The sequence below is a fragment of the Rana temporaria genome, chromosome 4 (genome assembly GCF_905171775.1).
Source record: "Rana temporaria chromosome 4, aRanTem1.1, whole genome shotgun sequence".
Lineage (NCBI taxonomy): Eukaryota > Metazoa > Chordata > Amphibia > Anura > Ranidae > Rana > Rana temporaria.
The window spans coordinates 384,812,576-384,882,517 of NC_053492.1; the positions used below are offsets into that span (position 1 = coordinate 384,812,576).

Below are 69,942 nucleotides of genomic sequence, written 5' to 3' on the forward strand. Positions count from 1 at the left end.
CAAAACTCTTCAACACCTTCTCGATTTTCTAGGGGGGGGTCAATTGCCCCCCTTGCCCTATGGAGCGGACGCCCATGGCCGACGTATCTCCAGATATGCAGCGTAAGTGCAAATATGCGCCGTCGTATCTATGCGCCGGACTCAGAAACTAAGATACGCCTGAAAATAGGCTTCATCCGACTGACGTAACTTGCCTACGCCGGCGTAGAGTAGGCGCATATTTACGTTGGACGTATTTGGCACTCCCATTAATTTTCTATTCACATATGCAAATGAGGGAGATACGCCGATTCACGAACGTACGTACGTCCGACGCAGTGCGTGTAAAGTCATACGTCCGGCATAAAGTTATGCCCCATAAAGGAGGTGTATTTCAGCAGCATCCATGCAAAGGGCTGCACCAGGGAACACAAGCCGACGTATTTTACGTAGTTTACGTAGGACGTGAATATGACTAGGCGTAGGTTACGTTCACGCTGTAGGCAGTGATCCGACGTATCTTAGGGAGTAGTTCCGACGTGATTGTGACCATGCGCACTGAGATGCGTCCACGGGACGGCGCATGCGCCGTTCGTTATACGTATCTGTCTGAGACTCAGCCCATCATTTGCATGGGGTCACGCCTCATTTGCATGGCTTACGCCCACTTCCACTTACGCCGACTTACGCCTAAGAAACCCAGCGCAGATTTGGGAGGTAGTGCTTTGTGAATTCAGTGCTTGCCTCTCTGCGCTGCGTCGGCGTAGCGTAAAGGAGATACGCTACGGCGGCATAAATATGCGCCGATGTCTGTGAATCCGGGTTAAGTTGTTTATAGACGAGGACATATAAATATTAATAAATTAATGGATTTCCTTGAAAGTTAACCAAAATGCTCATAAAGGTTGTTAATATCCACTGTATTTATTGGCGTACACTCACTTTTTTACCCTGAAAATAGAGGGTAAACTGTGCCTGCGTGTTATACGCAGGGTGCTTTGAAATGTTTTTTTCCTAAAACTTCCCTCTTAAAGTTAGGGTTACGCCTGTGCGTGTTATACGCCGATAAATACAGTAATTTACATGAAAAACACATAGCAGTGAAAAATGAAAACCTATTTATGTATTGTCTTTTACCTATATAGATATAGATATATCTATAAAGATGCATAAAAAAATATATATCTGGATTTTTATTTCATTATAACCCTTAAAATATAACCGTTTTGGATTCATTTCTAACTTCTCACTGAAAAGTAGAAATGAATGTGTCTCTTGGACACATAGATTTATTTGGCTACAGCAGGGTTTGACAAACCCCGGGCACCAGGTCGGATTTGCGACTAGAATTAGCGACCTGGCACCTGGGGCGGCACAGCTGGGGTATCCCGTCTCCGTGTGCACCCCCCAGCGCGATCGCGTTGAGCCGCGCTGACCAGTAATTGAGGCCGCGGCTTTGCGGCCTTCTGCAGTCCTATGCCTCCTTCTGGAATCTGGCGCCCTCTTGTGGTGGCCGTTGGTAAGACAAGACAACCAGCAACTCTAATGGAGCTTCCCCTGCCTGTTTTCACTGCCCGCCCATCTCCTTTCCTTTACTTAGAGCCCCAAACATTATATATATTTTTTATTCTAACACCCTAGAGAATAAAATGGCCGTTGCTGCAATACTTTCTGTCACATCGTATTTGCGCAGCGGTCTTACAAGCGCACTTTTTTGGGAAAAAATACGACAACAGTAAAGTTAGCCCAATTTTTTTATATTGTGAAAGATAATGTTACGCAGAGTAAATTGATAACCAACATGTCACGGTTCAAAATTGCGTCCGCTCGTGGAATGGTGACAAACGTTTACCCTTTTAAATCTCCATAGGCGACGTTTAAAAAATTCTACAGGTTGCATGTTTTGAGTTACAGAGGAGGTCTAGGGCTAGAATTATTGCTCTCGCTCTACCAATCGCGGCGATACCTCACATGTGTGGTTTGAACACCACTTTCATATGCGGGCGCTACTCACATATGCGTTCGCTTCTGCACGCGAGCATGGCGGGACGGGGTGCATTTCTGGCTCCTAACTTTTTTAGCTGGCTCCTATATATCTCCTATAGATCTGTCAACTACTATGTAGTGCAAGAGCCTGCCTTGGGGTGGGGGGGGGGTGTGATGTGCGAGTGAGGGGGCCAGGTCTGTGTTGCGCCCCCCCTAAAATTGTGACCCTCAGCCGCCACTGGGGAGGAGGATTTGACAGATATCTGTGCGGGTTCCTGCACAGATGATCAGTGTGTACCAGGAAGTGCCGGTAATCGGCTTTCCTTGCTTCGTGCTGACTGATTATCAGCCTAGCCCCCTTTAGAGGTGCCCACCACAATGCCAATCAGTGCCCATCAGCTGCCAGTCAGTGTCCACACAAATCGCCAATCAGTGCCCATCAGTAACATCTGTCTGTGCCCTTCACAGATGTCCATCAGTAATGCCTGTCAGTACCTCATCATTAGTGCTGCCTATCAGTGCCATCTATTAGTGCCCATTAGTGCTGCTTAACAGTGCCCATCACAGTGCTGCATATCAGTGTAGCCTATCGGTGCCCATCAGTGCTGCATATCAGTGCCGACTATCAGTGCCTATCAATTCTACATATTAGTGTCTCCTCATCAGTGCCACCTTATCAGAGCCACCTCATACGTTTTCATCAGTGCTGCCTCCTCAGTGCCCGTCAGTGAAGAAGAAAACAACATTTTATAACATAAACAAAGAAAAACATTTCTTTTCACAAATTTCTGTCTTTTTTCGTTTGTTTAGCAAAAAATAAAATACACAGTGGTAATCAAATACCACCAAAAGAAAGCTCTACTGTATTTGTGGGAAGAAATGATGTTTGGGTATAGTGTTGTATGACCGCGCAATTGTCATTCAAATTGTGACAGCGCTGAAAGCTGAAAATTATCCTGTATTGAAGTGGTTAAAGTCCCAGTCTTTGATGTTGGTTTCCATTCTTTTCAATGGCACACGGGCAAAACAGTGCAACTTAAAGTCGCAGCGACTTTGAAAAGGTGCTTGCACTACTTTGGTGTGACATTTGATGTGACTTTGATCCATAGAATGTAAAGTCAGATCAAAATCTCACCAAAAATCACATCAAAGTCACGCTCCAAAGTTGAACTGAAAATCATGCGACTTTGGAGACACGCTAATGTGAATAGAACCTGACAATATATCAGAAGGCACATAGATTAAAGCGGGAGTTCACCCGAATTTTATTTTTTAGATTGATGCTCATTTTGTCAAGGGGAATCGGGTGTTTTTTTTTAAATCGAAGCCGTACTTACCGTTTTAGAGAGCGATCTTCTCCGCCGCTTCCGGGTATGGTCTTCGGGACTGGGCGTTCCTATTTGATTGACAGGCTTCCGACGGTCGCATACATCGCATCACGATGAGCCGAAAGAAGCCGAACGTCGGTGCGGCTCTATACGGGGCCTGCGCACCGACGTTCGGCTACTTTCGGAAAATCATGACGCGATAGATGCGACCGTCGGAAGCCTGTCAATCAAATAGGAACGCCCAGTCCCGCAGCCCATACCCGGAAGCGGCGGAGAAGATCGCTCTCTAAAACAGTAAGTACTGCTTCGATTTAAAAAAAAACACCCGATTCCCCTAGACAAAATGAGCCTCAATCTAATGTTAAAAATTAATCTTTCGGGTGAACCTCCACTTTAAAGAAGTGTGTTAGAACATACACATATAGAATAAAATAAGGGCCCAGGTGAAAACAGAACCATTGGCCATTCAGGGGAAGAATGCAAGAAGAAAAACAAAATCAACCTTTAGGTGGTATAGTGGTCAAAGAGTCTACCCATGGACTCCAGATCTTAGCGGTGGGTGCCTGCAGACCAAAAGGCACGTGGTGTCTCATTTTGTAGAATAGTATCATGAAATATTAGTAACTGTAAATTTTAGTAATACCATATCTGTTAACCCATAAATTAATAATTAATTACAATTAATTTCTGTTGTGTAGTGCACTCTTTCTATAATTAATGAGGCTTTAAAATATAAAGAGATGAAAAGGTGAATGTAAATGGCACGAGTGAAATTTAGCCCGCACTCTTTGGCTTTTGTTAATCTTTGAGGCGTCTAATTAATTTTGGGTATAGCTACATGCCTTGTCCATGAACAAATGAAGTTTTGTGTTTAGTGTGTGTGTAGCATATACTGTATGCATATACAGTGCCTTGAAAAAGTATTCATACCCATTGAAATTTTCCAAATTTTGTCATGTTGCAACCAAAAACGTAAATGTATATTATTGGGATTTTATGTGATAGACCAACACAAATTGACACATATTTGTGAAGTGGAAGGAAAATGATAAATGGTTTTCAAATTGGTTTACAAATAAATATCTGAAAAGTGTGACGTGCATTTGTATCCAGCCCCCTTTACTCTGATACCCCTAACTAAAATCTAGTAGAACCAATTGCCTTTAGAAGTCACCTAATTAGGAAATAGAGCCCACCTGTGTGTCATTTAATCTCAGTATAAATACAGCTGTTCTGTGATGCCCTCAGAGGTTTGTTAGAGAACCTTAGTGAACAAACATCATCATCAAGGCCAAGGAACACACCAGACATGTCAGGGATAAAGTTGTGGGGAATTTTAAAGCAGGGGTAGGTTATAAAAAATATCTCAAGCTTTGAACATCTCAAGGAGCACTGTTCAATCTATCACCTGAAAATGGAAAGAGTATGGCACAGCTACCAAGACATGGTCGTCCACCTAAACTGACAGGCAGGGCAAAGAGAGCATTAATCAGAGAAGCAGAGAAGAGGCCCAAGGTAACTCTGGAGGAGCTTCAGAGATCCACAGCTCAGGTGGGAGAATCTGTCCACAGGACAACTATTAGTCATGCACTCCGCAAATTTGGCCTTTATGGAAGAGTGGCAAGAAGAAAGCCATTGTTGAAAGAAAGCCATAAGAAGACCCATTTTCAGTTTGCGAGAAGCCATGTGGGAGACACAGCAAACATGTAGAAGAAGGTGCTCTGGTCAGATGAGACCAAAATTTAACTTTTTGGCCTAAAAGCAAAACGCTATGTGTGGTGGAAAACTAACACCGCACATCACCCTGAACACACCATCCCAATCGTGAAACATGGTGGTGGCAACATCATGTTGTGTGGATGCTTTTCTTCAGCAGGGACAGGGAAGTTGGTCAGAGTTGATGGCAAGATGGATGGAGCCAAATACAGGGCAATCTTAGAAGAAAACCTATTAGAGTCTGCAAAAGACTAGAGACTGGGTTGGGGGTTCACCTTTCAGCAGGGCAGCCACCCTAAACATACAGCCAGAGCTACAATGTAATGGTTCAGATCAAAGCATATTCATGTGTTATGGCCCAGTCAAAGTCTAGACCTAAATCCAATTGAAAAAATGTGCCAAGACTTGAAATTTGCTGTTCACAAACGCTCTCCATCCAATCTGACAGAGCTTGGGCATGAATTCTAATGCCGCGTACACACGACCGTTTTTAATGGTCTATAAAAAACAACGTTTTTTTTAACCCGATTATTGTTAAGCCGGCCTTGCCTACACACGATCGTGAAAAAAAAATGCTCTAGCAAAGAGTGGTGACATACAACACATACGACAGCACTATAAAGGGGAAGTACCATTCGGATGGCGCCACCCTTGGGGCTGCTTTTGCTGATTTTGTGTTAGTAAAACCTTGGTGTGAGACGATTCGTGCTTTTCAGTCTGTAACAGCGTGATGAATGTGCTATCTCTATTACGAACGCTAGTTTTACCAGAACAATCGATCCCGTCTCATAACTTGTTTCTGAGCATGCGCGTTTTTTTCCACACACGACCATTTTTTACGACGTTAAAAACGACAAATACGTGAAAATTTAGAGCATGTTCTAAATTTTTAATGGCCATTTTTTACGTTGATAAAAATACTCTGGAGCCCACACATGATCGTTTTTAATGACATAAAAAAAAATTACATTTTTTAAAACCCGAAAAACGGTCGCGTGTATGCGGCATAATGCCTTCGGCAGACCTTTGTCCAGCTTAAAGAAAATGTGCACCTAACAAAAGACTACACTATCGAAGTTGCTCCCTAACTTCTTCATACAAAAATTGGAGAAGGACTTTAACTGGTTGCCGACCAGCCGCCATCGTTTTATGGCGGCAGGTCGGCTCCCTGCGCGAGAGCCCGTAGCTATACGTCGGCTCTCGTCGGCCCCCCACTCGCCCCCGACTCCCGTGCGTGTGCACCGGCAGGCGCGATCGCCGCCGGGCACACGCGATCGCTTGTTACAGAGCGGGGACTGGAAGCTGTGTGTGTAAACACACAGCTCCCGGTCCTGTCAGGGGGAGAAATGCTGATATTCTGTTCATACAATCTATGAACAGAAGATCAGTCATTTCCCCATGTCAGTCCACCCCCCCTACAGTTAGAACACACCCAGGGAACATACTTAACCCCTTTTCCGCCCCCTAGTGTTAACCTCTTCACTGCCAGTGGCATTTTTATAGTAATCCAATGCATTTTTATAGCACTGATCGCTATAAAAATGCCAATAGTCCCAAAAATGTGTCAAAAGTGTCCGCCATAATGTCGCAGTACCGAAAAAAAAAATCGCTGATCGTCGCCATTACTAGTAAAAAAAAAATATTAATAAAAATGCCATAAAAATACCCCCTATTTTGTAAACGCTATAACTTTTGCGCAAACCAATCAATAAACGCTTATTGCGATTTTTTTTAATGAAAAATATGTAGAAGAATACGTATCGGCCTAAACTGAGGAAAAAAGTTTTTTTTTTATATATTTTTGGGGGATATTTATTATAGCAAAAAGTAAAAAATATTATTTTTTTTCAAAATTGTCACTCTATTTTTGTTTATAGCACAAAAACTAAAAACTGCAGAGGTGATCAAATACCACCAAAAGAAAGCTCTATTTGTAGGGAAAAAAAAGAACGCCAATTTTGTTTGGGAGCCACGTCGCACGACCGTGCAATTGTCAGTTAAAGCGACGCAGTGCCGAATCGCAAAAAGTGCTCTGGTCTTTGGTCCGGGGGTTAAGTGGTTAAAACATCCTTCTCTGGACAACAGATTGAACAATGGTTCACCTCCTTAATGCAGAAAAAGCTTGCATCCCCTGTAACTCAAAGCAACCTATACCCATGTCTTTAGCTTAAAGCGGAGTTCCACCCAAAAGTGGAACTTCCGCTTAATCCACTCCTCGCCCCCTTAGGCCTCGTACACACGACCGAACATGTCCGCTCGTGTGTACGAGCGACCGGACAATTTTCCGGCGGATCGGACAGGTTTCCAGCGGACAAATGTTTCTTAGCATGCTAAGAAACATGTCCGCTGGAAGCCTGTCCGTCGGACATGTTCGGTCGTCTGTACGACTTGCCGGACATGTCCGCTCGGCCGAAAGCCCTTGCATGCGTCGAAGTGATTCGACGCATGCGTGGAAGCATTGACCTTCCAGGGTTGCGCACGTCGCCGCGTCATCATCGCAGCGACGGCGTGGCCGCGTAACCTGTCCGCACGGATTTCGGTTTGACGGTGTGTACACACCATCAGACCGAAATCTCCGAGCGGACACGTCCGATGAAAACGGTCCGCAGACCATTTTCATCGGACATGTCCCCTCGTGTGTACGAGGCCTTACATGCCACATTTGGCATGTAATTTTTTTGGGGGGGGGAGTGGGGGCTTCAGGAGGAGTCGGACTTCCTGTCCCACTTCCTCCTTCCGCCGAGGGGCTGCAAAGGCGAATAGTCTAATCGCCTTTTGGAAGCCCCTCCCTGTAGGTGATCGCCTGGGACACGTGACAGGTCCCAGGCGATCGCCTGTCCAATCAGATGGCGCAGCGCCGCTCGCGCATGTGCAGTGGGTGCTTGGCCGTGAAGCCGAAAGCTGTCACGGCCGGGTGCCCACACTTAGAATGAAGACGCCGACCGGAGTGGGGGGAGAGGAGCGGAGCCCCGGCCGGCGTGTCGCTGGAACGTGGAGCAGGTGAGTGTATGTTTATTAAAAGCCAGCAGCTACACTTTTTGTAGCTGCTGACTTTTAATAAACATTAAAAATGAGTGGAACACCCCTTTCGTGGTTAACATTATGTTAATAACTTGACTGCGACCCCCCAAAGAAAAGTTGGTTTTATTAGATACAATAACATTCCTCTGCAGATTACACAAATACTGTCCTTCCTTCTACAACAGGTTGAAGAAAATAAAATTACTTGATTTTAACACAGTCAGTGTTAATGGGGGAATCCCTCCTGCTGCGCTATTATATTCTGACATCGGGAGGCTTCTCACCCATCAGAGTGATCACTGCTGGCAGTGGCAGCTATAGTGATTGAGACGACATGTATTTGCAGGGGTAAACTCCAGTCATTCTTTCACTAAGGGATTTATCTCAGCAACATTCCTGAAGTCAATGAGGCTAGAAATTCAACTGAGTGTGGCATTGATTAAATAAACAAGGCTTTATTTTTTACAGTTACTGAACCCAATAAAGAAAGCTTGTGGAAAAATCTAAATTAATTTGAAGCTAAAGTTTAGTATTTTTTTGATGGGATGCAGCAGAGCACACAATACACATTAGTTATGTGTAATGGGGTGTATCTCATTACCTGTAGATGGCTGCTTTTGCTAAAAGTCATCTTTGAAGTGGCACAAATGGAATTTAACCCTCCTACTCTGACTTTGTGGGAGAACTCGATTAACGCTGCACTACATATAACCTGACGTAAGGGACACAGTCAGGTTATATGTAGTGCAGCGTTAATCAAGCTCTCCCACAAAGCCAGAGTAGGGGGGTTGAATTCCATTTACACAGCATTTCCTTTTTGGAATAGTATAGTAAATAAGATCTCACTTAGTATAGTGAGGCCTTTGCGCATCTTCCTGAATGCCTAATAACGCGTACTACGGAAAGAGAGGGAGAGACAGCTGGATTCAAATGTTGATGAAGTCAAAAACATTTTTCCAGAACTGTGCCACCCCAGGGTAACTCCAGAACATGTGAAAGTACGTGCCAACATTTATCTGATGGGTAGATTCTGTGTAATCGCTGGGGAATATAATACACCCTATGTAGAAACTTAATTTGAATGTCCCAGAAAGCCCTTTTCCTGAACTGAGCCCAGACCTTTGGATCAGTCAACAATCTAAAGCATGGTAAAGACGGATTACCCCACAATGGATACTACAGAGACCAATGATATGGTTTCATAAAACATTTCCAGGTCCAAATAGGCGAATGCGGAAAACATAAGTGAATTTGGGCAGGAAAATGATTTTAAGGATATTAATGCGACCCAGCAAATTCAGCGGAAAAGTGGCCCGGGGGAGCAATTGTCTCTAAGGCCCCGTACTCACGACCAAACATGTCTGCTGAAACTGGTCCGCGGGCCAGTTTCAGCAGACATGTTTGGTCGTGTGTGGGCGCGAGCGGGCCGAATTCCAGCAAACATTTGCCCGCCGGGCCTTTTCCCAGCGGACAAATATTCCTGGACTTGTTTTAAAACAGTCCGCTGGAATCCTGCCCGCTCGGACATGTACGGTCGTCAGTACAGACCTACCGTACATGTCCAGGCGCCCGCCGTCCCTCGCATGCGTCGAATGACTTCGACGCATGCGTGGAAGCATTTTAAAGGCGGTCCGCCCACGTCGCTGCGTCATTGTCGCGGCGACACCGCGTCATCGACGCGGCGACACCGCGGACACGCCCCGCGTATTGTTTACGCGCGGACTTCTGTACGATGGTGTGTACAACCATCGTACAGAAGCCCTCTGGCAGACATGTATGGTGAAAACGGTCCGACGGACCGCTTTCACCATACATGTTTGTTCGTGTGTACCCGGCCTTAGGCCGCGTACACACGGTCGGTCCAAACCGATGAAAACGGCCCGAAGTCCAGTTTCATCGGTCCAAACCGACCATGTGTACGGCCCATCGGTCTGTTGTCCTTCGGACAAAAATTAGAGAACTTGCTTTAAAATCGAACCGATGGCCCGCTGACCAATAGGTCCAAACCGATGGTTAGTACACAAAAGCATTGGTTCAAAACCCGCGCATGCTCAGAATCAAGTCGACGCATGCTTGGAAGCCTTGAACTTCGTTTTCTTCAGCACGTTGTGCGTTTGACGTCACCGCGTTCTGACCCAATCGTTTTTTGGAACGATGGTGTGTACGCACATCAGACCATTAGGCCACTTCAGCGGTGAACCGATGGAAATGGCCTGTCGGACCATTCTCATCGGTTTGGAACGACCGTGGGTACGCGACTTTAGCTGTAACAACAAGGGGTTGCAGATTCAAATTATAAAAACTTGCTGGATCCCATTTAATCTAAATACCCAAATATTTAAATCATCAACCCACTTCAACAAAGTAGGGCTGCCTCTTCCCACGCCTGTGGATCAAGAGGGAAAAAAAACAGAATTTGACCAGTTTATTTGAATGCCGAAAAAATCGACTGTGTTTTTAATGACACAAAACACAAGTAAACTTGTATGTATTACAGAAATTTACTAAATATGGATTGTTTGTTTTGTTTTGCTTGGTTATTCACTTTCAATTTTCAGGGTGTAAAACAAAGTTAGGCTACTTATATCTCCGTCAAATTTCTCTGTGTCAGTTTGCTTATTTCCTGAATTATACTCTTGACATTGGTTCCAGTTTTTGAAGCAAGAAGAGATGTTTTGTTAAAGGGAAAAATAAGAAGGAAACCACCAACATGGGCAGGAGGCATTTCATCTATTTCCGATATGTAGTATAAAGGAAATAGAGGATATTTCACAGATTTCCATTGTGCAGTCCTTGGTGTATGATTCGTTTCAGAGTTTGTTCTTAAAGCAATGGACGCTGAAGGGACTTTTGGTGCTGCTTGTCTTGGAGAAATATTCATTCTTTCTCGTAATCTTGAGGTCAAGGTCTTTCGAGGACATACCATTGCTTTTCCACTTGTTACCATTTCCTTGTTTGGATCATCCTTAGGTTCTGTAGAAGACTTTTCCTCTGAGTTACAGTTGCAGTAATCCCCAAAGTTGTCCCTAGTTGGTGATTTTGTTTCTTCATTATTGTCGAATACAGATTTACAAGATGAAGAGCTGTTGGGCTGATCACAGTTTTCTTTAAAGTGACTATTTATCACTGGGTTGCACTTTTTACACTCTTTAGAACCGTGTAAGCTTGAATTACTTTTACGCAGTGTTTGTAGTTTAGGAGAATGTAAAACTGGAGATGATATTATGACCCTTTTGCTGTCGTATCTTTGTATGTCAGATGACTTGTAGTTGAGAAGATCAATAATGTCATTAATTAGTCTTTTCTTTACTTTTACATCATTAGGGCAATCTAAAGACAGTGCGGGACTATAGTTTACTTCTAAAAGCCATGGCTTTAGAGTATCATCAATAAGGATATCAAATCCAAAAAGTTCAAAGCAGTTAGGGTATTGTGGCACAGATGGAGCAAACGCTAGAAGGGTCATTGTCACAATATTATGTATTCTTTGCCAAAGTAATGCATCATCCACTTCAACACCACGAAGATATGACCTAAACTGACCAAGTGTCCATTTACAACCACTCCCTACCCTTTCCTTATGTGACAAGTATGAGGTGCTGTACTTATTAATGCTGGTGTTTGTTAGGTGGGCAAATATGTTATCAAGTGAACTGAGACTGAACTTTTCTGTTGCAAATCTGACCAAACCTTCTTGGTATACATATATGGTCAATGGAGAGAAACAGGTCACGCAAACATAAATCCTTAGGTCAAATTTGTAGCCAGAGATTAGCAGAGGATTTGTGATATATTTCTGTACAATTACAGTACAGTCATATGTTAAGTCCTTGATGTCTTGAAAAACAAATATCCCTCTACCCCTAGACATGTCAGTAGGTTTGCAGATCCAATAGCTTGCCTTTTTAGTATGCCTTTCTTTTGAATATTCAGCTAAGAACTTTGTGTAGTCATTGGGTAAAATAAAGGCCGTAGGGCTGAACTCATAATAGGAAGACCCATAGATGCCTTTCATGCGTTTTAAATGTCTTGCCAAACAATCCTTCTTTATCATTTGTGCTGTCCCTGGATGATGGTTAAGCCGTTGCCATGGTTTTATGTTATTATGATCAGAAGTACGGAATGCTGAAGTTCTCCAGTGTAAGTTCCACTCTGCTTCGCCTTGCTGCTCTTCATCAAATTCATCCCAGCCACGTTCTAGCAACACTTCACGCACAACTTTGGGAGCACTCTCATGGAGACGAAATATCAGAGTTTCTGATATATTGTTATCTTCATCTTCACTTGCCATGGTATAAAAGAAGCATACATAACCTTTGTTAACTGCAAAAGAATACAGACATATTTTTTAATTATGTCATGTACTAAGTTAAAAAAAGTCATCAACAATAAATATTAGGTATAAAAAATTGTCTTTGTGATACTGTGAACAGTGAAATGGTAGGAATAACGAATAGACACATCTGCTTTCTCTACCACTAAGCATTCTTGTAAAGTAAGAACACTGTATATATACACACGAGGTGTGTCTATTAAAGGGGTTGTAAAGGAAAACATTTTTGTTCCCTAAATGGCTTCCTTTACCTTAGTGTAGTCCTCCTTCACTTACCTCATCCTTCCATTTTGCTTTTAAATGTCCTTATTTCTTCTGAGAAATCCTCACTTCCTGTTCTTCTGTCTGTAACTCACCACCGCAATGCAAGGCTTTCTCCCCGGTGTGGAGAAAGCCTCTTGAGGGGGGAGGGGGCGAGCAGGAAAGTCAGCACACTCTCTACTTTGCAGATAGAGAAAGGAACTGTGTGTTAGTGGGCGTCCTGACACTCCTGCTCACCCCCTCTCCCCTCAAGAGGCCCTCTCCACACCAGGAAGAAAGTATTGCATTACGGTGGTGAGTTACAGACAGAAGAACAGGAAGTGAGGATTTCTCTGAAGAAATAAGGACATTTAAAAGCAAATCGAAGGATGAGGTAAGTGGAGGAGGACTGCACTAAGGTAAAGGAAGCTATTTAGGGAAAACATTTTTTTCCTTTACAACCCCTTTAAATAACTGTGATCCCACCTAGTAAACAAAACTGCTTATAACTGCATGCATGGTGACCTTGAGCATGTTTGAACATGCATGACAAGCAGCACCACTCTATGACGTTCAGTTGATTGTGAGTCGCCATTTAGTTTGCTTGTGTTTTCTGTAGTGTTCCGAAAAAATGCTAAGTTTAAAAGTCGAACAACGATTCAATTTAAAAATTTTTGTAAAATTGTACAAAACGCCAACAGAATGTTTTCAAATGCTTACTACAGGATATGGAAATGGTGGCCTGTCTCATGCATGCATGTTTGAGTGACACAAAAGATTCAGTAAGGGACATGAGAATGAATTCCCAAAAGTTAAATCGGTGCTTAAAAGGGACATGTTTTGAGTCAGTTGATGCTGTAAAGAAGAAAACGGCGGATGTATTCAAACAGTTGACAGAAATTGATTTTCACCATGCCTTCGACCAGTGGAAAACAAGACTGCAGCAATGTATTAGTGCAAATAGGGAATATATTGAAGGGGACAAGCATTAACCGCTTACTGTGGCAGGTTGGCTCCCTTGCGTGAACCACAGTCATTGTACGTCGGCTTGGGCACGCACCACCGGCGGCACGCTCCTGCGCACGCTGCGGGAGCGTGTGCGTGGGTCAGGCAGACTCAATGTCCACCGGAGATCCGCGATCGCCGTTCTGCCTAGTGACATGACAGAGATCTATTGTTCCTAGTGATCAGGAACAGTGATCTCTGTCATGTCCTTGGCAGCCCACCCCCCAAAAAGTTATAATATACTGAGGGAAACTCCTTGTTTGCCCCCTAGTGTTAACCCCTTCCCTGCCAGTGCCATTTTTACATTGATCAGTGCATTTTTATAGCAAAATTTATCCCTCGGTTTCTCTCCCTCACTCATCTAATGTGACCCCAGTGCTGAAGGAGAGGGGCGACGGAAGTGTCCTTCTTATTAGCCGATGACATCATTGGTTGTCAGGACACTGGCAGCTAGAAGGTTGTGTTATGGTGCACAATGAAAAGCTGTGGCTTTGTGTAACTAATAGAAAGCCCTGATAGAAAGTAATAGAAAGCCCTGGTTTGTATAAATTTTTGGGGCAAATTCTAGGTATTTTGCCAAGGCACCCCTGAATACACCTCAGGGTGCCTGGGCACACTGGTTGATAAAGGCTGCTCTATGATTTCCTGGGTCACTGGGGAATGCTGGCCACCCATGTAACTCTGGCAGCCATCTTAGATGTGGCAAAGTCTATTTAAGACCCTGGTTCCTGGGTTTGACGCACATTCAGGGACAGTATTAGCAGTAGGGAAAGGTTCTAGACGAGGAGGTAAAGTGTAGAGATTTTCCACTCTCCCGGAAACCTCCCCACTTGTGTTTGGATCTGCTAGGCCGCATTCCGCCCCTCAAGACAAATGCTGTCAGCTCAGCTGACACCTGCTTCACTACACACTATTTATTTCCGTGAGTGTTTCCTGGTTGGGCCTCCTTTCATTAGGCTTGTTGAGAACTGTTTTACTGTGACTTCATTACAAGTTTTTCAACTTCTACTGGACTGAGTGTGTGTTACTGCCATCGTAGCACTCTGCACCTGCCCACAAGTTTAATCTGCTTCTGTGCCAAGAATAAGGTTTCTTTCAAAATATTCTAATGTATCTGGGCCAGAGTTCTTTGTCAAGTAATCCTAGCAAACATAATTCCAGGGTGAATGGGATGGAATTAGAAAGAAGATTGCATAGCAAGTCTTTAACCTGTTTTCAGTAATTAGCTATGACTAGACCGATCCACATTACGTGATTAAACTCAGCTCCTAGTTGAGAACATTGTAGACAATTTGAGGTAAAGATACGGCCAATGGCATAGAAGTGAATCGGAGTGAGATATGATTGGCGAATGATGTAAACTTGAATTAGTTTGTTATTTACTGGGGGGTGACTCTCAAATACGAGGCTCAGGCCTCCTCCCAATCCTCGTCTGTCAAGTCTGGAGATATCTACCACCAACCAAGTTAGGCTGGCCATGGTGTAACACATATTTTAACAATCAACTAATGAGAGTAAATGATAGAAATTAACCCCTTGACCATGTGATCTGAGCACCCTGATTGGGAAATAATTAAAAAATCTAGGGCTTTGAGACCAAATTGGGCCTGTAAAGCATGCCAAAACTGCAGGTATCTATGAAAGGATTTATGGGACAGCTCATATTGTCTGTGTAGTTGATCAAAGGAGTGGATATTTTTATTGTGATTTAAAAATGTGAAATCAGGAAGAGTATGCATCTGGTTGAGGGTAGGGTTATTCCAAAGAGGGAATTCTAGAGGTATGTCTAAATAGGAAGCAAACTTTTTTGCTTCTCCACAGCAATCTATCTGGTGTTAGGATAGGCAATTCAACTGTCAGTAATGAGAAGAAGGGAGCTTTTAGGCCTACAATCGTAGCTCCTTTCCCCCTTTAGACCCACAAAAACGCTTCCCGGATGTTTTTGCTTACAGTTCAAATTACAAAAACTCATTCTGGATGCATGCATATTCTGATGCGTTTTTAATGCATTCTTAATGAACTGCAGTGCGTTTTTTAAATAAAATAAAATAACTTCAAACTCCAAATAGTACTGGGACCCTCACTCCATGCATAAGATATTCCCATCAGTAATGGCCACATGTTGACGGTGTGGCTCGTCTGAGGGCACATATCTCCACATCTGGTGGGAGAGCAACCCTTTTTGGTCTCAGATTTTCTCCATATACAGTAACCTCTATGATGAATCCTTGACACCCACTCCTATCTATGCTCCTAGGCTCGATGGCATCACAGTAACAGAACCTGCTACGTTTTTTTTGTCAGCTGCCAGACAATTAATCCCTTTGTTTTGGAAAACAGTCGTTACCCCTCCTTTGTCCTTATGGGTTTCTACTGTAAACGATATGATGCGTATGGAAGAGATGATGGCTTTAGATAATAATACATTTGAGAAATATAGGATTTTTGTACTCACCGTAAAATCCATTTCTCTGAGTTCATGGACGGACACAGCAGCCTTTGACCTTAGGAAGCGGATATAACCCTAAGGTCAAAGGCTGCTGTGTCCGTCCATGAACGGAAGAAAAAAGAGTAAGTGCTAGAGAATAAAGGAGGAGATGAAGAAAGGCGTGAAAAAGAGTAAGGAGGAGAAGAAGGGGGTAGGCCTCGAAGAGTTCAGGGAGAAGAAGGGCATGGGGACTTGAGCAAACATTTTGAAGCAAGTTGTAGAGAGATGATCAGGGTGCGGTGCTGGACTGGTCATTGGGTGATAACATGTATTCTGGGTATCTGAGGTGGAGAAGTCGAGACAGGTGAATCATAAAACCTTATTTTCTCTTCCGTTCATGGATGGACACAGCAGCCTTTGACCTTAGGAAGCGGATATAACCCTAAGGTCAAAGGCTGCTGTGTCCGTCCATGAACTCAGAGAAATGGATTTTACGGTGAGTACAAAAATCCTATTTTTGCCTTTATGGTTTTTATTATACTTTCATGTTTTCCTATGCCTGATTTATCTACCCTTAAGACCTATAAAAATAATTCCCCCCATTTAACGAGACACTGTTCTGTTTGAGGTTCAAGCAGGTCTGACACTTTATTGAGAAATACAGTCACTTATATACAATCAAGGATATTGCCAGAACAGGAAATATGACCTGGATCCACCCACAACATCACACAATGGTTACATAACGAGCCACCAATACACGTTATTCCCTCAGCAGACAACAGGTGAGCTAATTAACTACAGCTGATGACTCAGAGACATGACCTTTAGGCTAGCCTTGCTGTCCCCTAAACTACAATACACATTATCACAGGACTCCCCTTTATGCATGCCAAAGTCGGATCCTTTAATACGGGATCTGACTTTGATCTGACTTCAGAAAAAAAGTAGTGCAGGAATTACTTTGAAGTTGTTACGACTTAAGTCGTGCTAATATGAATGGTAGTCATTGAAGGGAATGACTTGTCATGCGATTTTGCAGTCCAAAATCGTGGGATAAGTCGTATAAGAGTTAAAGGGGCCTTAGACAGATTTGTGAACAATATTTGAGAGAAATAGGCCTTGTGTGTACGTAGAAAAAGTCGTACATCTTTAAAGCGGGGGTTCACCCTAAATTTTTTTTTTTTTCTAGCATGCCATCCAGCATACTAGCGCGAGCTACAGTATGCCTTTATTTTATTTTTTGGCGCCGTACTCACAGTTTAATCCCGTAGTTACGTTTCAGACTCCCCGCGGTGAATGGGCGTTCCTATGCAGAGGGAACATGATTGACGGCCGGCTATGGCGCGTCACGCTTCCTGAAAATAGCCTAAATAGGACTTGGCTCTTCACGACGCCTGCGCAGTCAGCTCCTAGTCTGTGCGCAGGCGCCGTATAGCGCCGTGAAGAGCCGAGTCCTACTCCGGCTATTTTCGATAAGCGTGACGCGCCATAGCCGGCCGTCAATCATGTTCCCTCTGCATAGGAACGTCCATTCACCGCGGGGAGTCTGAAACTTAACTACCGGATTAAACTGTGAGTACGGGGCAAAAAAATAAAATAAAGGCATACTGTAGCTCACGCTAGTATGCTGGATTTCATGGTAGAAACTTTTTTTTTCTAGGGTGAACCACCGCTTTAAGTTCAACTCATGATAAATAGGGGCAAACACAAACATTTTGCGTTTATCATTTTGCTCAGTGTATTTTGTTAAAAATATGTAAAATATTTAGTCAATAGGCTGGGCACAAGTGCACTATACTAATATGTAGAAGTGTCTGTAAAGATATCCAGAGAGTCAGATTGTGAGGGCATAAATAATTTATTATTGGATGTCTAGATCTAGAAAACAAATGGTTACAAAGATTGATTTAGTAAATAGGTTACATGCTTACACCAAGTTCTGTCCTTTGTTCCATTTAACTTTGTGCTTTTTTATTGTTGTTGAGCTTCCATAAGCAAATAATATACTCCTAGCGATGAATAAGTGCTATATGTTTACTTTCCAATATAAATTATGCTGTGTAAATAGTTAGCGCAAATAGTAAGAATAATTTATAAATGTTGGTAAGAAACTTTCTTTGCTACATACTAGTACCATGACAGCTGCTTTAGAAAATAAACATATCACTGTAATTTAAAGAGCAGCATCTTACCTAGTCATGGTAAACGACGTCAGAGTACGTAGTACTTCATTGTTTCCTAAACAGGAAAGTTGAGTGCATTCCTGAAAACCCAGGTTATCAAGGTGAAGCTGCAACAGAGAAAGCAAAGAGCATCAGACAATCAGACATAATGACTCAACTAGATAAAATTATAAAGTAGATGGCTTTTTAACTACTTGACCTCCTGAAGATTTACTCCCTCTTCATGACCAGGCCATTCTTTAAAATACAGCACTACGTTAGTTTAACTGACAATTGCGCGGTCATGCAACGCTGTACCCCAAAAATTATTTTATCGATTTTTTTCCTACAAATAGAGCTTTCTTTTGGTGGTATTTGATCGCCTCTTATCAGTGCTGATCCTGACCTCCCTGGGGCCCTAAGCAAAATGACATGTCACATTAAAGTTGAGAAGTGGGGGGGGGGGGGGGCACTGCCGACAGTGACATGTCACATTAAATATTAAAGTTGAGAAGCAGGGGGAGGGAGTGTTCTGCTATCGGAACTGACATCTTACATTAAAGTGAGAAGGGGGGGGGGGGGGCTGACTTCTTACCTCTTCCCATGCAGCCAGCAAGTTGAGAAGCGGGGTGAGGGGCCAAAAATGACTTCTCACCAGGCGGGGCCTCTAGTAATTTGGGGGGCCTCCTGCAGCTTTGCGGGGCCCTAAGCGGCTTGCATAGTGAGCCTATAGGGTGGATCGGCCCTGCCTCTTATTTTTTGCACTGTAAACAACAAAAGCCTGTCAACTTTCTGCTATAAAACATATCCAATAACAATTTTTGAAAAAATTGAATTTCTTAATACATTTAGGCCAATGTGTATTCTGCTACATATTTTTGGTAAAAAAAAACAAAAAAAACACAGTAAGTGTGTATTGATTGGTTTGCGAGAAAGTTATAACGTCTACAAACTATAGGGTATTTTTTATTTATTACAATTTTTTTTTTACTAGTAATGGCAGCAATCAGTGGCTTATAGCGGGACAGCAATATTTCAGCAGACATTCTGACACTGACACCTTTGACACTGTTTGGGAACCAGTTACACTAATACCGTGATCAGTGCTAAAAATATGCACCGTCACTGTACTAATGACACTGGCTGGGAAGGAGTTAAAGCGGGGGTTCACCCTAAAAAAAAATTCTAACATTACATTAAGCTCCATTCTGACATTGACTGTACATCTTTTTTTTTTTTTGCTGTACATACCGTTATACCTTTATTTCCCCCCCGGCTTCCGGGTATGAATCCCACGGGAGTGGGCGTTCCTATGCACAGGCTAATTGATTGACATATGACATAAGCTTCCCCCCGGCGCATACGGCCGCGTCACGAGTTGCCGAAAGAAGCCGGGTCGGCTCTATAGGGCGCTAAACGGCGCCTGCACACCGACATTCCGCTTCTTTCGGCGGTCGTATGCGCTGGGGGGAAGCTTATGTCATACGTCAATCAATTAGCCTGTGTATAGGAACGCCTACTCCCGTGGGATTCATACCCGGAAGCAGGGGGGGGGAATAAAGATATAACGGTATGTATGTCAAAAAAAAAAAAAAAAGATCAGCGTACAGTCAAAGTCAGAATGGAGCTTAATGTAATGTTAGCATTTTTTTTTAGGGTGAACCCCCGCTTTAACATCAGGGGCGATCAAAGGGTTAACTGTGTACCTAACCAGTGTTTATGTGAACTCTGGGAGATGCTTTTACCAGGGGAATAGATGGAACTTAGACTCCTTTCACAATGAAGGCAGTTTTCAGGCATTTTAGCGCTAAAAATAGCACCTGTAAAGTGCCTGAAAACTGCCTCCCATGTCACCCCAGTGTGAAAGCCCGAGTACTTTCACACTGGGGCAGTGTGCTTGCAGGATGGGAAAAAAAAGTTCTGCAAGCAGCATCTTCAGGACAGTTTCTAAACTGCCCCTGCCCATCGGAATGCATGGGCAGCACTTCTGAAGCACCTGAAAAGTTCTTTGGAAGCACCGCAACATGGATGATTTTAACCCCTTCCTCCGCTGTTAGCGGCCGAAAAGCACAGATAAAAAAACGTTAATGTGCCGCTAAAATGAGCGGCACTTTACAGTCAGCGCGGCCAAGGTAGCAGTTTGAAAGTAGCCTTATTCTCTACTTTGCAAAGACACAATCTCCATCCCTTCCCCCGTCAGAACTGAGATCTGCTTTGTTTACATAGGCAGGTGGCGGCGGACATGCAGTGCACCCTACCTGGAAGTGTCGGATCACATGTATATACGTGATCGGGTGCACTGTAGCAGTAAAACTGCTGTGGTTAAAGAAAATATAGATCATAATACAAAGTTATATCAAGTTTTAGAAACGCGGTCCAGGTGCTTTTCTGCATGCGTGTGTTTGATGTGTTTTTGATGTAGTCCAGTGCATTTCCCCCCCTCTTTTTTCTTAACCTTAAATAAGGAATTTATACTTTCATTTCTGAAACTGCAAGCACTGGTGTGAACTATGCCATTGAAAACCATATAACCTATTTTCCATGCGTTTTTGATGCAGAAAGAAAACGCACAGGGCTGCATGTGGTGTGAACTGGCCCTTCATTTTAATCTTTTTTTATTAAGAATTCTTAAAGGAAGGGTAAAACATACATACATAGAGAGGTTAATAATGTACATAGTGAAGGTATGTACGGATACCAACCTTCCAGAAGGAGGCATAAACATGCTATGAAAAGTAAAACATATCTGAGCAATTTCTAATTAAGGAAGGTAATAACATGGAACAATCAACAAAGACCTAAAAGGTAAATTGTGCATCTACAGAGAGGAAAAGGAGTGGATAAGAGAGAAGGAGGATGGTGATATCAAGTTTTAAAAGGAAAGTGTGATACATTTGCCTATATGTCTCAGTTTACTGCTCCCTGCTAGCCAGGTTATTGATGTGCTAATGTCCCCTCACTATTTCTAAAGGTTAATTGATCTATTGTGTTGTGTGAAGGAGAGCTGGGTTTAAGTGGCTTGTGTTAATTATTCTGATTGCTTCATTGTGGTAATTATCTCTCTATATGCGGGGTCGAGCGGTCTGGTTGATGTATTCAGTACAGCTAGTGCTCAGCGTCATTGATGTCATTGTCTAAAGAAAATGTGTTTCAGCATCGGCCCCGTCGTGTCTACCTATAATCTGTATGGAAGCCCCAGTGTGAGGGGGGCGGAGATTTGTCATTGTAACAGTTTTGGAAATGACATATAAGCTGTGTGTGATAACATTAAAGTCTGTGTTGTTCAAGCAGTAAGCTGGTCTCATGTGTGGCTTTCTGGGCGACTCCAGGGATATCCCTCCTCGTGGAATATTGGGGTGATTTTCGTTATGGGAAGAAGGGAACGTTGACGGGGATATCATACCGATACCGTCACAATTGGTTGGTAGCAGTGGGATTTTTCCCTTCTATTCCCCTTCACACCCGGATTCCAAGCAGACACTGGAAGAACTACTGGAAGTTCGTGGAAGGATTGCTAGCAACAAAACCAAGCGGGTCATCATAGCAGAATCAATGGAGCTAGACCAGGAGGACGGGATTGCAGCAACGCCAGCAGTACAAGAGATGGAGACACCAGTGATTCAGGAGGAGGAATCGCCAGCCAACAAGCTAATGAGAGAGAAGCTAGCGTGGTTCGGCCCGAACCCAACGCCAGATGTGGTACTGAAAGTGATGGACATGTTAGTAAACGCAGAGCTACAGGAGGATAAACAAATAAGGGACGCAGAACTACAGAAGGATAAACAAATAAGGGATGCAGAGCTACAGTTAAAACTGGCAGCAGTCCAACAAGCAGCCGCACCTTCTACGAACAGTGAGTACAGCACAGCAGACGCAAGGAAGATTCCGTTTAGCGCTTTTAAAGCTTTTGATGAAAAGGACTGTGAGATTGATAACTTCCTGGCGGATTTTGAGCGACAATGTAACCTGCACCGAATAGCTAGAGGAGACTGGGTTTCAATATTGTCAGGCAAACTGTCAGGCAAAGCTTCTGATGCTTTCCGGACCGTGCCAGATCAGGATATCCATAGCTACGCCCGGGTTAAAGAAGTGCTCCTGGCTCGTTATGCAGTAACCCCAGAGTCCCACCGACAGAAGTTCAGGGACTCACGCAAAACCACGAAAGACTCTTATGCGGAATGGGCATGCCAATTGTCCCGGTCGGCCTCTAACTGGGCTAACAGCAGCCAGGCCACCACCGCAGAGGACATTTTGCAACTAATGCTCCTGGAGCAATTTTACAATCACATCCAGACGGACGTCAAGGATTGGGTGAGAGATCGCAGGCCCATGACTCTACCAGAGGCCGCGAAGTTGGCGGATGAATATGCGGATACTCGCAAGACGAACCAGGTCACACCACAGGAACAACCTCCACCACAAACGGTGCCCTCACACCCACCAACCGCTAGATACCAACCTCCTAACAGACCGGTGACATCTAGCCCTCGCTATCATCGCCAGGAGGGCAACGAACAACGCTGCTTCCGGTGCAAACAGCTGGGTCACTTCAAGCAGAATTGCCCCATGAATGACAACACCAGGTCAAATTGGTCTCAACCTGGGTACCGCCCACCAGCAGCAGCCCATTGTGTAGACTCGGCTTGGGATCCAAAGGAGCTGGGTCAGGAAGAACCATTGGGCACCCCTTACGAAGCCCTCATGGTACAATCTGTTATTACGGACAACAGGGAACACCATTGTCAGCTGGTCATGGGCGACAGCCCTGAGCCGGAGGGGCCCTGGAGGGAGCTGGGCAGAAAGAGGCACCGCCGGCCACCCTTCAAGAAGAAGAGGTCCTGGAAGCCGTATAACAAGCTGACCTGGGAGGAGAAGAAGCGACTGGAGGAGAGGGAGTCGCAGCGGGCGTCCCAGATGCGTGCCGAGATGTTCGCCAAGGGCCCACCGGTGGCCCCTTACACCACCACCCAGTTCCTGATGATGAAGGACCACGTGGAGAGCCTGCAGGACATGAGCAAGCAGGAGCTGATCCGTGAGTACATAGAGCTGGAGGAGTGCATAAGCCGCATGGAGGAGGAGAACCGGCGGCTGCGGAGGGAGCAGGGGGTGGCTGACCTTATGGGGCTCTGAGTCCCCTCTCTCCCCCCCCCCCGGACTCTGAGCACCAGTGCTACAACAAATATAACTTTTTCTTTTTATGAATCTCCTGGGATTGTCACTTCAGAGCCATAACCTGCCCCCTCCCATAGCGGGACACCTAGACGGCGGCGCACAGACCCATTCGCTGTCTTCACACTGACTTCTGGTGACTTTGCAGATCGCACAAAGACTTGGGGACTGACCGGCGTGTGATCTGACGACCCGGTGACATACCTGAGTCTGAAGCAGTTGCCAAGGGAGGTCAGTCATGCCAAACGGAGTTAACCTCTGACTAATAGCTCTGAACCCGTCAACCCTACTGGACCAGGGAAGGTCCAACCGGGTTTGCCGGAGCAGGGAGCAAAAGGGGGGCCATTGTGATACATTTGCCTATATGTCTCAGTTTACTGCTCCCTGCTAGCCAGGTTATTGATGTGCTAATGTCCCCTCACTATTTCTAAAGGTTAATTGATCTATTGTGTTGTGTGAAGGAGAGCTGGGTTTAAGTGGCTTGTGTTAATTATTCTGATTGCTTCATTGTGGTAATTATCTCTCTATATGCGGGGTCGAGCGGTCTGGTTGATGTATTCAGTACAGCTAGTGCTCAGCGTCATTGATGTCATTGTCTAAAGAAAATGTGTTTCAGCATCGGCCCCGTCGTGTCTACCTATAATCTGTATGGAAGCCCCAGTGTGAGGGGGGCGGAGATTTGTCATTGTAACAGTTTTGGAAATGACATATAAGCTGTGTGTGATAACATTAAAGTCTGTGTTGTTCAAGCAGTAAGCTGGTCTCATGTGTGGCTTTCTGGGCGACTCCAGGGATATCCCTCCTCGTGGAATATTGGGGTGATTTTCGTTATGGGAAGAAGGGAACGTTGACGGGGATATCATACCGATACCGTCACAGAAAGTATTGTGTTTTTTAACTGAGCATATATCTTTAGTTAAAATTTCAGGTGAAATTTAAATGTTTACCTTACAGCGGAACTCTAGGTAGTGCTGAAAAAATAAAGAAAATTGTTATCTATACTTACCGTAATTTTCCTTTCCTGGATCCTCCTCATGTCAGCCTACTATGGACCTCCCAATGTCAGCCTACTATGGGTCAGCTCCGCCCTCTCTGACCCTTTCAGGACCACCTCTTTCTTAGCCCATAAAGGGCGACTATCTGCCCACACCAGTGTTCAAAAATACCCACCTTGTGACGGACAAATTGGGTGGGAATCCCCGGCTGACATGGGGAGGATCCAGGAAAGGAAAATTACGGTAAGTATGGATAACAATTTTCCTTATTCCTGGACCTCCCCATGTCAGCCTACTATGGGATGTACCAAGCAATATTAAGAAGGGAGGGAAGACAAAAAATAAGCCAAATCCTCAATGCAATGCTACTCAAATTTTTTAATGGGCAACAGTCGCCGTAATAACCGTAGAGCCAAATGTTTCCTCAGGCGGACAGGCCATTTTAAGCCTGTAATGCCTAATAAAAGGTGTTGAGCACGCTCCAGCTTGCTGCTCTGCAAACTACCTCAAGGGCGACCTTTGTGTATGCTGCCCAGGATGCTGCCATACTCCTTGTTGCAGGGCCAGATTAAGAACATCATGGGCCTGGTGCTGAGGATTTTGGTGGGGCCTTTTAGGCTGCATTCACACCTCCGCGACAAGTAACGCCGCGTACGCGGCGTATTTTGCCGCGAATAGTGTAACTTTTTTTTTACAAATCCTTCCTATTGCTTTGTATGGCCGAACGCCAATGCCGCCTGAAAAAAAGGGTCCGGGACTTTTTTTCATGCCGCAGGTGTACGGCGTCTATGAGATGTGAACCATCTCATAGACAGCAATGGGAATTCTCCCGTCCAGCGGCACGAGCGGCCGGCGTCGGGCGTTTTGTCGCGGAGGTGTGAATGGGGTGTAATAAATAATAAATAAATGCGTGGGAATGACATGAACGCAGCCCAGCCAAGGCAAGTGACCAAAGGCACAGAACCCAGAAGGAAGACCGGGTGAAGATGGAAGTGTCCAGGCCCCGCCTGATTCATCGCAGCACGGGAGGGCTCAGTCTGAAAATTGAAGTGTACACTAATGTGCTAATATGCTGTGCATACTTGTACGTTGTGGCATAACCTACCCCAGGGCCTCTAAAAAGTAGTAATGTCAGGAAAGTTTACTACCGCTTTATTATCACAGGATCCCAGGAGCCTCTCATGGGGCCCCCTACTGACCCGGTGGACGGTGGCCCTTGGGCAGTGCCTAAGTGCACAGTTGCCAACATTTAAAAAATATTTTCAGGGCCACTTTTTTATATAAGTGCTATATTTAGAGTAGCTGAGATCCCCGATGTTCCTCTATACATCATAGTAGTAATCACAAAATTAAATGAGTACTAATAATGGGGCAGAACAAATATGAGAACTGATATTTCCTTTAGTTGAACTAACAAAAGTGTGTCCATTCTAGAGCTGGTAACATTGAGGATATTCAGTATAATTTTAAAGAACTGTTTTTGTGGGTAAGCGACATAGGGGAGGAGTATGGACGGTATATAAGTGGGAAGTATGTGCAGGTGAGGGAGAGGAATGTGGAGGGTCTAACAGTGGGCACTATGTACAGGAGAGGAGTACAAAGGGTATGGAAAAAAGCACTATGTACAGGAGAGGAGTGTGAAGGGTATGACAATGGGCAGTATGTACAGGAAGAGTGAGGGGGTATGACAGAGGGTAGTACGTACCAGAGAGAAGTGTGGAGGGTATGATGGGGCAGTATGTACAGGAGAGGAGTGTGGAGGGTATGACAGTGGGCAGTATGTACAGGAGAGGAATGTAGATGGTATGATAGTGGGCTCTATGTATAGGAGAGGAGTGTGGAGGGTATGACAGTGAACACTATGTATAGGAGAGGAGTGTGGTGGGTATGACAGTGGGCACTATGTATAGGAGAGGAGTGTGGAGGGTATGACAGTGAGCAGTATGTACAGGAGAGGAGTGTGGAGGGTGCGACAGTGGGCACTAAGTACAGGAGAGAAGTGTATGACAGCAGGCACTATGTACAGGAGAGGAGTGTGAAGGGTATGACAGTGGGCGCTATGTATAGGAGAGGAGTGTGGAGGGTATGACAGTGGGCACTATGTACAGGAGAGGAGTGTGTAGGGTATGACAGTGGGTACTATGTATAGGAGAGAAGTGTGGAGAGTATGACAGTGGGCACTTTGTACAGGAGAGGAGTGTGGAGAGTATGACAGTGAGCACTATGTACAGGAGTGGAAGGATATTTAGGGATTGAGTAGTGGTTAAGCGGGTCATACATGGATTGAAATTACGCCAATTATGCAGAGACCAGCCATAGTCAATCTATGTATGGGCTAGCTGGTTTTACACAAGTCAATCTATTAATCAACTTGAGTACAACCAGCCTGTTTTTTTTTCTTAAAACAATCAGTGCTGCCAGCTAAAGTTAGCAACACTGATCATTGTACGCACTGGCAGAACACAATAACACTGCAGGAGTGATTCCCCCATCCACAGGTCAGCAGGTGAGAGGGTGTGTGGGGACAGGCTGGGGAGAGACACTAGTCAGTGGCTGGGTAGGCACTGGTATCAGAGCCAGATACACACAGGTTACATACGCCACGATCGTTAGGCCCCATACACACGGGAGGATTTATCCGCGGATACGGTCCAGCGGACCGTTTCCGCGGATAAATCCTCTCGAGGATTTCAGTGGATTTCCAATGCGATGGAGTGTACTCACCATCGCATTGAAATCCGTGCCGAAATCCTCTGGCGATGATGTGTCGCGCCGTCGCCGTGATTATGACGCGGCACCATGCGCGACGCTGTCATATAAGGAACTCCACGCATGGGTCGAATCATTACGACGCATGCGGGGGATCCCTTCGGACGGATGGATCCGGTGAGTCTATACAGACCAGCGGATCCATCTGTTGGGATGGATTCCAGCAGATAGATTTGTTTAGCATGTCAGCAAATATTCGATCTGCTGGAATCCATCCCAGGGGAGAAATATCCGCGGAAACAGATCCGCTGGAGTGTACACACCATAGGATCTATCCGCTGAAACCCATTTGCTGGGATTTTTCAGCGGATGGATTCTATCGTATGTATGGGGCCTTAGAGCGAGAACAATAATTCTAGTACTAGACCTCCTCTGTAACTCTAAACATGTAACCTAAAAAAATGTAAAGCATCGCTTAGGATACCAAAAAAAATTGTGCTAACTTAACTAACTGTTTTTTTAATGAATGAAACATTTTTTTCCAAAAAAACATGTTTGAAAAATTGCTGCGCAAATACCGTGCTAGAACTGCACAATTAATCGTTAAAAAAATCGTGATCTCGATTCAACCCCCCTGACGATCTTCAATGCAGAGTTTGCTGATCCTTTCATATAACAAGTGGAGAGACTTTCAGCTGTCAAAAGAAAATATCTGGGCAGTCTGCCAAGTTTTTAACAGGAAACATTGTAACTGACACTTCCTTCTTAGATCAAAGGGATACACTTCTGTGTGTAAAGAACAAATCTGGGCAGTCTGCGAAGTTTGTAAACAAAATGAAACATTGTAACCAACTAACATTGTAACTAAATTTAACCACTTAAAGTCCAACACTTGTTTCTTAAGTTAGAAAGCAATACTATTTGCTAGAAAATTACTTGGAACTGCCAAACATTATATATATTTTAGCAGAGACTCTAGGGAATACAATGGCTATTGCTGCAATATGTTATGTCACACTGCATTTTCCCACTTCAATGAATAATAAAAACCATAAAAACAAAACAGTGAAGTTAGCCCATTTTTTTTTTTTTATGTGAAAGATGATGTTACGCCGCAACAATCGTTAGAGAATCGTGATCTATCTTCTAAGCAAAAAAATTGCAATTCTCATTTTAGCCAGAATCGTGCAGCTCTGTACCCTGCAACATAAAAAGTGCAAAGACCACCATAGAGTAATTTTCTAGCAAAAAACAAATGATGATTTTTACATGTAGTAGAGAAGTGTCAGAATTGGCCTGGGTGGCAAGGGGTTAATTACCATGAGTAATATACAAATAATTATTATAAGCACTGTGATCCTATCAGTCTGCTGTAGTGTGTAGCTTCTGACAGGCTGTGCAAGCAGGCCCGTATCTCCGGAACCATACATGATAGCTGTCCCATATTTTAACCAGTTGTGGGGTAGCTCTTCCCATGCCTACCCCCAAATGTGGGGTTTCTGTGACCTCTGGTCATCGAGCTACAACCCCCCAAATTCGATCTTAGAAAAAAAAAATTCTTAAAAAAAAAAAAAAATGTTATTTTTTATTTATTTTTTTGGGCAAATGGGCCTATCTTGAGAAAGGGGCCTGGAGCTGCAGCTCCATCAGCCCCATTGTTAATCCGGCCCTGCCTTGTTGAATGTGCTTTGATCTCTGAAGGAGGAAGGCCCAGCGTTTTGTATGCAATATGTATGGTCAAACCAGGAATACACAACTCTAGATGTTGCTGGCATACCCTTTTTAGGCCCCATTGGGAAAAACCTACAGCTGATCTTGTTTTCAAAAGCTATTAGTCCATTTCAGGTAGGTTGAAACCGCAGAGACCGGGTCTAACCTACTCCACTCATCAGCCGGGAAAGGCTGGGAGAATGACCTCCCAGTTCAAATGAAATTATGTGGCCACCTTAGGTAGAAAGCTCGGTATCGGCCTAAGGACTACAGTGGGGATCGGAAGTTTGGGCACCCCAGGTAAAAATTTGTATTAATGTGCATAACAAAGCCAAGGAAAGATGGAAAAATCTCCAAAAAGGCATCAAATTACAGATTAGACATTCTTATAATATGTCAAAAAAAGTTAGATTTTATTTCCATCATTTACACTTTCAAAATTACAGAAAACAAAAAAATGGCGTCTGCAAAAGGTTCGGCACCCTGCAGAATTTATAGCATGCACTGCCCCCTTTGCAAAGCTGAGACCTGCCAGTGTCATGGATTGTTCTCAATCAACGTCTGGGAAGACCAGGTGATGTCAATCTCAAAGGTTTTAAATGCCCAGACTCATCTGACCTTGCCCCAACAATCAGCACCATGGGTTCTTCTAAGCAGTTGTCTAGAAAACTGAAAATAGTTGACGCTCACAAAGCTGGAGAAGGCTATAAGAAGATAACAAAGCGTTTTCAGATGTCAATATCCTCTGTTCGGAATGTAATTAAGAAATGGCAGTCATCGGGAACAGTGGAAGTTAAAGCAACATCTGGAAGACCAAGAAAAATATCAGACAGAACAGCTCGCAGGATTGTGAGAAAAGCAATTCAAAACCCACGTTTGACTGCACGATCCCTCCAGAAAGATCTGACAGACACTGGAGTTGTGGTACACTATTCCACTATAAAGAGATACTTGTACAAATATGGTCTTCATGGAAGAGTCATCAGAAGAAAACATCCACACCACAAAAATCAGCATTTGAACTTTGCAAATGAACATATAGACAAGCCTGATGCATTTTGGAAACAAGTTCTGTGGACCGATGAGGTTAAAATAGAACTTTTTTGCCGGAATGAGCAAAGGTATGTTTGGAGAAGAAAGGGCACAGAATTTAATGAAAAGAACCTCTGTCCAACTGTTAAGCATGGGGGTCGATCAATCATGCTTTGGGGTTGTATTGCAGCCAGTGGCACAGGGAACATTTCACGAGTAGAAGGAAAAATGGATTCAATAAAATTTCAGCAAATTTTGGATGGTAACTTGATGTCATCTGTGAAAAAGCTCAAATTAAAGAGAGGATGGCTTCTACAAATGGATAATGATCCTAAACACACCTCAAAATCCACGGGGGATAACATCAAGAGACGTAAACTGAAGGTTTTGCCATGGCCTTCACAATCTCCTGACCTCAACATAATTGAAAATCTATGGATAGACCTTAAAAGAGCAGTGCGTGACAGACAGCCCAGAAATCTCAAAGAACTGGAAGACTTTTGTAAGGAAGAATGGGCAAAGATGCCTCAAACAAGAATTGAAAGACTCTTGGCTGGCTACAAAAAGTATTTACAAGCCGTGATACTTGCCAAAGGGGGCAGTACAAGATATTAACTCTGCAGGGTGCCCAAACTATGGCAGACGCAATTTTTTTGTTTTCTGTAATTTTAAAAATGTAAATGATGGAAATAAAATCTAACTTTTTTTGACATATTATAAGAATGTCTAATCTGTAATTTGATGCCTTTTGGAGATTTTTTCCATCTTTCCTTGGCTTTGTTATGCACATTAATACAAATTTATACCTGGGGTGCCCAAACTTTCGATCCCCACTTTGTCTGGGAGCACCAAACAATATGGTTCTTTAGATTAGAAGGCGCACAACTTGGAGACTCTTCTGGCAGAGGCAACGGCTAGTAAAAAACACATTTTTTTTTAAAGAAATAATGAACAAGAGAAAGCTTGATCAAATGGCTCCACTATACAGTACATGTTGCCGAGAATGTGTTTCTAGCACGACAGCATCGCGCTGATTCTCGGCGACATGGTGATGACATCTCGCACTCGCTGGAATAGACAAACACATTCCAGCGAGCGCATCATAGAAGCGATGGGAGATCCGACTTGGATTCCCGCCAATTCTATCTGCGGCGTTTGGTATGCATCCTGAAAGGGAGAACTCCACGCCAAATTTTAAATAAAAAACCGACATGGGTTCCCCCCCCAGGAGCATACCAGGCCCTTAGGTCTGGTATGGGTTGTAAAGAGACCCCCCCTACGCCGAAAAACCGATGTGGGGGGGTCCCCCCACAATCCATACCAGACCCGTATCCAAAGCACGCTACCCGGCCGGCCAGGAAAGGAGTGGGGATGAGCGAGCGGCCCCCCTCCTGAGCCGTACCAGGCCGCATGCCCTCAACATGGGGGGGTTGGGTGCTCTGGGGCAGGGAGGCGCACTGCGGGGCCCCCCCACCCCAGAGCACATCATTCTACGCAAATCCCTATTCGCGAACGACTTACGCAAACAACGTAAAAAATTCAAAATTCGACGCGGGAACGACGGCCATACTTAACATTGAGTACGCCTCATATAGCAGGGGTAACTATACGCCGGAAAAAGCCGAACGCAAACGACGTAAAAAAATGCGCCGGACGTACGTTCGTGGATCGCCGTAACTAGCTAATTTGCATACTCGACGCGGAATTCGACGGAAACGCCACCTAGCGGCCGGTGGAAAAATGCACCTACGATCCGACGGCGTACTAAGACGTACGCCAGTCGGATCGAGCCCAGATGCAGTCGTATCTTGTTTTGTCTTGTTTTACGCCGGCGTAATTCTTCTGTGGATCTGGCCCACAGTAATCACACCTCCTTGATTAGTGACCACAGAGAGAAAGCTCCCATGACTTTTTTCATCAGGAAACAGACAACCAGGAAGTGTTCAGAACAGAGAAGGATTACAGCAAAAACTAACAATGAGGACTGCAGTAAAGTAAAGGAAGCTATTTAGCTAAAAAAATATAAAAAAATCCTTTAGTGACCCTTTAAGTGGCCCTCGCTCTTCAAAAGTTGGGCACCCCTGCCTTAGGAGCTTTGTTGGCCCTGGGCTTGGAAGGTTTCTGGAAGGTTTAACTGGCTCCCTTCCACTGTCTAAAAAACTGTCTGTAAGCACTAAATCCTTTTTTGGATCTTTTGTTAAACCGAAAGGGCTGCTGTTGTCTTTTTCTCTTCTGTGGGATTAGGCCAGTCCTGCTGCCTGAAACCTGCTAAATTGCTGATTCTCCCATCTAATATAACGGAATACAGACTGTGCTTAGAAGCCTTATCGGCCGACCAATGCTTCAACCACAAGGCTCTGCGGGCTGTGACGGAATGAGCCATTATCTTTGCTGTCATCTTAACCTGGTCGACAGCCAATTCAGCCACAAACGCTACAGCAGTCTTGACGAACTGCAAAGGAGAACTACCACTTCCCAGACTTTCATCCGAACAACCATCCACCAGCTCCACTACCCACAATCGAAGGCTGGATTCACACCCATGCACTCCCAGCGCTCCCCACATTCTGCAGACCCGCACCACAGAACTTGTTCCATAGGAGACCATGGTAAATGGACCGTAGTACAAATCCGCAAAAAGCACCAAAAACGCACAGGTGCGAATCCAGTCCAAGGGCTGCTGCCACAGAAGTGAGTGCTACCGCCGGTCTGCAGGCTGCTCCAGCCAAACTATACAACCTTTTTAGGTCTGTGTTTATTCTGCGAACCATAGTATCCATAAAAGAGACCGAATCCTCCAGCGGAAGCATAATGTGGGGGGGGCGGTGTGAATCTCTGTAATGAAGCATCCACCTTAGGCGTAGTGTCCCAAGGCGTACAGCTTTGATACTCTATTATGCACATTGAGCTTCTTCTCAGGCACCCCCCCCCCCACTCATCGTCAATTACTTCTTTAATTTCAGAAATGAATGGGAAAGAAGGTAACAATTTCTTTAAATGCGGGTAGTATCTTTGCGGTTTCTTTGGAGGCGACGATTCTTCCTGCCACTTCATCACATCCTTAACAGCCTCTACCAAGGGGGAAACCAGTGCAAAAATCAAACGTATGCGATTCTAAGACCATCTCAGCTTCAGATGGATCCGAATCGCTATCGACTTCAGAGTTAAAACGCACTGAAAACACATGATCTGAATCTGCAGATGCTGAAGATACAGCAGGATGAGCAGGATTCCTTGAAACACTTGTTAACCCTTCCTTGACTGCGTGCTTAATGTAGGATTAAACTTGGCATCCTTTCGTAGCATTGTCCTGAGCCGCCTCCTTGAAGCAAGATGCGCATACCTGCTTTCCTCTCAAGAACTCAGTTGATCAGGCCCAACAGGATCTTTCTTCTGCCTGGGCTGGCGATGAAGACCTATCCGAAGAAGAGGATCTTCTTCTGTGTCTGCACCCGGATTTTCTCTTTCTAGAGGCTTTCTGATGTCTTGACCTCTCTTGGCTCAGGTCCGAGCGACTAAAGTGAGGTAGGCGCGTAGGAGATCTGGAATGCCGTGACAACAGGTGTCTATCCAGCTGCATGCGACTCTGCGATTTATCATGTCTTGTCCCTTTTTTACCCTCTGAGGCTGGAATGCTGATTTGGAACCTCTTTGCAGGCATTTATCCCGCAATGGGCCCTTCTCTCTGTAACCGGTTAACGCCCGCCCATTGTATATATACGTCCTGTTTTTAAAGATGAATATCTTTAAAAAATAATTAGCTCCTGTCACCATCGCAAGCCAGCCCCCCCCCCCACCATCATCATCATCATCATTAAAAAATAATTAGCTCCTGTCACCATCGCAAAACAAGCCCCCACCATCATCATCATTATTAAAAAATAATTAGCTCCTGTCACCATCGCAAGCCAGCCCCCCCCCCATTGTAAGCCCCTCACAGCCTTACTGTTCTGTGCTGTGTCACGGTCCGGCTGTCACGATGCTCCCCCACTGTTGGTAACAGTTCTGGCGCGCTGATAAATGTCCCGCCCTCCTCCTCTAGACCAGCTTGTGTGACAGACAGCACACTGGCTCTATCACACAAGCTAGTCTTCTAGGAGGAGGAGGGCAGGACATTTATCACAGCGCGCCCGAACTGTTAACGCTGCGATCTCCAGGATCGCAGTGTAACCGGCCGGCATTGCCTGTCAGGGTTGGGCCAGCCGGTTTAAAGTCCTCCACGGGCCGCAATAGGTGCCCCGGAGCCACGACAAAGGTTCAAAAGAGCCACATGCGGCTCCGGAGCATTTATACTGCCAGTGTCCTTTGCCAATAATACACAGTCATTTTTACTGTACCATACAATCCCAGCACCACGAGAACCCACCTCCTCAGGATATTTACAGCCTATATGGGGGGGTCTTCTGAACCGGGAGAGGCTGAACCCGAACATGATGGATGATGGAAGAAGAAAAAAATAATAATAAACTTTAAAAGATGTCCGAAGCTAGGACAAAAAAAGAACACTGGTGTGGGTAGACAGACCCCCTTTATGGGTTAAGAAAGAGGTGGTCCTGGAGGGGTCAGAGAGGGTGGAGCTGACCCATAGTAGGCTGACATGGGGAGGTCCATAGTAGGCTGACCTGGGGAGGTCCAGGAAAATGTAATTTGCCCCCAACCCAGCTAATTAACAGTATAATACCAGTTTTTCTAGTGGATTAGATATGGCAAAGTATTATTTACCTAATTACATGAAGTCCTACAGCAGCCAGACATTTTCTGTCCAGCGCACTAATGTGGGAGGGCACTCCTACATCATCACGTACATTGTAGCGTGCTGGGTGTTGGTCCTGCATTTTAAATGATAATATCAGCAAGAGGAGTGGCACCAAGAAATTAGCAAGAAGAGTCGTCATAGGGAGGAAGCTGTGGGACATTAAATTAAGCACTTAAGGACCGGAAGGATTTACCCCCTCAATGACCAGGACATTTTTTGTTATACGGCACTGTGTTGCTTTAACTGATCATTTTTTTTCCCACGAATAGAGCTTTCTTTTGGTGGTATTCGATCACCTCTGTGGTTTTTATTTTTTGCGCTATAAACAAAACAGAAAAAGAGTGACAACAAAATATCCCCAAAAAAAATAAAAAATAATTAAAATTTCTTCATCAGTTTAGGCCAATATATATTCTTCTACATATTTTTGGTAAAAAATCGCAATAAGCATATATTGATTGGTCTGCGTAAAAGTTATAGCGTCTACAAAATATGGGATCGATTTATGGCATTTCTATTATTATTTTTGTTTACTAGTAAAGGCGGTGATCAGTAATTTTTAACGGGACTACGACATTTTGCGGACAGATCTTTTAACACTTTTGACACTTTTTTGAGACCATTGACATTTATACAGCGATCAGAGCTAAAAATAGCCACTGAGTACTGTATAAATGTCACTGGCAGGAAAGTGTTTAACACTAAGGGGCGCTCAAGGGGTTAAGTGTGTTCCCTGGGAGTGTTTCTAACTGTACGGGGGCTGGGCTGACTGGAAGAGGAGAGAGATCGCTGATCCTAATCGCTAGGATCAGCAGATCTCTCGCTAATGTCCCTGTCAGAACGGGGATCTGTCTGTTTACATTGACAGATCCCTGTTCTGGCTCTCGTTCCCTCGATCATGGGTGGCCCGTTGACATAGCAGCAGGTTCTGTACATGGTACAGATGCGCCACTTTACAGGCAGACTAAGGGGGACCCCAGGCACTATATTAAAATTATTTTTATTGTTTTACTTTAAGCATCAGTAAATCACTGCTCATTTATTTCATTGATACATGTCCCCCAGGGCAGTACCCAGACCTCCTTAACATTCGTATGCCCAATAACTTGCATATGAGCTTTCAAAATGGGCACCTTTGATTTTTCAAGTTCGGGTTCCATAGACTTCAATGGGGTTTGTTGTTTTTGCATGTGTTCGAAAGTTCTAGCGCAAACCGAACTGGGGGGGTTTTCCGCCCATCTCAACTCCCAACCAGCCCAGGTGAACAAACGATAAGGAGCGGCCTCAGCATACATGTCTCCACCACACCACACATCCTGATGCAAAGGGACAAAGCTCTGGTGGGCGAGGCAAAATGCATCACGGTATGTGGTGGGGTGGAGACATGTAGGCTAAGGACACTACTTATCGTTTGTTCACCTCGACTGGTTGGGAGTAGCGACGATTCTTTCCTCTTTACATTTATTAGTCCTCTGGATTGTTATCAGAATAAGCCTGCACCCCATGCACACAGGACACAGGGATATACTTTAACCTAACTACCCTTTTTCCTCTCTCCCTTGTCATGTGACATGTCATATGACCGGAAAGGGGAAGAAGAAGCTGGATTCTCCTGTGGTTACAGTGTTATCTGTGAGTACAAGGAGGAAAAGGTGGGGCAACTATGCCTTAAACCTTGCTGTCCTCCTTAGACCCCTTTAGCCTCCTCCCTGTCTTAGGCTAGATTCACATTTGTGTGTATAGCCTGTGTACTTTCAGTACAGGTGCTATGTTAAATTTAGAGGGGGATGAGAGAGTTACTTTGCTCTCATCCGTGTTGATTTGTGTAAATTGGGCTTCTGCCAGGCTGGGCTGTTCTGTGGTTCCATTTTGTGTTCCAAAGATACATTTCCATCTTTGGATAGCAGGTGGCGCCAGAGGAGTCCAGGCGGAGGCGCCTTCCTGCCAGCAGCCAATCAGAGGAGTTTTTCCCTCACGGAGCATGCTGGAGGAGGGTATTTCTTGGGCAGATGCCATTTTGTGGGGTTCTTCGTTCGTTCCTGGTTCCAGGTGCGGCACCCACCTTTAGGTTGTGCGCACATCACGGGCCGGGGCGCACGTGCTACGCGGAGTTCCCAGTTCTGGGCCCTCATGGCCCGGAGCAACTGAAGCTGCAAAGGGGCCCCAGTGACTTACTGGGTCCCCATATTCTATGAAGGAGATCCCAAGCGAGTTGTGCTGTTCGGTGGGGAGTCGTTCTGGGGTGAGCCCGGAGGCAGGTGATCCAACAGGGCTTATACAATCCATCGGGGATCTGGGTGACCGGACACTGAGAAGTTGTATGCTGCAACTTGTCAGTCGGTGACCCCAAAACCAAGAAGTCTACCTGAGGGAGATTCAGGCAAAATTATATTCATTGAGAGGATTCGCTCTACTGTCTACGTTCCTGAGTAGAGGGCCTGTGGCAGAGGTTCCAGTCCTAATTTTAATTCTATTAGAGCCAAGTCGGTGGCAGAGACTTGTTCCTTCTCAAAAGAGTGATACTCTGGCTGCCAGGTCGGTGTGAGAGGCCTGTCCAGGTACACTATACCCACTCCGGCTGGAGTGGCGACATGAGTTAAAGTCCCATTGGAGGTAGGACTGCTTCCGTTATCCATAGGCCTGAATCTGCAAATTCTCCTTTCACCAACCTTTCTCTATCTACCTCAAGTTGACTGTTTGCCGTGTTGGGCAAGTAATAAAAGCACAGAAAATTACATCCCGCTGTTTGGACATTCCGTCATTGCTCATCATCATCCTCATCATCATCCCTAGACATATCACAGAGGTAACATAACATGCCGTCCCAAATCTAACCAGCGGCTCCTGAGGGGGTAGCGCTACATGTGCATTGTAGAAATATGAGCAAAATCGCAAAACTCTGCAATGCACAAAAACACACAGCCTTTTTGCACAGGTTCAATGGTGCCATTAATTCTGCGAATGTGTAATCCCCCATACAGCTGCCTTTGCATGCCCCACTGCAAGTGTAAACAAGACATTAGGGTTTGTTCATATGGGTCAAGGGAATTCAAAGCCATCAGCTGAGCAATATTTTTGCTGCCCTCCAACCACTGACCTGAACAAGGGGATGCAGCTGTTTTGTACACATGTCACGGCCACAATGCTTTGCTATGCAGCTACGGCAAAAATCAAATGGAATGGGGCAACACGGCAACTGGATGCAAGGCACATGGCTGCAATGCAGTGGGTCAGTGAGTTAAAACAAACAGCAAGGAGGTAGCATTGCCTCCTCACCAGACACGTTCTGAAAAGTGATCTGCCATGTTGAGTTTGGCCGAACTCCCCCTGGTTCGGTTCGCACCAGAGTTCTCAAACATCGCAAAAGTTCGGACCCAAACCCCATTGAAGTATATGGGACACGAATTTTAAAAATCAAAAGTCCCCATTTTGAAGGCTAATATGCACGTCATTGGCCATAAAAAGGGTATGGGACCCAGGTACTGCCCTGGGGGACATGAATCAATGCAAAAATAAATTTGTTAAAAATATTGTTTTTAAAGGAGCACAGATTTTAATGATGCTTAAAGTGAAATATTAACATTTTTAATATAGTGACTGGGGGGTCTCTTTAGTCTGCCTGTAAAGTTGCACATCTGTACCGTGTATAGAACCTGCTACAGCAAAACTGACATTTATAAAGAGAAAAATACATTAAAATTGCCAGCAATACAAAAATGTTAAAAAAATGGCGTGGGGGACCCTCTTAATCCATAACAGGCCCTTCAGGTATGCCCCGAAATCCATAGACCCCTATCTGAGCATGCAGCCCGGCAGATCAGGAAAGGGGGGGGCGAGGGGGTGCTTTTGAGGCTACCCCAAAGAATCTTGTTCCCATGTTGATGGGGACAATGGCCTCTTCCTGACAACTCTGGGCTGTGGATGTGGGGGTCTGTGGGCAGGGGACTTTTTGGAATCAAGAAGCCCCCGTTAACAAGGGGACCCCCAGATCCCGACCCTCTGTGAATGAGTAGGGGTACAATGTAACCAAAAAAAGTATCAAAAATAAAGACAGGAGGAAGTTTTTGACAATTCCTTTATTAAAAAAATTAAAAAGTAATTTCCCCAATGTATATCCATCATCAATCATGACACCCGCTGCACCACCGGACCCGGAAAAAACCTGGAAAAAACGCTGAATGCCTGCTCTGCCGTTTGACAGTTCTTAAATATGTAAGAGGCGGAGCCACCTGGTTACGTCACCTGGTTGCACGTCCCCTTGTGACATCACCGACTGGTGCATGCTGAGTCGTGCCATTTGCAAGTTTGTGCAGGGAAACAGGGATGCTTTTCATTTTTTTTATATTTATTTTTATTTTGTTACAGTTAATTTATTTTATTATTTAACTTTATTACTATCACATAAGGGACTAACTAGTCCCTTATGTGTTAGCATGGGTAGATGACAGGTCCTCTTTATGGAGACATCAGGGGTCTATTATACCCCTAATGTCTCCCCTGTAGCTAACCAACCACAGATTGTGCTTGATTAGCTGCTTATCCAGCTAAAGTAGCCAGGGATTGACCGTTCTGATTATGGAAGTGATGAAATGCTTCTCAATTACAGGTTTCCTCATTGCAGAAGAGATTGGGGTATGTCTGTTCCCTGATCTCCCCTTGCTTGGCATCCTGAGGCAATTTACCGTGAAGGCATGATGAAAGGTGAAGGTGGGCAGTACCAGCGGGGGGGGGGGGGTAAACGGAAGAGGGAGGGCTCTACAGCCACCCAGATCATATTTACAGAATAAAGGATCACTGGTTGAAAAATAACAATACCAAGCTCATGGTTGCAGTAGCAGACATGAGCTTATTTCATGCTCCAGGACATTTATAAACATACATTGGTAGGCAACTGCTGGGCTGAATAAGTGAAATGTTTTATTCAAGTAGTTATCAATTGATTGTTATCACATATAAAAAACACAAAAATCGAAAATAGTAAATCCAGATCATACCTTTTACATATACTCCATTAGAAAATCATTAGACTGACAATTACAGGTGAAATGTCCTGCATGTTAACACAAATCACTATATAAACATTTTTTTGGAGGAGAAGTGGAAAAGGAAATAGAAAACATAGATCTCCAAGCCTGTAAACTAGGGGTGAGCTCAATGTTTGAGTCTAATAGCGAATAATATGGGGCATTCACAGCAAATTTGAGCGCTGCGGAACGCCCCATAATGCACTGCAAGATCGCAGTGTATTGATGTCTGCTGATTGGCCTAAGCATGCACCTGACCTGGGATCTGGAATACATTACAGCCGTGAGCAGTTTTAAATAATTTTTTTTTTCATTTGGAAATGTCATTTTGCTGCGGCACAGTAAAACATATGAGAAAGATGCACCACTTTACAGGCAGACTAAGGGGATACCCAGGCATGATATTTAAAGGCATATTTCATTTTTATTGTTTCACTTTAAGCATTATCAAAATCACTGCTCCTAAAAAAAGGGCTGTTTTTTTTTTTTTGCATTGATACATGTCCCCTGTGGCAGTACCCGGGTCCCCAAACACTTTTTATGGCAATAACTTGCATATATGCCTTTAAAATTAACACTTTTAAATTTTTCACGCTCATGTCCCATAGACTTTAATGGTGTTCGCACAATTTTTTTTGCGAACTGAACCAGGGGGTGTTCCTGCATCCCTACTGTAAACTGTACCTCCTCACTTACATGATATACCTTTACTTTTTCTCTTGTGTGTAGATTTCAGCTTGATACTGAGCACTTTAGCTGAAGCTCATAGGAACAGACAGCTAAACATGTGTAAATGATACTAAAACGATGCCTTCTGGTTGGATATAATAATACAAAATATAAATATTTCATATTTTATATTTACATGGCTAAAGATGAAATATACTGTATAATTTTTTTTTTATTTTTTATTCTTAACCACTTCCTGCAGCGGCCTATGGCCGATTTACGTCCGGGAAGTGGTTTTGAAATCCTAACTGGACGTCCATGGACGTCCTGCAGGATTTCATGCCGCGCGCGCCCGTGGGGGCGCACAGCGCGGCGATCGGTGATGCGGAGTGTCAGTCTGACACCCTGCATCTCCGATCTCGGTAAAGAGCCTCCGGTGGAGGCTCTTTACCACGTGATCAGCCGTGTCCAATCATGGCTGATCACGATGTAAACAGGAAGAGCCGTTGATGGCTCTTCCTCACTCGCGTCTGACAGACGCGAGTAGAGGAGAGCCGATCGGCGGCTCTCCTGACAGGGGGGGTTCGCGCTGATTGTTTATCAGCGCAGCCCCCCCTCGGATCGCCACACTGGACCACCAGGGAAGCCCACCCTGGACCACCAGGGAAGGACAAAAAAAAAAAAAGCCTGAAAAAAAAAAAAGTCTAAAAAAAACAAAAACAAAAAAGCATTAAAAAAAAAAAAAGATGCCAATCAGTGCCCACAAATGGGCACTGACTGGCAACATGGGAATCAGTGCTGCCCCACAGTGTTCATCAGTGCCACCCCAGTGTCCATCAGTGCCACCCCACAGTGTCCATCAGTACCACCCCACAGTGCCCATCCATGCCCAGTGCCCACCTATCAGTGCCCATCTGTGCCACCCATAAGTATCCATCAGTGCCACCCATAAGTGCCACCCATGAGTGCCCATCTGTGCCGCCTATGAGTGCCCAGTGCCGCCCATGAGTGCCCATCAATGCCGCCTATGTGTGCCCATCAGTGCCGCCTATGTGTACCATTTTCATCGGACATGTAGATTTTGGTCTGATGTGTGTACACACCATCAGACCAAATTCCCCGCGGACAGAAGAAGTGGCGGCGACGATGACGCGGCGACGTGCGCGACCCAGGAAGTTCAATGCCTCCACGCATGCGTCGAATCACTTTGACGCATCCGCGGGATTTCGGCCCAGCGGACATGTCCGATGAGTCGTACTAATCATCGGACATGTCCGACGGACAGGCTTCCAGCGGACATGTTTCTTAGCATGCTAAGAAACATTTGTCCGCTGGAAACCTGTCCGCTAGCCCAGGAATCCGGTCCGCTAGGCCGTACACACAGTCGGACATGTCCGCGGAAACTGGTCCGCGGACCAGTTTCAGCAGACATGTTCGGTCGTGTGTACGAGGCCTAAGTGTTTAACAGCGTTTTTGAGCCATAAGCTTTTGTGGGAGGATAGCTTTGAGAGATTGTACGGTCATAGAGAGTTATAGAGATTGTATGGTCAAACTGTAATGTCTATGGTGAGACTTTTCCATTTTGCCAGGGGGCTGAATGATTAAAAATAAACAAAGAACAAATAACTGATTCCTCCATCCACACAAACAGGGAGGAAAGGAGAATCCCCCTCCACCTGGACATTGTATTCTGACAATACACTGATCGGTGGCTGCAGTAATGGAAATTTTTCTGTCAAGCGCAGGGAGCCATCACAGGATGAAATTCTGCTGGTCCCTATGTTGCTGACGAAATATTAAAACTCAAAAACAAATATATTTTACAAAAGCAATATTAAAAGTTTGTATTCAACCACAGCATAAACAGTATACACCAAGAATACATTTTAAAGAATAATAAAAAAAAAAAGCATTGGAGAATCACCTTGATTATTCTGCTTCCAGTGGCTCTTGTCCCTTGTCACAGCACCGGTGGATCAGCTGTGTGTGAGCAGCAATTCTTTAAATTCTCCCTGACACCCTGTGCAGTACCGCCCTCCTGCAAAACTTCAGAAAGGTTGCTATGAGACAGTGTCACAGACACCGCAAATGACAAAGGGCCTTTCAAGCGAAAGAAACTGTTCAAGAGGAAAGGGATTAGGAGTGCGACAAATGATTTGATTGGGACTAGTTAATGGGTTTTTATTGCCTTTTAGGTTTACCATAGCGGATTAATTGTATTTTTTTGTTCAACCAGCGGGTTAAACAAAAAAATAAATGAGTCGATTCCCCCATCCACACATTCGAGATGGATGAGGGACTCCCTCCCGCTGTGCTATTGTATCTTGCCAGCCTTCCCCGTCCGCAGAATACAATGGTCAGTGCTGTCGGCTATGGGCTGGAAAAAGACAGCTGTTGTGACCTCCAAACATTACCGTATTTATCGGCGTATACCGCGCACTTTTTTGCCCGGAAAATCAGGGCAAAATCGTAGGTGCGCGGTATACGCCGATACCCGCTTTCCCGCACCGAGTTTGAATACTGCGCCGACATATACCGAGCGCAGTACACTCGTGTATTGTCAGGCAGTCTCGGCTCCTCCCGCGCTGACGTCCTGGACGTACAGGACGTCGGCGCGAGAGTAGCCGAGCATTGCCGACAATACACGAGTGTACTGCGCTCTGTATATGTCGGCGCAGTATTCAAAGAAAAAGGGGAGGACGCCACAGAAGGACGCCGACCCGACGAAGAGGACACCCGAAGCCGCAGACGGACGCCGGACCCGACGAAGAGGACACCTGAAGCCGCAGAAGGACGCCGGACCCGACGAAGAGGACACCCGAAGCCGCAGACGGACGCCGGACCCGACGAGGCCGCCGATGGACGCCGCGCAAGACACCAAAACTGTAAGTACAAAAAAAAAATTTTCCACAGGATTCGGGGCAACTTTAGGGGTGCGCGGTATACGCGGGAGCGCGCTATACCGCGTTAAATACGGTAACTACTTTCTGCCCACCCACAGTAGTTGTACTGTGGGTGGTAGCTGCAGGCCAGGCAGTGTACCTTTCTTCCGGTGTTCTTCCGGAAGCTCCAACTCGCCAAAATCGCCAACCACATCACTTCCGGTGACTCTCCAGCAGCAATAATTGGAGATTTCGACGAGTTGGCTTTCACAGAACATCGATAGCGTAGACACGGTACACAATATAATAAGTGGACATTATTAGTCCGTCCGCTAGTAACCAACAACATGGCTACCTCCAAGGCAGCGACCGTTTTTTTTCCTTCTTACCCACTATTCTGTCCAAACAGCTGTCAGGTCACCCGTAGCCAGGTGACAAGTGCACCCCGTAGGGGTCAGGGATGCACCACAGGGTGGTGAATCCTATGGCCGACTACTGCTAGCAGAGACGAAGCGTGAACCTAAGATCACCCAGGGCGCGGAGTCTAAGACCCAGTTTTGTATTCACCAGAGCCTTTGATGGTAAGGGTGGTCTTGGCCGCAACTGGGTCCAGGTCGCATCCCCGAGATTCCTCAAGTCACACTCCGCAGGGAGAAAGGGGAAGCAGTCAGCAGGACAAACAGTGGTAATGGGCAAGCCGAGGTCAGGGCAACAGGCAGACAAGGATAACCATGGGACATGCAAATAGTCAGGGGCACAGGCAGACAAGGAAGTCGGGAACAAGCCAAAACGGTACACGGAAGATGAACGAAGCACTCTGCAAACAGGAACTAGCAACTATACTGCAGACAGGAACTAAGCATAGGAACACTGTTGAACAGCACTGCAGACCTGTAGAGCAACGGTTAATATAGGCTTCCTGGGATGGACTAGGGTGGAGCCATACAGGAAGAGGAAGTGATAAAAAGGGAAACCAGAACAGGGTCAGCCTCTAATGGACACATGGAGATCAGGTAACCAGACAGACTTGATGCATGTTCATGACAGTACCCTCCCTCTTAAGGCCCCTCCCCCTCCCCAGCCTGGAGCCAGGGCTAAAGGGGAATCCCAGAAGAAACCTCCTCGACAAATGGGGCGCAAAGATCTCAGATGCAGAAATCCAAGACGCCTCCTCAGGACCAAATCCTCTCCAAAGCACAAGGTACTGAAAAATGCCTCTGCAGAGACGAGAATCCAGAACTTGAGTATCCTCATTGACCAGAACCGAAGTAGGGACAGGAGGAGAGGATTTATTGAGGACCAAAGGCCTTTTAGGAATAAGTAAGGGCGTGAGAGGGTCAACAGGAATCCGATTAGGATCAAGCAGACCCTTAACGATGAACTGGGGATTAAGCACAGGACCATCAGACTGGGCAGAGGTCAGAGGAACCCTGAAGTCAGGTTGGTTAGAAGGTGACAGGGCACAGGAGTCAAGCTGGATAGCAGGGAAACCAGCAGAATGCAGAGAGCCCTGAAAACAAGGTAGAAAACCCCATTTGGCCGAATGAGGCAATCTATCCAAAGGATGGATTGAGCCCCTTAGACAGGTTGCAGGAGGGCCTGAACAAGAAAAGGTAGGAGGCTCACTGGGCATGGGCTGACCTGGCATAGCTGATGCAGAGGCCGATTGAATAGCATAGTCAGGTGTAGTGATTACCCGAATCGCATCACAAGGCGTAGTGACTGCAGAACTCGCAGACAAGTTAGCCTGGCTGTGCGTTTTAGGGACAGTCAACGGTAAACTGGAGTGAATGATCGGCTCAGGTTCACAGACGGGCTCCTCATCCAGAGTGCTACATTGGCTAGAAAGTGCATCAGCCTGACTATTGCAGGACACATTCCGGACACCACTACATGTGGAAGGACGAGCAAAAGATTCTGGAATGGTGGCAACAGAAAGTTTCTCTTTTGGGGCAACCTTGGGTAGGCAAGACGTGGAACAGGAGGGACCCCAAGCCAGGATCTGTCCGGCAGTCCAGTCAATGTGAGGAGAATGGAGTCTTAACCAAGGAAGACCCAAAACGATAGGAGCTGAGGTTTTAGGTAGAACAAGGAAGGATATCCACTCCTGGTGAAGTGTGCCTACTGACATCTTAACAGGGACTGTCTGGAAGCGAATAGGACTCCCCGGGAGAACAGTGCCATCAATCGCCGAGACCACCAATGGTGTGGTGAGGCGCAAAAGGGTAAGTCTCATGGACGATGCGATTTCCCAGTCTATGAAATTGCCAGCGGCTCCGGAATCCAGATATGCCGAGACCGAATGAGAAGAAGCACCAAAATGAAGGGACACAGGAAGAAAAAGACGAGAAGGTGAAGGGGATATTTCTGGATCCAATACTCCACCTTCCAGATGTATTGAACCCGAGCGTTTCTCGGGGCGAAGAGGGCAAGTGTCACGAAAATGACTTTTGCCCCCACAGTATAGACACAGGCCTAGAGTTCTGCGCCTGGCACGTTCCTCAGGGGATAGCCTGGTCGACCCAGCTGCATGGGTTCCTCAGTTGGCAAGGGATGCTCCACGGGTCGAAGAGAGGGGAGCTCAGGCTGACTAAGGGCCAAGGGATGTTGGCGTTGCTTTTCTAGGGTCCTTTCCTGAAAGCGAATATCGATCTGATTACACAAGGAGATCACTCCGTCCAGATCAGTGGGGATGGTTCTTCCTGCTAGTTCATCCTTCACTCTATCAGATAGGCCATGCAAAAAGGTTGCGACTAAGGCCTCATTGTTCCAGCTCAGTTCAGCTGAGTGGATACGGAACTGAAGAGAATATTGTCCCACTGAACGGGATTCTTGGCAGAGACGTAAAAGGGCGCTGGCTGCTGAAGAGACACGAGCCGGTTCTTCAAAGATATTCCGAAAAAGTTTCAAGAAAACAGGCAGGCTAGAAACCACTGGATCATTAAATTCCCACAGAGGGGCAGCCCAGGCTAAGGCTTCCCCGGAGAGGAGAGAAATGATATAGGCTATCTTGGCCCGATCAGACAAGAAGTACTGGGGCAGGAGCTCAAAATGAATAGTGCATTGGCTAAGGAATCCCCTGTAGGCTTTGGAGTCTCCAGAAAAGCGGATTGGAGGTGATAACTTCAGTGAATGCGACTCTGCGACTGGTGCAACAGGTGCAGCTGCTGGTTGTACTTGGGGTTGCGGATTCGGGGTTCCCAGCGAGGTCTGAAGCTGATCAAAGCGGGAAGCCAGATCCTGAAGGAAACACATCACCTGATCCTGATTAGCTTCATGCGTCTCGAGTCTGCGAACAATGTACTGTAATGGATCATCTGCGGGGAGCGGCATGTCGGCCGGATTCATGGCTGTTCAAACTGTCAGGTCACCCGTAGCCAGGTGACAAGTGCACCCCGTAGGGGTCAGGGATGCACCACAGGGTGGTGAATCCTATGGCCGACTACTGCTAGCAGAGACGAAGCTTGAACCTAAGATCACCCAGGGCGCGGAGTCTAAGACCCAGTTTTGTATTCACCAGAGCCTTTGATGGTAAGGGTGGTCTTGGCCGCAACTGGGTCCAGGTCGCATCCCCGAGATTCCTCAAGTCACACTCCGCAGGGAGAAAGGGGAAGCAGTCAGCAGGACAAACAGTGGTAATGGGCAAGCCGAGGTCAGGGCAACAGGCAGACAAGGATAACCGTGGGACATGCAAATAGTCAGGGGCACAGGCAGACAAGGAAGTCGGGAACAAGCCAAAACGGTACACGGAAGATGAACGAAGCACTCTGCAAACAGGAACTAGCAACTATACTGCAGACAGGAACTAAGCATAGGAACACTGTTTAACAGCACTGCAGACCTGTAGAGCAACGGTTAATATAGGCTTCCTGGGATGGACTAGGGTGGAGCCATACAGGAAGAGGAAGTGATAAAAAGGGAAACCAGAACAGGGTCAGCCTCTAATGGACACATGGAGATCAGGTAACCAGACAGACTTGATGCATATTCATGACAACAGCCAACTCCTTGTATACCGTAGTGTATACGCTGCCGTTGTTTTGTGAAAGCAGCCATCTCGTCAATTTCCAATTATTGCTGCTGGAGAGTCACTGGAAGTGACGTGCTTAGAGATTTTGGCGAGATGGAGTTTTCGGCAGAACACCGGGTTTGGTACCTGTAGGCGCGTGCCTACTACCGACCCACAGCATGAGTTTGGCAGCTGATTTCAGACAATAATTTTGGCTGAAATCAACTGATTGGCTATGTGTTTAGAACTCTGTGTACTGCGAACAGCGATCTGGCTGTTTCTTCTCCCAGCAAAGCAGGGAGAAAAAACAACCAGATTGAAAAAGAAAAAGCAGCACACATTGCACATTGGAAATAAATAGTGAGGCCTTAAATGGAGATAATCAAATAACTTAAGAAAGGGGTACCATCATCCTGTTGTAGCACCCTGGTGTTTAGGCAGGGTTGTTTACAAATGTAGTTTGCCAGATAGTAAATGTTCTGGTTAATTGTTAGGAGATCCACTGATCCCTCTCTAATTCTGGAGTTGCTGCACCTTTTCTCTTCTGTCACTGGGTGGCACTGTTGCTGGTGACATTAGATAAACAAGGGCATAGCAAGGTAAGATTATTAATGGATGGGGCGTTTCAGCCAATTGGCAGGGGTTTCTTTAGTCCTTTGGCCTGCTGAGAGAGCCTATTTATTTGGATGGAGTCAGGTGATTGGGTTCTGTGCCACCTGGTCGGCTGTCTGGGTCGACGTGTGTTATGTCGTCCCGGGCTGCTAGGCCAAAAGCCTGCGGCCTATCCCGGGGTCACCTGGCTTCTAGGCTGCCTGATGCCTATCCAGGAGCAGGAGAAGCAGCGTAGGGTTGGGACTGCAGGATTGGAGTCCAACTGAGTTACAGAGGTTCTGCCAGACAGGGAACCAGTCTTGGTCGGAGGTAAAAGGGGAAGCAGTCGCCACCTTATTACCAGAGACTACTGTGAGTAAACCTGAAGAAGTACCAGAGCAGTCTTCCCACCAGCTGGGGACGGTGAAGAAGTGGGAAAGCTTCAGCAAGTGCCAAGCCAGGGACCCAGCAGGTTAGTGGGGTTGATACTTGAGGAGTGTGCAGCGGGTTAGCTGTGGAAGAGCTCAGGGGATCCAGCTGGCAACTCGGATCTTGAAGTCTATTGAGAGACTGGGAGCTCAGTGATTGAATATATATATCGAGAAACAGTGAGATAAGAGAAGAATCATACTCTGTTGCCAAGTTCTATGTGTGAAGATCTTTGGAAACTATTAAAAGCTTAGTTGCCATAGGAGACAGCCGGTCCTGCCAATACAGAAGTTGCATTCGGCTGGAGGCTTTGAACTGTACAGCTGTCTATCTATTGTGTCTTGGAGTCTTGTGTCAAAAAGTGACCGGCGTCCATCATTTCATCTTGCATTACACCCACCATGCCTGGTAACCCACTCTATGAAGATGGATGTCAGCTCTCCCTGACTCTGGAGGTCACCATCAAGTCGTTAGAGGTCCAGGAGGCTGCTACACTGTTATGACGATGAACAGAAACACATTAAAGGGGAGTTCCAGTCCCCCAAACATTTTTTTTTTTTTAAAGACTGCTCTGTAATTGTCAAAACATGTAAATTAACATTTCTAACATGTTATATTTATTGCGCTTTTACTTTCTTGAAAAATCGTTTTTTACTCACAGATCTCGGAAGCAGGCAGGTTCCATTTTGGGTGTGGGCATCTGAAGCCCTCCTGTGTTCATTTCCTGGACTTCTGTACATGCACAGTAAGGCCTCACTGACCTGTTGCCATACTGTAGCAATGTCGGCGTTGGCCTGTCGTAGCAGGTGCTGTAAGTGCCTTCCTCTGCCCCCCCCCCCCCCATCCATCTCCCTCATCAGTGAAATAGTGGCAGGGCGGGCTGCAGCTCAGCACAACTCAGGCAGCGGTGACACAGGGAGGAGACGCGCTTTCAGAATCAGCATCAGCCTGTTGTAGCAGGTGCTGTCAAGTGTCCTCCACTACCCCCCCCCCCCCCCCATACATCCTCCCCCCCGATCAGTGAAATGGTGACAGGGTGGGCTGCAGCTCAGCACAACTCAGACAGCGGTGACACAGGGAGGAGGCGCGCTTTCAGAATGTTTCCCCCGCTTGCCTCCTCCCTTTCTCCTGTCAGAGCGTGGCTCTCTCATTCATTCGCGTCATTTGCAAATAACGCGAGATTTCAGGAATTAGGTGATTCGCTGGGACTCCTGAGATACATGATGCCGCTATCCCAGGAACCCTTGCAAATCGCCCAATGACTTAATTGCCTAGGCTATTAGGGCCGGAAGCCAAGAAGAAATTAGATTAAAACGGTATTTCTAGGCAGAAAAAAAAAATGTAAACGCCAATGTGAAAAGGATTAGCTAAGGAGGTTGTATACAGAGAAAGTTTAGAAAATGGGTGGGACTCCACTTTAACCACTTAAAGGAGTTGTAAAGAAAACATTTTTTTCACCTTAATGCAATCTAAAAGTCCCACGTGGTCCCGAGATCCTCTTCGCCGCTCAGCCTGGCCGCTGATTGGCTAGAGCAGATGGATTGAGAGCAGCGCAGCCATTGGCTGGTGCTGCTGTCAATCACATCCAGTGACGCGGCGCGCCGAGGGGCGGGGCCGAGTGATACAGTGAGCGGCTATGGCCGCTCGCTGTATCACGGGAGCGCGCCCGCAATTACTGACCACCATGCGAGCTCTCGCATGACTGTGGTGAGTAATTTCGGGGAGGACCAGAGACAGCCCCCGAGGGACCCCAGAAGACGTGGATCGGGGCCACTCTGTGCAAAACGAACTGCACAGTCTAGGTAAGTATAACATGTTTGTTATTTTAAATGGAAAAAAATAATTCCTTTACTAACGCTTTAAGGACTGAGCCTGTTTTTCAGACTCTCTGGCCCGGATTCAGATAGCACTTACACCCGCGTATCTCGAGATGCGCGGCGTAAGTGTAAATTTGGGCCGTCGTATCTATGCGCCGTACCTACAGAACCAGATACGCCTCAAAATAGGCTTCTTCCTACCGGCTTAACTTACCGGCATATTTACGCTGGACGGATCTACCGCTCCCATGGATTTTGTATTCAAATATGCAAATGGCCGGCGCAGGCTACGCGCAATGCGCGTAAGTGGAAAGTCCGGCGTAAAGCTACCCCTCATAAAGCAGGGGTAACTTTGCACCAGAGTTGCACAGGTCAGCTGGAGAGCAGCTACAGCAGCACCGTTACAGACGACCTGAGCAACAACACTTGCAGGACAACACATCTGTATGCCAACATGCCAGGGGCAGCCGTGGTCATAGCACTACTGCGTCGACGGGCACGTAGGAGGGCACGGGAGAGGATATACCGAACGTGCATTGACGTCTTTGGCATGGGTGAATCAGAGGTGTATCGCTTCTTCAGATTCAGCCCTGATGCCATCATGGAATTAGCCAGAACCCTGCATGATGACATCACCAGCAAGACACACCGCGTACATGCAGTGCAGCCACTGGTCAAGGTACTGGCAACACTGCATTTCCTTTCAAGTGGATCATTTCAAAGAGCAAGTGGAGTCGTGGCTGGGATGTCACAATCCACCATGAGCAGATGCGTGCACCAGGTTGTCCCCGCAATCCTCAGACGCATGTCCCACCACATCATCAAACCCACCCAGGAGCATCTGCGGCAGAAGACAATGGCAGATTTCTACAGAACTGCAGGATTCCCACGCACCGTGGGGGCCCTTGATTGCACCCATGTGGCACTACGGCCCCCCCGTGACACAGAGCACATATACTGCAATCGGAAGCATTGGCATTCCATCAACGTACAGGTGATAGCCGATGCCCAATGCCTCATATGGCATGTCCGTGCCAAACACCCAGGGGCCAGCCACGACAGCTTCATATACCGTCAAAGCAACATCCCAACGGAATTTTCTCCTGATATGTTTTGGCTCCACGCTTCTCCATATATATGCAGGTTTTGTCGTCCTTGCCAGTGGTGCCACTCTGTGGCCCATAGAGGCGGGCACCGTATTGGGAGAGGCCATCAATAATTATAGCCTTCTCCTCAGGGCTAAAGTTGGTCATCCTGCGGTCAGTCGAAGTCCCTGGTGCAGAGATATTTCCAAAAAAACAAAAGTACTAGCACCCAAAAATGCTTGCGTACTTTTGCACTTGACGGGCGCATGTCTGGGCGTATTTATGCACTGGGCATAGGCAGTGGGCCCGCGTATCTTAGGGGTTACGCCGGGTGCAGTTGTGCGGCAGACAATCTGTCGTCGTCACATCGCATGCGCCGTTTAAGATACGCCCGACGTATCTCTCTGCGACACGGTCGGACCACGGTCGGACCATCATTTGCATGGGGTGATGCCCACTTACATATTTTTTTTTACTAGTAATGGCGGCGATCAGCGATTTTTTTCGGTACTGCGACATTATGGCGGACACTTCGGACACTTTTGACACATTTTTGGGACCATTGGCATTTTTATAGCGATCAGTGCTATAAAAATGCATTGGATTACTATAAAAATGCCACCGGCAGTGAAGGGGTTAACACTAGGGGGCAGGGAAGGGGTTAAGTATGTCCCTGGGTGTGTTCTTACTGTGGGGGGGTGGCCTCACTAGGGGAAACACTGATCTTCTGTTCATACATTGTATGAACAGAGGATCAGCGTTTCCCCCCCTGACAGGACCGGGAGCTGTGTGTTTACACACACAGCTCCCGGTCCCCGCTCTGTAACGAGCAATCGCGGGTGCCCGGCGGCGATCGCGCCCGCCGGGCACCCGCACGGGAGTCACGGAGAGCGGGGAGAGCCCCTAGTGGCCGCTAATAGAGCAGACGTCAATGTACGGGCTCTCGCCCAGGAGAGCCGACCTGCCGCCGTAGAATGACGGCGGCTGGTCGGCAAGCAGTTAACTAATCTTTTTTTTGCTAATAGGTATCCCTCATTCCCATCTCAAAAGATTGGAAGGTATGGGACCACCAGTCTACCCCTCTTACAAGAAGGTACGGACAGACAGCTGTACTGAGTGTCTGCAAGAGCCTGACATTGCACCCACGATCTGCTGAGCAAGCTCCATTATAAAACAAATAATAAATGCACTTAGTAATAATAAATATATAATTGTATTATTTATTAATAATTTGTAATAGTAAATACAATAAATAATGAATGAACTTGGCCTTTATGCCTTGCAGAGAACACCATGGGGGTTTATTTACTAAAGGCAGATCCACTTTGCACTACAAGTGCACTTGGAAGTGCAATCGCTGTAGATCTGAGGGGGACATTCAAGGAAAATAAAAAAAACAGCATTTTAAATTGCACGTGATTGGATGATAAAATCAGCAGAGCCAGAGGTGTATTAAGGTTTTGTGCTGCCCTAGGCCTGACTAAACTTGCGCACCCCCTAATTTAAATATGACCCACCCCTTCCTGTCAAAGCCACACCCCTTCTTCTTTAAGACCCACCCTGTCATCTTCATGGGAAGAGGACAGAGGGATGCCCTGGGAGAAGGACAGAGGAAGAGGCCAGAGAAACGCCATGGGAAGAGGACAGAGGGACACCGTGGCAAGAGGACAAAGGGACGCCGCGGGAAGAGGACAGAGGGACGCCGCGGGAAGAGGACAGAGTGACGCTGTGGGAAAAGGATGCCGTGGGAAGAGGACAGAGGGACGCTGTGGGAAAAAGATGTCGTGGGAGGAAGACAGAGGGACGCTGTGGGAAGAGGACAGAGACTGATGTTGTGGCGGTCAATAAGGCCTAGAGAATGGCAGGCTAGGCACTTCCTAATGGCTCAGTCCCTAGGAATAGTAATGGATAATGGCCAACAGGCCCTCTTACCAGACCCAGCGAAAACGCAACAGTGATCCCTCTGGCTGGACGTTCGCTCACTCTGGGTTGTCCGGGGTGACTCTAGTCAGTAGTGTAGCATGTCTGTATCCTGGCAGTGGCTCTCTCTTTCTCCCTCTCTGGTGGTGCGGGTACAACGTGACTCTTGCTCTGGTGGTGTGGGTACAATGTGGCTCCATCTCTGGTGGTGCGGGTACAGCGGGGCTCCCTTTCTGGTGGTGCGGGAACAGCGTTGCTATCTGATGGTGCGGGTACAGCATGGCTCTCTGATGGTGCAGGTACAGCGTGGCTCTCTGGTGGCATGGGAACAGCCTAGCTCTCTGGTGGCGTGGGGTACATCGTGGCTCTTTGGTGGCGCTGGGTACAGCGCGGCTCTCTGGTGGCGTAGGAACAGCGTGGCTCTCTGGCGCGCGGGGTACAGTGCGGCTCTCTGGTGGCGCGGGGTACAGCGCGGCTCTCTGGTGGCGTGGGAACAGCGTGGCTCTCTGGTGGCACGGAGTACAGCGTGGCTCTCTGGCCGCCCAGTTTTCTGTTCGCTGTTTCCCTCCCCATGATTGGCCACAGCAGGATCACGGCATGTTGGGGGTGACGGGGGAACGGCTCCTGTTTAAACTGCTTCTGGCCCCTTGCGCACCGGGTGCAAACCGTAGCAGTGCTAATCAGCACTCTGATAGTGGCCCTGCGTGCGGGAGTCTGGAGGAGGGCGCGGGTGCCGCCCTAAGCCTGGGCCTTGTCGGCCTAGGCCAGAATACAGCACTGAACAGAGCTTCCCCTCATTTCAGATCCACCCCTCAGATCTAAAGCGACTGCACTTCCAAGTGCACCTGCAGTGCACTTTTGCAAAGTGGATTTGCCTTTAGTAAATCAACCTCCTTGTATCCACTGAAAAAGCATGCAAAGCTTTTGAACTATTTGACAATAGGGAATTCGATGTTCATTTATGCCAAGGGTGTATGCTTTTAAAAAATACCAGAATTATACCACGTTCAAGGCCAACTTGAAGGTGTTGCCGAGAAAATTAGTGGGTGTCACTCTTCTAGACTTTTGCTGCTTTTTAAAGACTTTACTCTCATGTCTCTGAGCACAGCTCAATTTCAGCCAATGTGTTGGCAGGTGCAGTCTGTACTCCCCACTGTAGGTGGCATGTGACCAAAGTGGCAATGCAGAAGGGGAAGGAAGTTGTGAGGAACTTCTTTCCTCTATGATTTTCTGCCCAATTGAACGCTGGTTTCCCTCGTGACCTTCACAGCCATCTTGGGTCAGGGCAGTGTCTATTTAAGACACTGGCTCCCGCGTTTGGCATGCTGTTTATATCTATATATATATATTAGGGCTGTGCGTTAAACGCGATATTAACGGCGTTAACGCAAACCCATGTTAACGCCGTCAATATTTTTATCGCGCGATTAACGCAGGAGCCCTCGGGGTGGACATGCAGAGTGTGCAGCGGCGCGGCGCGGCTTACCTTCTCGCTGGATTCACAGGCAAGTTACTCACCTTGTCCCTGGATCCAGCGATGCCACCCCGCTGTGTGATCGAGCGGGTCCTCCTTGCTTGGCGGGTCCTCCTTGCTTGGCGGGTCCTCCTCGCTTGGCGGGTCCTCCTCGCTTGGCGGGTCCTCCTCGCTCGATTCACAGTGCATGTGTGCCACCGAGCTCCGTTCCCTGCGACGTTACGACGCACGGGAGAGGAGAACGGCGCCAAATTTAAAAAAGTAAACAAACACAATACACACAGTATACTGTAATCTTATAGATTACAGTACTCTATGTAAAAAATACACCCCCCCCTTGTCCCTAATGGTCTGCCCAGTGTCCTACATGTTCTTTTATAAAATAAAAACTATTCTTTCTGCCTGAAAAACTGTAGATTGTCCAAAAGTGTCCCTTTATGTCAAAAATGGTTTTAGATCAGCTAGAAAACAGCGATAATAAATTATAATCACTTGCAGAATTGTGCGATATTTGTGGGGAAATTCGTCATAAATTAGAGCGATTAATCGTGAGTTAACTATGACATTAATGCGTTTAATCGCAATAAAAAATGTTAATCGTTTGACAGCACTAATATATATATATATATATATATATATATATATATATATATATATATATATATATATATATATATATATATATATATATATGTGTGTGTATTACGCTAGTATTGTTTTCCTTGAAAGAGTCATTATAGAGTTAAATCTCAGCCTGGAATTGAAAAGTGAAAACAGATGTCTCTAAACCCCCCCCTTCTACTACTCCTAATCAGCTGTTACTCGTTCACCCCCCCCCCCACATCGACCAAAGCAATATGGCCCCCATGAAAGCCTGGAATGTTAGCCTCGTGGCAAGCAGAAGATGTAACAAGAGAAGACTATATGAATGGGCCAATCGGATGCACCCATATGAATGATGCTTGCTTATGTCACTATGTCTATAAAGCTGTGATACCAATAAAGTTCGGCCTATTTGTGGGTTGGAAGGCATGGAGGTCTGTGCTCTGAAATATTGTCTAAAGTCTACAGACTTACGTTGCCATGAATTTGGTTCAGAGGCAGATTAGGTTATGCCCTGGAATTGTGCCAGGGGACGTCTATATCAACCATGTGGACACTGCTCACAAATGTGTCCATTCACATTGTGGCAGGGCCGATCCTAGGCAGGGTGCACAGGTGCTCTGCACCCAGGCGCCTACAGAGGTGGGGGCGCCGAAGTGGCAGAGTTCCCCCCCCCTTCTCCCCTTGTTTGTGTCCATCCAGAACTAGTGTTCTAAGCATAGGTGAGTGTCCGTCCAGAACTGTCTGCAGTCTCTGACCATCTCCTTTACCATGTCTGCAGATTCTGACCGTCTCCTGTACAATGTCTGCAGTCTCTGACCGTCTCCTGTACAATGTCTAAATTGGTTAAAGGGGTTGTAAAGGCTCGTGTTTTTTTAACCTTAATGCATCCTGTGCATTAAGGTGAAAAAACACCTGGCAGTCACAGCCCCCCCCCCCGTTTTACTTACCTAAACCCCTTTATCCCCGATGTCCTTCTCTCCACGGAATACCGGCTTTGATTGGATAGATTGATAGCAGCGCAGTCATTGGATCCCGTTGCTGTCAATCAAATCCAATGAAGTGGGCGCCGCAGGGCGGGGCCGAGTCATACACTCGCCATCTATGGACGCTGAATGAATGACTCAGGAGCACTCCCGCAAGGTAACCCCCTCCTAGGGGGTTATCTAATGCGGGGTGAAGCCACGAGAGCCGCAGAGGGACCCCATAAGAGGATGTTCGGGCCACTCTGTGGAAAACGAGCTGCACAGTGAAGGTAAGTACCACTTTAGCATTGCTTGAACAAACGGTCAAAGGAATTCTTATCTCAAAAGTCATAAATATGCAACATACAGTATCTCACAAAAGTGAGTACACCCCTCACATGTTTGTAAATATTTTATTATGTGACAACACTGAAGAAATTATACTTTGCTACAATGTAGTGAATGCACGCTTGTATAACATTATAAATTTGCTGTCCCCTCAAAATAACTCAACATACAGCCATTAATGTCTAAACCACTGTTAACAAAAGTAAGTACACCCCCTAAGTGAAAATGTCCATATTGGGCCCAAAGTGTCAATATTTTGTGTGGTCACCATTATTTTCCAGCACTTCCCTAACCCTTTTGGGCATGGAGTTCACCAGAGCTTCACATGTTGCCACTGGAGTCCTCTTCCACTCCTCCATGACGACATCACAGGGCTGGTGGATGTTAGAGACTTTGCGCTCCTCCACCCTCCGTTTGAGGATGCCCCACAGATGCTCAATAGGGTTTGGGTCTGGAGACATACTTGGCCAGTCCATCACCTTTACCCTCAGCTTCTTTAGCAAGGCAGTGGTAATCTTGGAGGTGTGTTTGGGGTCATTATCATGTTGGAATACTGCCCTGCGGCCCAGTCTCCAAAGGGAGGGGATCATGCTCTGCTTCAGTATGTCACAGTACATGCATAAAAAAAGGGGTGATACTGCGCTGTCTGTTTACAATAAATGTGAACAATTAACAATAATGCTGCAACTTAAAATGTGAGACACACACAAAAAATAGACATATATAAAAAACAAGCTGCACAAATGAACGTGAAAATATCCAAGAAAACCAATATAACCAAGTAAGTGAATGCATATATTGTCGATATCCCTGATATCATAACACAAAACAGGTATCCCTATTTGCAGTAAATTCTAATGTGTCCAAATAGAAAATGAACAAGTGAATGTTCTGTTTTTCAAAAAAACACACATCAGATGATGATCAAAAAAGGCTAAAGATGTACAGTCCTCCCATAGGTAAGTTGGTGACTTCAAACCAGAGCAAACCAAGGAAAAGTGATGTTATAGGAAAGAAATCCTCCACCTTCTATATAACTGCCTCTTACCGAAGATGAAGATCCCAACTAGAGATCTTCTGTAGATGTATGGCCTATAACCCGCCCTAAGGGTCTATGCGACTGGTCGTCGTTTCTTCGGCAATAAATCGTTCCCCAACCACTCACAAGCAGTCATGTATGATAATAGCCAGGTGAGGAAGGAAAGAAAGGCCAACATAGCGTAATCCAGTAAACATTTAATATAAAAATTGGTTAAAATTAATGAAAAAAACAAACATATAATATATATAAATCAAAGTGCATATATAGTCCATATGTGAACCAACAAAAAAGGAAAAAGGAATATCCAATCACTGATGAATCGATATGATAGTCCTATAGTAAGATACACAGTGCAGCAACCAGTGAGCAAATAGAAATCCTGTGCGAGAAAACAGCAGAACCACAATGTGTCACCAATCACACCTGTGCACCACCACCTATAAAGTTGTATGCTTACCAGAGGTAAGCTGTAATGGGACAAAAGTAAAATTCCGCGTACACACGATCATTTTTCGGCATGAAAAAAACTATGTTTTTCGGCATGTAGAAAAAAAGTTGTTTTTTCCAACTTCATAATTAAAACGACGTTGCCCACACACGATCGTTTTTAAAAACTGCTCTAGCAAAGCGCGGTGACGTACAACACATACATCGGCTTTAGCTGATTTCCTGTTAGTAAAAGACGCTTCGCGCTTTTCTATCTGTTACAGCGTGATGAATGTGCTTACTCCATTACGAATGGTAGTTTTACCAGAACGAGCGCTCCCGTCTCATAACTTGTGAGCATGCGCGGGTTTTTAATGTCGTTTTAGCCCACACACGATCATTTTTTACAACCCGAAAAACGACATTGTTTAAAACATCGTTAAAAAATGCAGCATGTTCGGAAAAAAAAATTGTCGTTTTTCAGAACCCGAAAAAGTATGTGAAGCCCACGCACGATCATTTTAAATTACATTTTTTTAAAACGTCCTTTTTTTCATGACGAAAAATGATCGTGTGTACGCGGCATTAGACGTGTTCCCAATAGATAGCGTTCTCCAATGGCAGGGAAAGCGAGCGATCAGATGGAATTAACTCAACGGGCACAAAGGCCGCAAAGCTCAGCATGGATACTCAAAATGAAGAGAGACTCACATAGTGTGTATCGTATGATGAATCAGAGTTAATAACCAAAATGGCAACTTACAGTTTAAAAGAGTAACAAACATCCGTATAGGACAATGGAGAGCCGGCCGGCATGCGATCTCCCGTTCAGAGCGATGACGTCAGCACGTCTGCCTCCCGACGTACGTTTCGCTATAAGATAGCGAATCACATTGGTTATTAATTTGTCAGCTTTGGCACTCATGGTAATTCACTTTATCATTTTTTGTGTTGCGCAGCTCTACTTTTTCTTTTTTGTATTTGTTTAAATGTATGGTCTTACATTATGAGCTGTGGCATTTAAATTTTGATGTGTTTAGTAGCGCAGTATATCCCATTTTTCTCCCAAGTAGAGCTAAATCAGCAAATTAAACTATTGGCAAGGCTTCCCCTTTTTTTTTATGTCACACGTTAATGGCTCTCCTTTATTGGTATCTTAAAGGGGTTGTAAAGGAAACATTTTGTTTCCCTAAATAGCTTCCTTTACCTTAGTGCAGTCCTCCTTCACTTACCTCATCCTTTCGATTTTGCTTTTAAATGTCCTTATTTCTTCTGAGAAATGCTCACTTCCTGTTCTTCTGTCTGTAACTACACACCGTAATGCAAGGCTTTCTTCCTGGTGTTGAGAAAGCCTCTTGAGGGGGAGGGGGCGAGCAGGAGTGTCAGGACACCCACTAACACACAGCTCCTTTCTCTATCTGCAAAGTAGAGAGTGTCCTGACTTGCCTGCTCGCCACCTTCCCCCTCAAGAGGCTTTCTCCACACCAGGGAGAAAGCCTTGCATTACGGTGTGTAGTTACAGACAGAAGAACAAGAAGTGAGGATTTCTCAGAAGAAATAAGGACATTTAAAAGCAAAATCAAAGGATGAGGTAAGTGAAGGAGGACTGCACTAAGGTAAAGGGAGCTATTTAGGGAAAACATTTTTTTCATTTACAACCCCTTTAAAGGCATTGTACACTTTCAAATGTTTTTTGTTGCTCTAACTAGGTATTAGTGTAATTATAATCCTTGTGTTGTTTGTTTGCCATAGCTTGTAATGATGGGCTCACAGGTTGTGACTTCAGTTTGTAGTGTCATGGCTAATCGATTCCCCTCTGGCCATGCAATAATCCACCTACTTTGTCCCTATTCACTAAATTGACAGGCAACTTCTTCTTCTGGGTCAAACAGTTATTTTTGTACTACTGTGACCAAGAATCACCAACGTATGTCAGCTGACATCACTGAGTAGCTCCAGTCCCTGTATGTATCCCGTCGATAATGTTGGTATCCACCCAGGTGACACAGCCTTCTGTCCTCTATGGGGCAGTCTAATGGAAATGGACCGCTTGATCTCCATCTATCTGTTTTTAGCGGACGGGATTGGATGCCGCAGGTGTCAGCGGACAAACATCCTGAGTGTAACGTGATGGGGACAGATTCAGAATGGACTCTAAGCCCTCATTCACATTGGATCGATTTGACAGGTCAAATCGCATGACAAGTCGTAGCCTATTGCTGGCAATGGCACTGTGCCAATCAGTGCGATGCCGCACCGATTTGCAAAAAGAAGTTCCTGCACTACTTTTGCCGATTTCAATAGACATCTGTGCATGAAGCCACACAGATGTCTTTCAAGTAGCACCTGAAATCGTGCTGACCTGCTACTTTGAAATCGCACTCATTGAAGTAGCGTGATTTCAAAATAGGATCAATGTGAACCAGGGCTAAAGGCTTTCCTTTAACCACTTCCTTACTGGGCACTAGGGATGAGTCAAACACCCCCCTGTCCGATTCGCACCAGAACCTGCCAACACACCAAATGTTTGTGTGAACTTTAGAACCCCGTTAAAGTCTATGGGACTCAAACATTTAAAATCTAAAGTGCTCATTTTAAAGGCTAATATGCAAGTTATTGTCCTAAAAAGTGTTTGGGGACCTGGGTCCTGCCCCAGGGGACATGTATCAATGCAAAAAAACTTTTTAAAAACGGCCATTTTTTCGGGAGCAGTGAATTTAATAATGCTTAGAGTGAAACAATAAAAGTGAAATATTCCTTTAAATTTAAAAAAGTCATTTAAAACCGGACTCGCGGCTATAATGAATTGTCGGCTCCCGGCAATTCAGAGACAATTCATTCATTAAAAAAAAATAAAAAAAAAGCGTGGGGTTCCCCCTAAATTCAATTACTAGGCCCTTCAGGTCTGGTATGGATATTAAGGGGAACCCTGTCGTCAATTTAAAAAAAAAAATACGTGGGGTTTCCCCCCAAATATCCATTCCAGACCCTTCAGGTCTGGTGTGGATTTTAAGGGGAACTCCACCCCAAATTTTTTTTTAAAACGGCGTGGAGTTCCCCCAAAAATCCACACCAGACCCCTTATCCGAGCACGTTAACCTGGCCGGCCACAGAAAAGAGGGGGGGGACAGAGTGCGGCCCCCCCTCTCCTGAACCGTACCAGGTCACATGCCCTCAACATGGGGAGGATGTCCTCATGTTGATGGGGACAAGGGCCTCATCCCCACAACCCTTGCCTGGTGGTTGTGGGGGTCTGCGGGCGGGGGCTTATCAGAATCTGGAAGACCCCTTTAACAAAGGGGACCCCCAGATCCTGGCCCCCCCTATGTGAATTGGTAATGGGGTACATTGTACCCCTACCATTTTATGAAGGAAGTGCAAATAGTTGTAAAAAACACACACCGTAGAAAAAAGTCCAGCGATGGCAATCCACTCGGTCCCGGCTCCCTGCTCCAACGTTGTCAGTATCCAGCGACGGGTGATCTCCTCTCAATGAGAAGATCATCCGTGATCCAGAGCGCAGCATCGCCCGCCTCCTCTCTCCGCCGGACACAGCCCGGCGAATGACGCGGCTGAAGCTGTGACATTTCTTTTATTGGTGAGGCGGGGCCACCCGTCACGTGACCCCGCCCCCTCCCCCCAACGCTTTACCCAAATGAAATTTTTATCATTTTTTTCACACAAATAGAGCTTTCATTTGGTGGTATTTACTCATCGCTGGGGTTTTTATTTTTTGATAAACAAACAAAAAAACATGTAAAATGTCATAGTTTGTTATAAAATTTTGCTAACATGTAATTTTTCTCCTTCATTGATATGCGCTGATGAGGCGGCACTGGTGGGCACTGATAGGCACAGATAAGGCAGCACTGATGGGGACAGATAAGGCGGCACTGATGGGGACAGATAAGATGGCACTGGTAGGTGACACTGATGAGCACTGGCAGGTGACACCGATGGGCGGCACTGGTAGTTGGCACTGATTGGTGACACTGTGGGCACTGATGGGTGGCACTGTGGGCACTGGCAGGTGGCAGAGGTGCCCAGAGTTGAACGGGAATGATGTCCCTCTGACAGCCACCGGTAATCGGCTTTTTTTTTTCTTTTTTTTGATAGCGTGAGGAGAAAAAATAGCAGATTATCGGCTCTGTTTACATCACATGATCAGCTGTCATTGGCTGACAGCTGATCACGTGGTAATCTGTCCCCATCACTCGCTGATCACAGAGCGTGCCAAGCGCGCCCTACAGGGGGCCGCAGGCCGTTCGAGAACGGAAGGACATCAATGGACACCCTCCCGGCAAATTAGGTCTGCGCTGTAGCCGTCTTTTGGCTATAGCGCGGATCTGAAGTACAGTAAAACCTTGGTTTGAGAGTAACGTGGTTTGAGAGTGTTTTGCAAGACAAGCAAAATGTTTTAATAAATGTTGCCTTGCTATACAAGCGATGTCTTGATATAAGAGTAGCGTCATGTTACATGCAAAAATATGGAAGAAAACTTGGACAGCCGCACTCCAAAAATTGTTCCTTTTATTAAAACTCTAAACAAGTAAAAAAGGCGCAAAACACAGGTACCTCAAGTAGTGGTACCCAATAGTCCAAGGGCAAAGGTAAGAAGGTGTGTATATACACATATATATGCACACATAGAACTATATGGCAGGGTATCAGTCAGGGCAGCCACCAAGAAAACCAAAAGCCGGTTCCGGTATACTAGGAAAAAAACAAGAAGAGGGGCGCCTCTGAGTATGTATCATAAGAATAATTTAATAAACAACAACATCCACTCACATGGAGAACAGGTAAGTTGCATTCAAATCCGGTTGCTGGGCTGAAGAGGTGAAAGTGGGACTGCAAGTCCTGTAAAGCTGGCACCACATCAGATCCGTGCAGGATGGAGTGGGATGGCTGAGCACTAGGGTGACCACGTGTCCCGGATTGCCCGGGACAGTCCCGCATTTTGCAGGTCTGTCCCGGGCACCTTCATTTCAGGACAATACAGTGTCCCAGAATCAAACTGACACAGCCGACCCCCCCGGGCCAATCTGATGCCCCCAAACATGGTCTCCACATCACCGCTTTACTCACTGACAGTACTTACCCTGGCCGGAAATGCCTGGAGGAGCACAATCCCGCCCCCTGCTTGGGATTGGAGAATTCATAAATCCCGCCTCTTGTGTCCAATCACTGTGCTGTGATTCGTTACAGCACAAGCTGATTTTTGGGAAGGGAGGGTGTCCCTGAACGGTAGTTTGGAAATGTGGTCGCCCTACTGAGCACAGCGTGGTTTTCTTCAGTGATCCAGGCTTGGGCATGCTTGAAAAAGAGGTGCGGCCTTTTTTCCATCAATGGCTTGCTAGCTTCGAAACATGTCGCATGTGTGTGATGTCATTGCCGGGCGCCGTGCTGTAATGCTCCTCTAGTCTCACTTTGAATACAGGGCCGTGTTTACTTTTCAATCTACAGAGATAGAGTACACACCAAAGCCACAGTGCGGCTTGCCATAATCCACTGACTCTTGTCCAGTGGCGGCCCGTCCATAGGGGGCGCCCGGGCGCCGCCCCCCATCCCCCAGTCAGTAAAAAAATAAATGGCCCATATTCTGAGTAAATTTCCGCCAGCTGCGCTTAAGGCACTTACACTCCGCTGTCCCAACTTACAGGAGCAGGTGTTGTATTCCTCAAACACTTGCTCCATAAGTTGGGACAGCGGAGTGTAAGTGTCCCGGCGTAGCCTGGCGGATCTCCAAGGGGGCGGCTTCTATTCAAATGAAGCGCGCCCCCGATGCAAAAGAACTGGGCATGCGCCGGGCTTCAAAAAGCCCAGTGCGCATGCTCCAGTTCTCGGCGGAAAACGTCAATGACGCCGACGTGTGCGTCATTGACGTAAAGTCGTATTCAAGAACGACTTACGTAAACGACGTACCCGACGAAAAAACACGACGGGGACCCGACGCCATCCGTAACATGGCCTACGCGAGACTTGCGGAAACTTACCCCTCATATAGCAGGAGTAAGTTTCCGCTTACGCAAACGACGTTAGCGACGGTTACGGGACACGAACTCATTCGGGAATCGGCGTAGAAGGATCATTTGCATACGCAAATGACTCCTTCACTTAAATGCCATCTAGCGGCGGCCGGCGTCATTGCATTTAAGATCCGCCAGTGTAAGTGACTTACAGATGGCGGATCTTAAAGTGGGGGTTCACCCTGTTAAAAAAAAAAATATGTTTTTTTTTATTAGACCATTACTTTCGGCATCGTAGCGCGAGCTACGGTATGCCGGTCTTAAATTTTTAATCCCCGTACTCACTGTGCTATCGATGATTGAAGAATCCGGGGAATGGGCGTTCCTATGGTGAGAGAAGGTGATTGACGGCCGGCCCTGGCACGTCACGCTTCTCCGGAAATAGCCGAAATAGGCTTGGCTATTCACGGCGCCTGCGCATAGCCTGTGCGCAGGCGCTGTGAATAGCCGAGACCTACTCCGGCTGTCTTCGGGGAGCGTGACGTGCCAGAGCCGGCCGTCAATCATCCTCCCTCTCCATAGGCACGCCCATTCCCCGCGGGAGTCGGATTCTTCAATCATCGATAGCACAGTGAGTACGGGGATTAAAAATTTAAGACCGGCATACCGTAGCTCGCGCTACGATGCCGAAAGTAATGGAATAATGAGGTGAAGGAGGGTGAACCACCGCTTTAAGTGTATCTATGCAAAAATGATTCTAAGAATCAGGAGCATAGATACACGAGCCAAAAAAGGGAGTTACGATGGAGTATCCTGAGTTACTCCATTGTAACTTCACTGAGAATATGGGCCAATGTTTTTTTAAACCTGTCCCTTTAAAAAAAAATACAAAAAAGGGCCTTAAGTGCACTGTGTGCGCGCGTCGGGCACAGTGCAAGAAAGAGTAGCGCCACGTCTGTGCAATCACGGGATTGCAGACGCGGCGCTACATTGGAAGCCAAAATATGCCTTTGTGGCGTTCTCCATCGCGCCACTTGCTTCCGGCGCGATGGACAGTATTGTTATCGCCGAGCGGGTGCATACACTTTCTGTGTGCACCCGCTCGTCTCTGTGCTCGTTCCGACATCACTGGAAAAACAGGAAGTGACGTCGGGACTGCTCGAGCTCAGTGCGCCCGACCGAGGAACAGGTAAGCTGAGCTATGCCTGCCTGCCTGCCATGTCGTATTGAATACTAAGCACCGGCGGCCCCGACACAACACCCCACCAGCTTATACTAAGAATCGGTGGCAGCATCCAACCCCCCCCTGCTTATTCAACAATTTTTTTTTTTATTCGACGGCCGTTACCCCCTAACCCCCCCCCCCCCCCGCTTATTCAAAAAAAACTTTTTTGCATGTAATATTCGGCTACTGGCATCCACCCTCCACCCCTCCCCCACCCCCACCCCCTGCTTAATCCAATTTTTTTTTTTTTTGTAATATTTAATATTCAGCGAAAATAATTTTTTATCTAATATTCGGCAGACCCCCCCTCCCACCCCCCCGCTTATTTAAAAAAAACTTTTTTGCATGTAATATTCGGCTACTGGCATCCACCCTCCACCCCACCCCCACCCCCTGCTTAATCCAATTTTTTTTTTTTTTGGAATATTTAATATTCAGCGAAAATAATGCCAGGCAACAACCAACCCCCCCCCCCCCCCCAATCAATGTTTTTTTTTTAGATTTAATATTATTAACAGTTAAAGCGGATGTGCCATGGGAAAAATATTAAAAGCCAGCAGCTACAAATACTGCAGCTGCTGACTTTTAATATTAGGACACTTACCTGTCCTGGAGTCCAGCGCCGATCGCAGCAGAGGACGAGCGATCGCTCGTCTCTCTGCTGCTCCCCCCATCATCCACGCTGAGGGAACCAGGAAGTGAAGCGCTGCGGCTTCACTGCCCGGTTCCCTACGGCGCATGCGCGAGTCGCGCCCGCCGATTGGCTCCCTCTGTGTGCTGGGAGCCGGGTGTTCCCAGCACACAACAGGGGGGCGACGGGATGTGACGGAATGCCCGTGAATGCCGGGCCGGAAGTGGGTGAAAATACCTGTCTTTAGACAGGTATCTGCCCCCCCCCCCCCCCCCAGTTATTAAAAAAAAATCTTTTTTTATACTTAATGTGCAGGGAAAATATCGGCCGTCAACACCACACCACCCCCCGCTTGCAAATTGTCCTGCGACTTGGGACTGGAAAGTTGCAGGATAAGTTGGACCCGACGATTTCCAATGAGAACTGTTCATATCTGTGCAACTTTGAAGTAGTCCCTGCATTACTTTTGTCCCACTTTGATGTGACTTGAGGTCCATAGACCTCCAGAATACATAGGCATTGCTTCAAGTCGCTGCAAAATCGCACCAAAAAATTGTGGCAGAATCTTGCGACTTTCAGGCTAATGCAGTCTGAAAGTTGCACAATTCTACTGCAATTTTGATGCGATTTAAAGCAATGCCTTTGATTTCTGGAGGTCTATGGACCTCAAGTTGCATCAAAGTGGGACCAAAGTAATGCAGGGACTACTTTGAAGTCGCACAGATATGAACAGTTCTCATTGGAAATCATGGGGTACGACTTGTCATGCAACGTTTAAGTCCCAAGTCGCAGGACAAGTAATGCCTGCAGTCTCTGGTAATCTTTTGCAGTATGTCTGCAGTCTCTGGTAATCTCCTGCAGTATGTCCGCAGTCTCTGGTAATCCTGTGCAGTATGTCCGCAGTTTCTGATAATCTCCTGCAGTATGTCCGCAGTCTCTGTTAATCTTTTGCAGTATGTCTGCAGTTTCTGACAATCTCGTGCAATATGTCCGCAGTCTCTGATAATCTCGTGCAGTATGTCCGCAGTCTCTAGTAATCTCCTGCCCATTTTGAGTCCTTCATTACTAACAGTGTCATATTTTAGTTTGTTTGCACCGATCTGTAAGGCTGCGCTATATACCATGATTTGTGATGCTGGGGCTGTATACTCTGTGCTGTAACGCTGAGCTGTATACTCCTGACATTGAGTGGAAGCAAGTGGAATACAGGGGACGGAGCGGTGGATTCTATAAGGGGTGTGGCTTATGAGAAGTGGGAGGGGCCAAATGTGGAAGGGCGGGGTATTGCACCCCCCCATCCTAAAACTTCACCAGCCGCCACTGCTCTTGTCACTCTCCACTACACCTTTTACCTGGAACCCATATTCTTATCAGATGGATTTTTCCTGATAGACTAAGATATGCCCAAGTCTGGATCACTGAAGAAAACCACGCTGTGCTCAGCCATCCCACTCCATCCTGCACGGATCTGATGTGGTGCCAGCTTTACAGGACTTGCTGTGACTTGCAGTCCCACTTTCATCTCTTCAGCCCAGCAACCAGATTTGAATGCAACTTACCTGTTCTCCATGTGAGTGGATGTTGTTGTTTATTAAATTATTATTATGATACATACTCAGAGGCGCCCCTCTTCTTGTTTTTTTCTTTTATTAAAACTGGTCACAAAAAATACATGCCACAGCAAAAAATAAAACAGAAGCTGACGCGTTTCACGCTGTCTCCCAGTGCTTATTCATCTCAGCTATGAATAAGCACTGGGAGACAGTGTGAAACGCGTCAGCTTCTGTTCTATTTTTTGCCGTGGCATGTATTTTTTGTGACCAGTTTTAATAAAAGGAACGTTTTTTGGAGTGCGGCTGTCCAAGTTTTCTTCCATATTTTTGCATCATCATTGCATTGCCTGCACCCATGGTTTGGATTCAGTGAGAAGGCTCTTTGGTTTCATCTGAGCAGTTACCCTTTCCTCTAGCAATATGGTTACATTTAATGAAGGTACAACATTTAGCAACTTATTGCTACACTTAGGCCCCATACTCACGACCAAACATGTCTGCTGAAACTGGTCCGCGGGCCAGTTTCAGCAGACATGTTCGGTCGTGTGTGGGCGCGAGCGGGCCGAATTCCAGCAAACATTTGCCCGCCGGGCCTTTTCCCAGCAGACAAATATTCCTGGACGTGTTTTAAAACCGTCCGCTGGAATCCTGCCCGCTCGGACATGTACGGTCGTCAGTACAGACCTACCGTACATGTCCAGGCGCCCGCCGTCCCTCGCATGCGTCGAATGACTTCGACGCATGCGTGGAAGCATTTTAAAGGCGGGCCACCCACGTCGCTGCGTCATTGTCGCGGCGACACCGCGTCATCGACGCGGCGACACCGCGGACACGCCCCGCGTATTGTTTACGCGCGGACTTCTGTACGATGGTGTGTACAACCATCGTACAGAAGCCCTCTGGCAGACATGTATGGTGAAAACGGTCCGACGGACCGCTTTCACCATACATGTTTGTTCGTGTGTACCCGGCCTTAGAGGCGCCTCTCTTCTCTTGTATATCCTGTAAAAAAATGCTTTGATATACAAGTGCTTTGGATTACAAGCATGTTTGTGCTTTGGATTACAAGCATGTTTCTGGAAGAAATTATGCTCGCAAACCAAGGTGTTACTGTAGTTAAAAAATCTGTTTAGTGTAGGGAATGCTGAACACTACAATAACGTTCACCCAATACTGCAGGGATGTATGAGAAAATGCTTCTTTTGTGCCAGGTCTTTCTGCTCAGTTTTGAGTCTTAACATGTTTGATTTCTATTTATTCGACGCAACATCATCTTTCAAATTTTTCCAAAAATGTTGGGTATTATTTTGTGTTTGTGTGACCTAAAATTAATTTTATTTTTTCATAAAAATTTGTGTTTGAAACAGGCCTGCATTAATATCATTTGATGTAAAAAAAAAAATCAACAGCCACCATTTTATCGTACATGGCTTTCAGAAAATATATATATTTTGTGGGTTCCAAGTCATTTTCTATCAAAAAATGCTGATTATTAACTTGTGTGAAAAATTAAAAGAACTGCCCAGACAGCAAGTGGTTAAAATAGAGACCAGGTCTCGCTGTGGGCCCAACACTCACTTTCTTCTCACTTTACATCCTCTTGGAGACTTCACTCAACCCTTGATGGGCTTGGAGGCGATCTACGGCATCAGACCCATGCTGACACGCCCTTCCCATGGTTTATAATCTACTCACACACCCAAAGACTGTAGACCCATAGACTGTGTCCCAGTCTATTTCAAACAATGAGAGACAGGTCCCAACTTGACACTCGCAGCCCAAAGCATTATTTATTTTTCCTTATAATCCTGCATAAATAATACGCAAATCCAGGAGATGAACTACAAGATCCTATCCAGGTGGTACAGGACCCTGTCCCTCCTCCAGAATTGTTTGTTCCCATTGGCAATGCAATCTGGACGTAGGCTCCATTCTACATATTTTTTAGTACTGTCCCAAGTTGCAACCCTTTTGATCCGAGAATAGAGTCACAAAAATCCGCAGACCACACCTTTCAGAATGAACCTGCATGGTTTATTTTACACTACTCCTCCATCTCCATCTCAATTAAGACTTACCAAAGGTCCTCCATCTCCATCTTAATTAAGACTTACTGATAGGCACAGATAAGGTAGCACTGGTGGGGACAGATAAGGCGGCACTGATGGGGACAGATAAGATGGCACTTGTAGGTGACACTGATGAGCACTGGCAGGTGACACCGATGGGCGGCACTGGTAGTTGGCACTGATTGGTGACACTGTGGGCACTGATGGGTGGCACTGTGGGCACTGGCAGGTGGCAGAGGTGCCCAGAGTTGAACAGGAATGATGTCCCTCTGACAGCCACCGGTGATCGGCTTTTTTTTGATAGCGTGAGGAGAAAAAATAGCAGATTATCGGCTCTGTTTACATCACATGATCAGCTGCCATTGGCTGACAGCTGATCACGTGGTAATCTGTCCCCATCACTCGCTGATCACAGAGCGCGCCACGCGCGCCCTACAGGGGGCCGCAGGCCGCTTGAGAACGGAAGGACATCAATGGACACCCTCCCGGCAAATTAGGTCTGCGCTGTAGCCGTCTTTCGGCTATAGCGCGGATCTGAAGTACAGTAAAACCTTGGTTTGAGAGTAACTTGGTTTGAGAGTGTTTTGCAAGACAAGCAAAATGTTTTAATACATTTTGCCTTGCTATACAAGCAATGTC

General features: G+C 46.1%; 1 protein-coding gene across 1 annotated transcript; it reads right to left on the reverse strand.

Moving 5' to 3' along the window:
- Positions 1-10,454: 10,454 nt before the first annotated feature.
- Positions 10,455-42,287, reverse strand: TTLL2 (tubulin tyrosine ligase like 2). The gene is made up of 3 exons (XM_040351069.1): positions 42,190-42,287; positions 18,232-18,329; positions 10,455-12,353 (listed from the first exon to the last, which is right to left on the reverse strand). Exon 3 carries the CDS (start codon positions 12,319-12,321, stop codon positions 10,612-10,614), a length of 1,710 nt encoding a protein of 569 aa, XP_040207003.1. The 5' UTR covers positions 12,322-12,353; positions 18,232-18,329; positions 42,190-42,287; the 3' UTR covers positions 10,455-10,611.
- Between the last annotated feature and the right edge of the window lie 27,655 nt (positions 42,288-69,942).

Excerpts from the sequence above, each read along its gene's own strand:
- TTLL2 (XM_040351069.1), bottom strand. The coding sequence starts at position 12,321 with ATGGCAAGTGAAGATGAAGATAACAATATATCAGAAACTCTGATATTT.